The 72,089-nt window shown below is 39.9% G+C and overlaps 2 protein-coding genes across 2 annotated transcripts; both read left to right on the top strand.

Moving 5' to 3' along the window:
• The first annotated feature begins 19,281 nt into the window (after window positions 1–19,281).
• On the top strand, window positions 19,282–37,253 carry LOC139720354 (uncharacterized). Its single transcript, XM_071631722.1, has 14 exons — window positions 19,282–19,332; window positions 19,839–19,911; window positions 20,789–20,833; window positions 21,204–21,400; window positions 22,389–22,466; window positions 23,549–23,621; window positions 24,534–24,800; window positions 25,529–25,720; window positions 28,485–28,666; window positions 29,740–29,823; window positions 30,676–30,890; window positions 33,828–33,965; window positions 34,767–35,058; window positions 36,996–37,253. Exons 2-14 carry the CDS (start codon window positions 19,872–19,874, stop codon window positions 37,251–37,253), a joined length of 2,061 nt encoding a protein of 686 aa, XP_071487823.1. The 5' UTR covers window positions 19,282–19,332; window positions 19,839–19,871.
• Window positions 37,254–43,430: 6,177 nt separating this feature from the next.
• LOC139720353 (alpha-(1,6)-fucosyltransferase-like) lies at window positions 43,431–52,044 on the top strand. Its single transcript, XM_071631721.1, has 9 exons — window positions 43,431–43,615; window positions 45,749–45,831; window positions 46,471–46,648; window positions 47,075–47,189; window positions 47,720–47,957; window positions 48,613–48,865; window positions 49,859–50,038; window positions 50,622–50,772; window positions 51,709–52,044. The coding sequence occupies exons 1-9, from the start codon at window positions 43,431–43,433 to the stop codon at window positions 52,042–52,044; spliced, it is 1,719 nt and encodes a 572-aa protein (XP_071487822.1).
• Window positions 52,045–72,089: the final 20,045 nt, after the last annotated feature.

Below are 72,089 nucleotides of genomic sequence, written 5' to 3'. Positions count from 1 at the left end.
TTAAACTCGGGAATCGAACCCAGGTCCTTTGAATCTCGAGGCAGACACGCTGCGAACTGAGCCAAATCATCATCACCCTTTATTCTCTGGTGGTGTTTTCCGAAGTATCATCGGGAGGCAAAATCAGCGAAAGCCCTGGATGGATACTTCTGGGTCGGTATAAGTCCATACGCGGTTGTTGTTTGGAGAGTCTGACTGCGGTATATGGAGTGAAGGCCAGTTCGTTGTCCAATCAACTTGAGTGACAAGGGGACAAGAATCTCCAACCACTTAAAACTCGGACAGGACCAGATGGGGACACCCAACACGAGGTTACTGGTACCACGGTTCTAGCTATCTCTACCCGACATGCCCTCTGTGCGCGGTTCCTGACCCTGAAATTTTACAATTTCCCTACAACATCCGTCTTCGCCAAAAACTGATATTCTTCCCAATTGAACAAAGTTACCAAGTTGTATCATTTCCAGGTTTCCTAGTTTTCTCCAAATCGCTCGTTTGTTATTGTTTTTTTTTCTATTGATTTTGCTTCACTATGTGCTCTTCATGAAGTAGCTCTCCCGAATGCGTCCTTCTTAAAGCGATGTTTTCATTGGTCCAGAGACTTCGAAACTCTCTATCAACCTCCCTGATCGGTCAGTAGTGTATTAAGCACAAGTGGTTCGATTGTCTGCGTCTTGTATATTTGACGAGCATATTGTAGCGCATGAATGCAATTTTTGCCGCCACTTGCCTCGGGTTGAAGACTGTATGGTCTCGCACACTTTTTGAAGGTCAACTTGAGAATATAGCGTTGCGTCCATTCATCTTTCTGTCCGTCTGTATAGGTCTGTCCGTTTATCTATCTGTTTGTTTGTCCGTGTTTCTAGAAATTTAAAAAGTACAGACCCATCGAGATGAAGCCGCTCGACCTTCGAGTATCTCCTTTATTTCGATCATCGGAAAACGCGGAAGTGAGGGTGGAAGGCTTGTGATAAACAGACCGAACCGGATATGTCCTCGTGACGAAAACAAAGCGTGCAAACGGACAGTAATGTGATCACCATCTCGACTCCGTTTCAACATGGACCATATTGCACGAAAAGGAGAGAGGGGATAGGGATGGGGGTGGGGGGGTAATAACATAGCATAACTTGTTCCAATTTGATTACGCTGCCCTCGTAGGCACGACCATTAGCCTTCCCTCCCCCCCCCCCCCCCCCCCCCCCCCCTGTCTCTCACACACTCTCTCTTTCTCTTTCGCCCATTAATGTCCTTTGTATGCCGCGGATTCATCTTCGTTTTTAGCGCGAATATCCACGGAATTAGATGCGGGTTCTCCCGTATACGCACCTCCGAGCGTATTACGTCATTCTACGCGTCTCTCATCAGTCCCCGTCAAGTGCCCAAAATACCCCCTCAAAAAAAAGGGAAGAAAAACCCATTATGTGATGCATTTTCAGCTTTACATCCGTAGGTGGTAGGATGGACCAGATCATACCAGTGTAAAGACTCGACTCAGAGCGGACGCCTCAGGTCAACTCACAGCCTTTTCTCATTCTTCTCCACCACAAACGAGCTCTCCATCCTCGTCAATCGTCTTCCTCATCAGTGAATCTTTGCAGACCGGTAATTGAATATAATCCTATCGTATTTCTTCCTGTTTTCTTCAGCCTGAAGTGACAACTTTTCTATTTGATGTTCTTCTCTTTTTTTCTCCTTTTTTTTTTTTTTTTTTTTTTTTGGGGGGGGGTATACTGTATTTTCATTTATCCAAATGCAGTCCGACGAAAAATTCAGTATTTGCGTCACGTTATGTGGTAACATTATATTTTCTTAGCCTAATGTTTCAGGTTCTTCGGGTTTTTGTTGTTGTTGTTGTTGTTGTTGTTGTTGTTGTGTATATCCTGTTGTCCTGTAAGAACTTCTTTTCAGTTAAAATTCAGTTAAGCATAATCACAATAAAAGGACGGTTTAGGTTGCAAATAGTGTATACACATCTTGGGGATAAATCTTGGGAGTAGACCTCCAGGAACACTGTTCCCATTGCTTGTCGTTCCAGTTTCTCCTTCTCTGCCATATTGCCAGGCTATACGACTGTGGTTTTGTTTTGTGATATCTCAATTTCGCTTGCAAGTTCACAAGAGAGACACACTGGACATTTTGAAATGCAGGTGCTGATATCAGGTTCTGCGTATCTAATCAAACCACCTCGTAGTTGTATTTTGGTGAGAAACAAAGCCAGATTTGCCACCGACGTGGCTGCAAACTGATGCTGAGCTGAGATTTGCCGCTAATCGTAGTTATATGTTTGGGCGATCGTGCACTCGCATAACGGCGCAGGGAAAATGAGTAATCTGCCCTGTAGGCGAGCGTGAATTAATTGCCTGTGTTTGTTTACGGTGTAACAAAATATCATAAGGCCTCTCTTCTGCTTTTATCAAGATTGTGTCCTTATACCCTAATTTCTTCTGGCCCTGCACTGACGCAAACGCTAAATGACGATCAGTGGTTGCCATACACGCATAAAAAAAAATCAATGTCAAGAACAACAAACAAACAGACCTCAGCCGCAACATTCCCGTAGACGATTTACCTCTACTGGACATGGAAGGATTGTGGTTTTGAAGGGAATAATCAAGTAGCCAAAACGAACGAATAGACAAATAAATAAACAAAACAATAAGATGGCAACTGATTGACAAATTGCCCTACATCGACGTAAATAAGCACTGAATTGATCAGTGTTTTAGTAGTAGCCATGATAAAAAATCATGGGCGTACATACTCGAGCAGGATTCGAACCTACGACCTCCTGATAACCGGACAGGCGTCATCTCCACTAGACCACCGAGCTTTCGCCCGACAGCAAGTGTTGGTTCTAATCCTTATAGCATGCAGCGGGTACTGCTCTGTTATTCAAATTCATGAAATTCTTCCGTCGAGATGTTTTCATGGCAACTGATTGACAAATTGCCCTACATCGACGTAAATAAGCACTGAATTGATCAGTGTTTTAGTAGTAGCCATGATAAAAAATCATGGGCGTACATACTCGAGCAGGATTCGAACCTACGACCTCCTGATAACCGGACAGGCGTCATCTCCACTAGACCACCGAGCTTTCGCCCGACAGCAAGTGTTGGTTCTAATCCTTATAGCATGCAGCGGGTACTGCTCTGTTATTCAAATTCATGAAATTCTTCCGTCGAGATGTTTTCATGGCAACTGATTGACAAATTGCCCTACATCGACGTAAATAAGCACTGAATTGATCAGTGTTTTAGTAGTAGCCATGATAAAAAATCATGGGCGTACATACTCGAGCAGGATTCGAACCTACGACCTCCTGATAACCGGACAGGCGTCATCTCCACTAGACCACCGAGCTTTCGCCCGACAGCAAGTGTTGGTTCTAATCCTTATAGCATGCAGCGGGTACTGCTCTGTTATTCAAATTCATGAAATTCTTCCGTCGAGATGTTTTCATGGCAACTGATTGACAAATTGCCCTACATCGACGTAAATAAGCACTGAATTGATCAGTGTTTTAGTAGTAGCCATGATAAAAAAATCATGGGCGTACATACTCGAGCAGGATTCGAACCTACGACCTCCTGATAACCGGACAGGCGTCATCTCCACTAGACCACCGAGCTTTCGCCCGACAGCAAGTGTTGGTTCTAATCCTTATAGCATGCAGCGGGTACTGCTCTGTTATTCAAATTCATGAAATTCTTCCGTCGAGATGTTTTCATGGCAACTGATTGACAAATTGCCCTACATCGACGTAAATAAGCACTGAATTGATCAGTGTTTTAGTAGTAGCCATGATAAAAAATCATGGGCGTACATACTCGAGCAGGATTCGAACCTACGACCTCCTGATAACCGGACAGGCGTCATCTCCACTAGACCACCGAGCTTTCGCCCGACAGCAAGTGTTGGTTCTAATCCTTATAGCATGCAGCGGGTACTGCTCTGTTATTCAAATTCATGAAATTCTTCCGTCGAGATGTTTTCATGGCAACTGATTGACAAATTGCCCTACATCGACGTAAATAAGCACTGAATTGATCAGTGTTTTAGTAGTAGCCATGATAAAAAATCATGGGCGTACATACTCGAGCAGGATTCGAACCTACGACCTCCTGATAACCGGACAGGCGTCATCTCCACTAGACCACCGAGCTTTCGCCCGACAGCAAGTGTTGGTTCTAATCCTTATAGCATGCAGCGGGTACTGCTCTGTTATTCAAAGCTCGGTGGTCTAGTGGAGATGACGCCTGTCCGGTTATCAGGAGGTCGTAGGTTCGAATCCTGCTCGAGTATGTACGCCCATGATTTTTTATCATGGCTACTACTAAAACACTGATCAATTCAGTGCTTATTTACGTCGATGTAGGGCAATTTGTCAATCAGTTGCCATGAAAACATCTCGACGGAAGAATTTCATGAATTTGAATAACAGAGCAGTACCCGCTGCATGCTATAAGGATTAGAACCAACACTTGCTGTCGGGCGAAAGCTCGGTGGTCTAGTGGAGATGACGCCTGTCCGGTTATCAGGAGGTCGTAGGTTCGAATCCTGCTCGAGTATGTACGCCCATGATTTTTTATCATGGCTACTACTAAAACACTGATCAATTCAGTGCTTATTTACGTCGATGTAGGGCAATTTGTCAATCAGTTGCCATGAAAACATCTCGACGGAAGAATTTCATGAATTTGAATAACAGAGCAGTACCCGCTGCATGCTATAAGGATTAGAACCAACACTTGCTGTCGGGCGAAAGCTCGGTGGTCTAGTGGAGATGACGCCTGTCCGGTTATCAGGAGGTCGTAGGTTCGAATCCTGCTCGAGTATGTACGCCCATGATTTTTTATCATGGCTACTACTAAAACACTGATCAATTCAGTGCTTATTTACGTCGATGTAGGGCAATTTGTCAATCAGTTGCCATGAAAACATCTCGACGGAAGAATTTCATGAATTTGAATAACAGAGCAGTACCCGCTGCATGCTATAAGGATTAGAACCAACACTTGCTGTCGGGCGAAAGCTCGGTGGTCTAGTGGAGATGACGCCTGTCCGGTTATCAGGAGGTCGTAGGTTCGAATCCTGCTCGAGTATGTACGCCCATGATTTTTTATCATGGCTACTACTAAAACACTGATCAATTCAGTGCTTATTTACGTCGATGTAGGGCAATTTGTCAATCAGTTGCCATGAAAACATCTCGACGGAAGAATTTCATGAATTTGAATAACAGAGCAGTACCCGCTGCATGCTATAAGGATTAGAACCAACACTTGCTGTCGGGCGAAAGCTCGGTGGTCTAGTGGAGATGACGCCTGTCCGGTTATCAGGAGGTCGTAGGTTCGAATCCTGCTCGAGTATGTACGCCCATGATTTTTTATCATGGCTACTACTAAAACACTGATCAATTCAGTGCTTATTTACGTCGATGTAGGGCAATTTGTCAATCAGTTGCCATGAAAACATCTCGACGGAAGAATTTCATGAATTTGAATAACAGAGCAGTACCCGCTGCATGCTATAAGGATTAGAACCAACACTTGCTGTCGGGCGAAAGCTCGGTGGTCTAGTGGAGATGACGCCTGTCCGGTTATCAGGAGGTCGTAGGTTCGAATCCTGCTCGAGTATGTACGCCCATGATTTTTTTATCATGGCTACTACTAAAACACTGATCAATTCAGTGCTTATTTACGTCGATGTAGGGCAATTTGTCAATCAGTTGCCATGAAAACATCTCGACGGAAGAATTTCATGAATTTGAAAAACAATAAGATGTTGATGAAATTTAGTGAAGGTGTCTGTTTATCTGAACAAAATAGAAATTATAAGTCGCATGTTGTCAAGCAGTGCTATGATTTTTGTTTTTTAGCAATGATACTTTTGTGTAATTTTTATTTTTCATGAAATAATTAAGATAACTCTCAATCTTAATCACTGCCTGCACTTTAACCATTTCTTCACGATCATCCTGTTGCTAGATGTGAATAGCGTTGCGCAAACTTGAATGAAAACCAAATTAAGCCTATAGGAGTTTGATTCCATTATGACATGGCGTTTCAGCCTCGCTACTAAAAATGACGTATGTTTGTTAGGTTGCTTCCTTGTTTGTTTGTTTTTGCTTGTTGTTGTTTTTTTGGCATAAGGCCAAAATCCCAAAATTTTACCTTATGTCGTTCCTACTGCTGTCAATTGATTCAAAGCGAGTTGTGTCAATAAGTTTTAACGAATACGAAAACTTCAGTATTTTCCATCGTTCCTATAGCTCCCGTCTTTGTTTTATTTCCAGTATAACAATGCATGTACTAGATCTTATTTGATAGACTGTCTTAACTGCCTTTATACTGTTCACTGATAAGATGCATATATCATGTTTTGATCTCTCGATCTCTCTCTCTGACCATCTCCAAGCTCAAGTTTCTGTTTACAAGTGATTTTTTTCAATTTCAATGCTGATTTATTTTCATATTTCTCAGTTTTAAAAAAATGCATGCAATATAACAAAATCTAGCTTAAATGTACGATAAAATATTACTAACATAGAACATGGCATGGGATGTGTCAGTTTCGATCAAAGGAACATCGAGTGGCATAGAGAAAATCAGTTAATACGATGGAACTTTATCTAATACTTAAAGGGAAAGTAAACCCAAAGAGCAATGTGGATTGAGTGAAAGCAGTAATATTAGTAGAACACATCAGTGAAAGTTTGAGGAAAATCGGGCAATCGATGCAAAAGTTATGAATTTTTAAAGTTTTGGTGTTGCAACTGCTGGGTAAGGAGACTACTAGAGGTTATGACGTATGAGTGGACTAAAATATAAAGAAAATAAAAAGGGAATTCAATAAAAATTCATTTTTCATTAAAATTACACATTCCATCTGCTTGATACTGACATATGTTAGGGGTAGCACTTATTCCCCCTGCTTTCTGAAAGCGGTTAGTCAAGAACTCTTTCATTTTGCTAGAAAAGTGAATTTTTGTGGAATTCCTTTTATATTTTCTTTATATTGTGGTCCTCTCATACGTCATAACCTCTAGTAGTCTCCTCATCCAGCGGTTCCAACACCAAAACTTTAAAAATTCATAACTTTTGCATCGATTGTCCGATTTTCCTCAAACTTTCACTGATGTGTTCTACTAATGTTACTGCTTTTACTCAATCCACATTGCTCTTTGGGTTTGTGTTCCCTTTAAAAGCCGGCTTGTTAAGCGTTGGTTCCGACAGAAGCCTAGTGCGAAGAACAAGATATTACAATTTAGGACCGAAGTAAAGGGAAAAGGAGATATATACTCGGGGGTACTCGTATAGAAGATTCTTCCTAAATGCAAACATAGGAGAACAAATAGATTTTGTACTAAAATATGTGGATTCATTGAATTAAGAAAATATTGGTTAAAAACAGATCGGGGGAGTTTGGAAAGCAAAATAAGAAAAGATGTCCCAAGTTTCTCTTTAATTGCCTCATCGCTGAATCAGAAAATTACTACAATTCGTGTTGTGACATTTATAGAATGATAAAAAGGAAAATAAAAGGACAATCCACGCATTTTCATATTTTTGAAATAAATGAAAAGTACATCACATGATGGGGTATATTATTCCCGCTGCTTTCTGAAGGAAATAAGCACGGTGATCTTTCATTATACTCGAGAAATGAAATTATGCTTTTATACTTGTACATCTGTGGCATAAAGACAACAGCCGTGGCCCACTTAATCAAGCGATGCATTATTTACACTCAATATCGCCATGGTTTGTATGTTGCTATTATGTACCACTGGATGTCATGATACTTGTTACGTATTTTGAGTTAATTGTTACTTTGTAATCATGTTGCAGGGCCCCAACAGTATCTTCACCACCGATGGGGCTACCCTGGGTAAAGGGTACAAATAAATCAATTTAAAAAAGCGGTACATAGATTAAACTATAAACTTTTAAAGATTTATAACTTAACAGATAATTGGACAGATATAACTGGAAAGATTTCTGGATTTCCTCAAACTTCGCTAATGAATACTGCTAGTATTTCTGCATACTGAATACAAGGGTAACCCTTTAAGGTTACTTCTCAGTCTCTGTGTGAAATGGTATCACCAAAAATGATAAATGCTAGCATTGTATTTCCATAAAAGTGCTGTCGTTTCAAACCTAATTGTGACACGCTATTTAAAAAAAAATATACTACATAATCTGTAAAAAACGTTTACTTCGAGAGGGACAATATAATTTTCAAATGATTATTTTGTGCGGTTTTGCTCTGATGTTCAGTAGGTTACCCGGATTTCCTTTGAGTGATTTTTGGATTGATACTTTTTACTCTTTGACAATTTCCTTCCGTAATACGTGATAGAACTATCAGACGAACAGAACTTTTTGACATAATGAATCATTTGTGCCTTACGATTCAATTACATTTTTATTCTTGTAGATTTATCATCGCATCAAGTAGAACTTACTCTACTAGAAAAAATACATGCCCGTATGTGTGAAGTGTTCATCAGGAAATACGAAAATAAAGCAGGTTATTTTTTCTTTTCTGCACCTTTTTTTTTTCAAATCTTGAAATCATGCATAGTCTACGAATCGAATTAAAGCATAAAAGAATAAATAAATTTTGACGCTTGCGATACTGTGCGTCATGTATAGCTTGCATCGTAAAGCCGTCCACGTGCACCTTCCTAATCACTTCACATTCAGTGTTTGTGAAAGGTAATCTTGCAGTAGCAATTGCAAGAGAAGCTAGCAGAAGGTAGAGTCAAACCACAAGCAAGGAGTAAGAAAAGGCCCACGTTGTCACGAGCCATCAAATAACAAGGCGCCAACCATGAAGACTTAGCCAAGAAACCACCACGCAGCGACAATTGTGTGGGGAACGTGCGCTAGTTTTTCTGTTAGTGTCGTTAATTTCTTCATCTAATCTCTAGAATTAATGGGAAGTCCCAAGTCAAGCCATTTCAAAACGACTTTTTTGGAATGTTGTGAACAAACTGTGAAGAGTATACATGTATCACAACTTTCGTGACGATTCTCGTAGTCGTACCGTGGGAGACTTTGCGAGATTGCGAGATGTTTGGCAAGATCTTAGTTATAGACTAAGTTGTAATGTTGGTATCTCCATGGATTTCAAGGAGTCTTCGGGGGTTTCTTATTGCGAGGAGAAAGCAGGATTTTCCAAGATGTTTAGAAGAAATCATCACATGAAGACAGCCAATTCCATTGAGTTATTCTTTGACCGCATCCATCCGATGAGAATCGCAATATGATAAACGGCCCTCCGTGGCACCACGCAGAATTACAGGATAACTTTCGACGAAATCTCCACCATTTTCAATGCACGTTATCTCATTCTAAGGCTTATACAAGTGGCCCCTAACAACGGATGATTTGTAGGGACGTATTTTATATTCATGCATGGAGCTGTTAGAATGTTTTGTAGCGCCATGGTTCATCATGTGTACATGACGTGTGGGATTTTGGGGTGGACTGGGTTCAGCCTGGTTTGCCGTTTGTTCCCTGCAGAAAACTCACAGGTTACGAAGCAATGGATATAGCAGGAATATTGAAATTGGTCCCTACACTAGAGTTCGAAGGGGAGTGGGGGGGGGGGGGATCTCTACCCATTAATGTAAAAAGTGAAACACCTGTTGAGGATACCACAGCTGATGCCTTCAGTGGCTGCTGTCAATGCAAGATGGCAAACACATTACGACATGCAGCTTCCTGAAATCATGGCTCTGATCGTGTTGAGATGCGCGTCCCTGCTCGCTGCAGGTTGACATCACAGTCTCTCTCTTTTTTTTTCTTTCTTTTTTTTCGTTTAACCCGGACTTTAGTTTGTATGATATAGCTATTGGAGTACCGGATTGCCTACCTTAACACACCCCTGTGAGCGCGTCGGGCGTAATCGCATTAGAACTGCTGCAGAAAAAGTCGCGCGTTTGGCAACACGAAGTTTCTTCCGGCAAAATGACTTGTGCAAGCTATTGATTGTTGTACTACACTGTAGCAGTCTGCGCCTGGTGGGGTTCTGCTCTTTTCGGAAATACTTGCCAGACCAATTTTCATCAAATTTTGTCGCGAGGTGGCGCTTGGTATCAGAATATCATGGGGGGATTGAAAAGGAAACGTCACTCAGTTTTCAAGTGACTTGAAAGAGGAGGAGGAAGTGGGGGTGGGGGTGGAGTGACGAATTCGGAGCGTACGTAGGACATAAGGATATTGCATAACTTTCCTATTCAGTTAAATTCTAATAACGGGTAAATAAATCAACAAGGCGTAGGCCTAAATAACACATTCAACGTGACAATAATTCTGCTATTAGGTTATCCATGTGTAGATTGACCGTGTTGTGTAACATACGTTCGCGCTGACTCTATCAGTGTCTATTAGAATGTCGAAATTATATTAACTTGAATATTTTCATAGGTGTTTGCGCCATTATATTTTCAAAATGGGCTTATAGACCGACTGTCTACCACAGTGAGCGTTGTAGGTGACCACTGTACACTAACGGACGGGACAGCGGGGTGTTAAAAATATACAAAGGGTCTAGTTTTATTCCATTGTTGTAGGCCTATTTCATTTTGTAATATAAGAAATTTGCAGTCACATCGTCAATGGCTATAGAAGATGGATACACGCAAGCGAATAAAGACACTCGAAGGCTAAAACAAAGCACAAGAAAAACTGAAAAAGCAACATTTTGTCCACAAGAGCAGATAGTTTTTTAAAAGAATCTTTTCTTTTCTATTCACAATCTATGTAGGGCGCTATCAGTGTTTTCTTCCTTAATCTGCTTTGGTGTTCTTGTATACTCTTTCTTAGAGTGTTGTTATAATTAACATATCGTGCTTGTTTATTTGAACTAAAGCCCCTATATTATGAATTACTTACTAAATTCAATTTACATAAATTGCTGTATATATGATATTTTTTTTAAAAGGAAGAAACGACAATATCTAATACAATAATAAAGAAGTTGGTCAATTTTCTGCTCTGATGGAGGCTGATGGCTTGCGTATTATTTTCGAAGAGCTAATTAAAACGCAAGAATATTTTGTTCGCATCTGTTTTCCTACCTCCCCGTGACCCCATCCTATGTTTACCCTTCTATCGTCTTCATAATGTTCCTCTCTTGTCCGCCGCTGATCGTATATTCTTTGATGGACGGGTTTTTTCCCTCGCAGCAGCTACCGTGCGAAGCCACGTGTTGCGCCAAACTCATCTATTCCACCTATACATGTACAATGTATTTAATAAATTGGTAGATAGAAATCGATCGGATGGGCGGGAAAGCTACAGGAGTAAATCAAATTTGGGATGCCTTTAAGGCGACGTCACGTTTTCACCACCAGTCGTTTATTTTCCTCGGGGATGAAGCTCATGTCGCACACACGCACACACACACACACACACACACACACACACACACACACACACGCAAATATATATAAACTGTACACGCATTCTCCCTTTCTATTTTTTTTAACCGATCTATATTGCCTGATTCTGTCATTATGCCTATCTCTCCCCCCCCCCCCTCTCTCTCTCTTTTAATCTCATTTTCTCCGGGGGAAAACTACTCCACGAAAGACTTTTCGCAACAATTTCTATGAATCAGTTGTACAGGTGACAATCTTCAGATGAGAAATTTGCGGTTCATTTTGTATGCTCTGTGTTTTAGTTAGGGAGGATAGGAAGAACCGTTTTCTGGTGGGGAAGTCAATATTATACAGTATGTTACTCTTCATCCTAGCTGAGCATATATATCGGCACCAAGCAATTATATGTCAATATAATCCCAAGCCTTTCCATCCCCACCCCAATATACTTGCTGTGAAACATGATGAAGAATCTAAGCTTTGTTTTGTTTTTATTGTTTAGTTTTGTTTGTCTGTTCGTTCGTTTGTTTGTTTTGGATGTAACATTTTATTCATTTCCCTCGCAAAATTGGAAGCACTGTTTTCCTTGGAATCACAAGGCATTAATTTTGTCTTCGGTCGGTGCAGCATTTTCCACACCACATGGAATTATACGTATTTTAATGTCCCAATACACGTATAGGCTATGCAAGTATTGTACCATTGAGTCACATTACTTACATGCTAAGCTCTTTGTAGCACTGGTAAAAACAGGATGCAATATTGTTTACCGTCCGAATATTACTGGGAAATAGAATTGCGATTTTTATCTTATTTTTTTTAGGGATGAAAAACATCATGTTAGCTGACCTTTTCTAACGTCAAAAACGTCACAATGTAGTTGCCTTGATGGGACCGCGCTGCTAGAGACAATCAGGACATGAATTTAAAATTAGTTAGGTGTCCAACAAGACGGTAGTAGCGATTGTTAATCAGGAAATCTTGTGGGGAAAATTACGGGAAAATCAAAAGCCGTTGAAAAATGTCTCCGTATCATAAGCGGCCTCGCCAATGCATTCGAGACGAGCTTGATGGAACAATTTCAGCATCCTTAGTCTGCAATATATCATACTTACAGCACTCCCCTTTGTCCCATGAAGTAATATATTTCGTTCGCGCCAAGTTCATCTACCCCTGATTCTGTCCTACCTGCACGGCACGCGAAGAGAAAAAAAATCTTTGCCCACTTTGTCTTGTCACACATCAGCGTAGATAAAAGTGTACATGTACGTCGGCTAAGGGGCAAGAAATATAGTTAAGCATTTATTATTCCCCACGATCTTTGTAAACGCCTAAATGCACAATTAGATCAGTTCAGCCTTTGGCGATGCGTTGTATTTTCAGCTATGGTCCATCCGATAATACAGCGTGACCTGTGGAGAGAAAGAAAATTTCCTTGTGCCTTTTTTTTTTTCTTGTTGTTAAGTTTACACTATTTTTCAGAGACGCTATGGTGAACGAATAGTTGAAAAAAAAAACACACACGAAGCAAGCTGTCTGTCGTGCTTGAGGTTGGGGAAAGATCTATATTGACAATGAGCATGACCAGGAGATATCACCCCTGAAACTTCAGGTTTCTGCTTACGTTCAAGTCGATATTTTTAGTTTGTCTTTTAGTTTCTCTTCAAACAATTTTTTTTTTCAAAAAGGATGAAAATGAAATACGAACTTCAAATCAGCACGAGTGCGTCGTGTTTATTGTATACGAACGTCATGTTCATATACCAAATCGCAAACCTCCGAGCGCCGCCATATGGAAAGATTTACAGATGCACTCAAAATCTTTCCTGGGTCAGACATGCGGTCTCCGATGAGTGTATATCAGCGAAAGCTTGGCTTCTTCTTTTTGCTTCTGCTGCTTCAGCATCGGAAGAGACGGAGGGGCCGAGCCGTGACGATACGGGATATTACTAGCTGGCCACGATCGGGTTACTGTTTACTCTAGGACGCACACCGTGAAGTATTGGCTAATCTCAGGCGCGTTCACACACAGACACAGACACACACACGCACACACATGCACACACATACACAAGCACAAGCACATACACACAACACACACATACACACACACACACACACACACACTGTTGTTGGTCTGTCCGCCGTCCACTCTATACTGCGTGACAGGACTCGTAAATGACACCTTTATAGACAACGTGCACCAGCCGGTCATGAAAACTGAGTTAATATTCTAATCATATTCTGATATTCTGGTTGCATGATCTCTAGCAATCAGACACGGTTAATGGTTACACCTACTCTAATGTCTTTTTTTAGACATTGGTCAACCGTTTCTTTGTATACGTCATCTATTTACCCTCCCAGAAAGGAAAAAAATGGCGTCCTAATCGCCATTTCATCGAGAATGAATATAACAGCCACTTGGAAAGAAAAACAAAAATTGATTTGATTTACGTCATGGGAAACTCGATTGGATAATCAAAATATATCAATGTGTATGGAACGAAAGATAGAAGGGGGATAGAGAAGGGGCGGGGAGGAAGGGAGAATGCCACCACTGATAAAATAGCATTTTTCAATCTCTTTGTTACACGCAACAAACATGTTACGTCTACGTATAAGAATCGTCATCCCCACTGCACCAAAACAAACCAAGCCGAGCATTTCTTTCCTGCATGAATACCTAGTATGAAAAATGTGTTAAACTAACAATTCTATCAAGAAAATTGTATGCTGTTTATAGACCAATCAGCTTACAAGATCAAATAACCTGTTTTACTGAATTGTGGCACAGGTCTTCATTATAGCGATATCTTCACTTGATGTGAAAACACCGATTTCTTGTAAAGTATGTTTTCCCCCGACGGTGAGGGCGTTATTATCTTTGATTTTACTACACACCTCGCTTTACTATTAATGCTTGCAGGAGCGAGTCACTTTATACGCGAGCTTACCAGAATGACAGGTTATTTACCTTTAAATAGTTTGAAATAATGAATTTAATGCTGATCAAGAACATTAGATCCACCATTCATTTGGTAACAATAGTTACGTGCTATCGTTTTTAAGAAACATTGTCAATTTAGCATTCCATATGTCATTGTACTAGCCATAGGTCTACCTCATCAAGTTGAACAATATAGGAATTTTACCTCAGTATCTCTGTAGTGATTACGATGGATCTAATTTGATACGTCTTAAATCGTTCGTAGTTGTCCGAACTCATCATTTCGTTACAGGAGCTGACAAGCGCTCATGCGGCTGAGGCGGACGGACAAACGAGCAAAATGATTGCTGCTATACTACGACCGTGCGTCCCCTTTCTGGTGTGCCGCTTGTGAACAAAGAAGTAATTCGTTGACAAATCAAAAACTTGTCCCGAAGATTTGGAAAGAAACGGACAGAAGAAAAATATGATTGGGATGGGAAGAGATGTTTGCTATTGATAATGAACGCTATCTCCCTGAATGATTATACTTGTCGATTCGATGTGATTATGGTGGTATAGTTTTGACTATATCGTATGTCCTCCAAAAAAGTTACAACGGGACCCTCCGCAACAATAACTTTAGAAATAGTGAATCAATTCAAATACAATTTCAGTGTACGAAACTATAACTTATTACCCACGTCTTGCAGAAAACCCCATCCGATTTGCTTCACTGGTCAAAGAGAAATGAGGATTTTTGTAGAGCATGTCAGGAATCCTTTCCCTCCAAGTTCTGTCCATTGTGTTCACATAACAATAAATATGCAGCTCCAAGAGCATCCAAGTGCTAAACTTGGAAGAATCACATCCACGACATGCTTCACAACGATTCACATTTCTCTGTGACCCCTTAATCAAACTGAATGGGGCTTCCTGCTAAATAGAGCTAAGCTGTTATATTTTTAGACCCTGAAATAGTATTCAGACAGTTTAATCATACTGGAATTTATCAATGCAAAAATCCAATTGTATCTTTTTTTAAGGGGGGGGGGGGGACATTCTGTACTTCATAGGCTCGAATTTGAAGAACTACTCTACATTTTCGCTCTTGCTTGAACTAGATCTCATCTACATCGTTTTGTCTGATATTTCGCAGTCAGGGTAGGGGTGAAATCATTACGATTTCTTTCAATTCAATCCTTTTTTTTTTCCTTGTCTTTTTTTTTTTGGTCGTCGGCATCGCTTATATGGCTGAGCTAAAAACGCGAAAGCAGATTTCGTGTGTGATAAATGAGTTCTTCTTGGACACCTCACATTCTGCTCATTCACATCAGTCTTCGATCGGCTTGGTTGAATAACAGTGAGGAAAATGTCCATTCATTATTTTTTTCTGTGAAAATCAGCATGCAAAGCCAGAAGCTAATCAGCAATATACGTCTATCGCTGATGATATCACTTACCACAATAATCTTTCTTATTTTAAGGCTTCTTTTTAAGAGCCTCTTTCTATCCTGCATAACTTTTTTTTTTCCAATTTTAATCGAGTTTCGCGAAAGTGGAATTAATCGCCTCGAATGGTATTTGCGATGAGTATTTTAAGTACGTTGTAAAATCACGTCGCTCGAATAAAGCAGCAAGGCAATTTCCGCGAACCTCACGCTGAGAATATCAACTAGGGTCGTGGATTTCGACAAAAGGTGAAGAATTATTCCGCATCATCAGTCGCCCACGCGTCCTCTTGAATTCAAATGAATTGGGGAACGAAAGTATGTCAGTACGCGGACACGAGGTTGCGGAGAAGAAATGAGCGGCAGTGGCTGTGATAAGTTTCACGCTGGCACGTGCATTTTTATTGATTATTATTGTTTATTTATTGTGTAGGGGTGTGTGTGTGTGTTTGTGTGTGTGTATGTGTAGGGGTGTGTGTGTGTGTTTGTGTGTGTGTATGTGTAGGGGTGTGTGTGGGGTGTGTATGTGTGTGTGAATGAGAGAGAGGGAGAGGAGCAGAGACAGACAGGCAGACCAAACAGACAGACGGATAGAGTGCGGTGAGTTAGGTGGCTATGTATTGCCCTGCGACGACAGACACATGAAAAAAAAAAAATGAACGGAATATTCCAAGGAAAATTGTTGTTTTCAGAAATCACATGATCAGCATCACGGACAACGATCAAAGTTGATTTCTGATTCGAATACTGATTTTTATGTGTAAAAGTTGTAGCTGTGTTTTCATTTCCTCTAAGCTGTGTGTAGGATCACTACTAAGTTACGAAATTTCCCCCTGTACGAAAATCAGAATCCTTTTGTTTTTCAGGCAAATCGCTCAAATCTGAGCCTATTTTCACTTGAAGAGTTCATGATGTTGATTTGACACTTTGAAACGAAATCTCCGACTGCATATCGTACCCCTCCCCCTTCCACCCCAAAAGGATGAAGAAAAGGAATGGGTGCGATTCGAAATTAGATCCGGGTCACTGTAGATCTGCAGTCCATGTGGTACTACCATCTAAGATGTAAAGCAAGATTTTAGTTCATATTGGAAATAGGTCTGACATTAGAACAAAACAAAATGAAGGCAAGGAACACTTTTCTCCCCCCCCCCCCCACCGGAGTTCATGAGTGAATCGAACGGAATTGTAGAACGTAGAACGGACAGAAGAATATGGCAGTTCTGTTGATCGTCCAGTAACTCTACTGTCGTGGTCTCTCTTTTTGTTTTTATCTACTGTCTCAAAAGTTTACTGTATAATATTTGCGTCCATTGTCTTATGATACATTGACAGCATCAGGCCAAGCGCATTTTGCTTGTGCATGTCAGTGAAAGATAATTTCGCTTTCTGCTTTTATTCGCAGCAAGGAGAGGTGGACGAATTAAACACAGCCACTCTTTCCGTCGATTTGGATGCGAATATACATCACCATGACAACGGAAGTGCCTATTCTTCTGTTGTCTGCGATGTTCATAGTCACGGTACCAGGGGTCTTCTCCAGATGCAACATACGTAAGTTATTTTCAAGTGGTTGTTGTTATTGATGTCATGAGGGAAAAGTGATTCCACTTTTATCTTTTCTGTTCAAAATCACTGTGATAAACAATAGCTGTATATTATTCAAACAACTCTTTTTCTTCTCCTTAAGGTCAAAAGACCTCAATCTGATTTATTGTGTTTACCATTTGAAAATAATGAATCGCGATGGTTTGACGTGTGCTTGTGTACTATAGAAATGTGTAATTATGTGTGCTCGGGGATTATCGCTCTCTCTCTCTCTCTCTCTCTTTCAGCAAAAATTCCCGCTAAAACCGCCTATAACTTCACCTACACGGTCACCAAGAATGAGTCAGCAACTGAAGCCGGAGCAAAATACCGTCTCGACGTCAGAGTAGATTGGTCATCGATTGACACCGCCGGTACACACAACTTGTAGACGTATACCTCTCAGTACTACCTGACTTGTCTATCATTGGAGTATGGTAGCCATCATTCGAAAAAAAAAAATATTATGTCACGCTGAATAACTATCGCATACGATTATTTTCGTTCTGATAAGATACAGGCTTTAATCAAATTGGTCAAAAACTTAGTGACACAACATAAAATATTATAATTTTTGCTGCAAAGAGTACTTTAGACGAGGGGGTTCACCATGTCCAGCCGTCCACCTTGCCCGCCTGACCGATGAGTATAAATCAGTAGCTGACTGCTCAAAAATGAAATATGGCTCAAAAAAAGAAAAGAAAGTGGAAAAATGATACATGACAAAGTAAATGACTACCAGTATCGTGATAGACCCTACTACTACTACGTCTACAATAATTGTGATAGTGATGATGCTCAGTAATGATAATATCAATATGAATGCTAGTGATTATATCAACGATAGTGATTATATCAACGATAGTGATACTGATATGTGTGCCATGCACTTACTAAACCATTAAGAGGCATGGAAAGATTTACGAAGAAAGTTAGTCGAGCAACTGCAAGACAAACATAATTATCTTCAGTCTGGATTTTGATGCCACGAGATAATATAGTCTGTATCCGTAAAATAATGGAAAGGAGTTCCATAAAATGGGACACGAACCGCTAACGCGTCTTCGCCAACTGTTCTTCGAAGCGATAGATTTTTACACCCTCTTCTTGTATACTAAGCAGGAATAGCTCATGTATGTAAAAGTTTGCCGTCTGAACGCGATGATCTCACAATCACATGTTTTCTCATGAATACCACTCAGGATTCATCTGCACCTTTTTGATGTTTTTCTTTTCTTTTCTTTTCTTTTTTTAAATCAGAAATGCGCGGGAACTTTACCGGATTTGCTGCCCGTCTTCTGACATCAGCAGCGGCATCAAGCGACAAGCCATTCCATGTTTCGTGTATCAACGGTTTACTTGATTATACCTACACTGTAAGTTTTGTACGAAACGACATTTTCAATTCAAGTTGCTTTTGTATGTGTGTGCGTGTATGTGTATGTGTTTATGTGTGCATTTGTATATGTGTGTGTTGTAATTATCAAAATATCACATAATGTTCATTACAATTTAGTGTTGAACTGATTTTTCCTCGTAATTTCAACGTAAATGATTAATATTATCAATTAGCACGTACGTCATTTCGCTCTTTGCCATTGCCCATTTTTAATTATTCATCTTTCTTTTCGATTCACAATAATGACCATATTTGGAATGACTTTATTTTGTATGCATTTTGAATCGTCTAAGAGTACCTTGTGATCTGAAAATGAAAAAAACATAGGGCCTATTGAGTATGGTTTTACCAAGCAAAAGTAGTTTTAGTTTGCAGAAATAATTCAGATATCGCAATCGTAACTGTATAGGATGGTACCCTTTTCACGCAGACATGAGTATAAGTATCATGACATTTTACGATATTTTATGAAGTAATTCGCATATCACTTGTTGTTTTTTCTTTCCAGAACCGCACAACGATCGTCTTTGAGAACGTAAATTTTGGATTTGAATATCAATTTCGAGTAAGTTAAGCGTGACAGTACAGTTTAGCATCACAGTATACACTGTAGTTTGGTCTTGCTGAATGTACTGGGAACGAAAGGCTGCGCATTTAACTTGATGACAAATGATAATGGATGATTATGATAATAATGATCATTATTATCCAGAGCGATATAAATGATGGTAATAAGAATAAGAATAAGAATAAGATAATGACGATAATGATAACTTTTATTATAATTATCATTAGTAGTAGTAGTTGTATAAGTATTATTATTATCATCATTATTATTATTACTATTATTATTATTATTATCATCATCATCATCATCATCATCATCGTCATCATCAATATCAATAATTATTCTAAAGTCATACATTTTTGTCAGCTAAGGAGAGACTTACAAAACGGCGTACACATTCTTTTCAAAACTCACACCAAACCATGATCAGTGATATCCATGAAGCGATGTCTCAAAGCATGCTTCACTTTTGTATCATTATTTTGTGCATTTCTTCTTCTCAGATAAGAAGTGCCCGCGTGAATGGCGATCCGGAGATGTCTGACAAATATCGAAAAGCAGAAACGCAAACACCAGGTATGTTTACTCGTGTGTGTGTGTGTGTGTGTGTGTGTGTTAATTTTGATACTTACAGGGGAATGTTATTGAAGTATATTTATATCGAGTGAATGCACATTATACGTAAGTAGAAAACATTAGTAAAGTCTGAGGAAAGTCGTACAATCCGTTCAAAAATTATGATTTTTTTCAAAAAGTTTCGGTGCCGACATCGATCGAAGAGAAGACTACAACAGTTCGTGGCGTCATCGCAGGGCAAGAAATATGAAGAAAATCTAAAGAGAATTCAACATATTTTCACTTTTTTAGCATATCATGAAAGAGCACTTGACGTACAACCTCATTCAGAAAGCAGCAGAAATAGTACTACACTTAACATTTTTATCAGTAACCTGTCGCGAGAAAGTGTGCTTTTCACAAGAAACAAAAATGAAAATTTTGTTTTGTCTTCTCATCCAGCAATGGCGGCACCGAAACTGTAAATATTCATAATGGTTGATGGGATAATATACCCTTCAAATATTGCTCCATTCCCTCAATCATAATATGTATTCGGGTTTCCTTCCCCTTCAAATCTGTCTCCTCCAAGAAATTTGAATTTTGCGTGGATATCCTAAACGGCACATCCGACTTCCATTGACAGTTACGTAATAACGTTGTTATTTGTCGGTTTGTCTGGGTTTTTCTTTTCCATTTTTTTTTTTTGGCCACACCCACGTCAAGCTCAGCTTTCAAGATACAGTGAGACATATTATTCTCTTATCTTTTTTTTCTTATTGTGACGTAATACTGCTGTTTCCAACAGTTGTCAATATCATAAACGGAAAATATAATGTTCTTTCCTCAAAATAAGACCGCTTTGTGATATTTCTTTTTTTTTTTTTTTGGATTGCAGATTGCTACGAAACGACAGGAGACGAGAGCTTTTGCATCAAACAACGTAAGTATAACAACATATGTATGCATGTGTATATACATATATTTATTTATTTATTCATTTGTGTATTCATTTCTTTATTTACCAGTTTTGATAAATTTCTTTTCTTGATTTAGGTGGAAATGGCAGTGACAGAGAAGAGGCAACCTGCTTTGACCTCGCCTAGTTACGTAGACGCCTTGAATCAGAATGGGAAGGTGCATGAGGGGGACTTCTTAAATCTTACCGAGATATAACTTGCTTGAGACAGTAGGACACCTTGGCACCTTGTATGGCGAGTCACCTAGCTTGGCCTTAACAAGGCGCATAACAATTATTGAACGAGACGCATAAATATGAAAATATTTAATACATTCCTTCGTTATCTTTGCAGCCGTAGGGGAGACGAATGCACCACGACACTTGGTCGCCTCCTGTCAAGTTGCGGATCACGGAACCAACCTGACCGAGGTCTCCGTGAGCTGGTTACCACCCTTACATGCAAAGGGCAACTTGAGTGCATTCAGCGTGATATACAGTAACGTCACAACTACTCAAAATGACGTCATTAAACAAGTCAACGTTGCAGAGGTGCTCACACAGAGATTTCTTTTGTCTGTCCCCCCCCCCCCCCCCCTCTCTCTCTCTCTCTGGCGCTCCGTTCCTATTTAACTGAAATGTGCAACTGTTGTTTTCTTCCAGTAGATTGTAGCTTCCATGTGCATTCAGACACAACGTTTGCCCAATGATTTTCGGTGGAAGTCCCTGTTTTCAGGCACTTTCTTTGATTTTTCGGACCTTTATTTTTGAGGATTTTTTTTTCTTATAAACTTGGTTACCCCTCCACCGAAACCCCGAATCCTCCTCCGGGCGGTAATAACTCCCTTAAACTCCGGGCTGGCCCGGGGGGGGGGGGGGGGGGGGGGGTATCGGTGATACTGTCTATTAAAAAAGCATGCACACATTGTAAATTGATGCACTTTTGAGGCGGTCTGTGCTAATAACTGTGGATTTCAGGTGCAGTGCTATGGTGCCTTTAGTCAGATATTTTATTTCTTAACGTACGTATTTGATCATACAGTACTAGTGAAAGGTAGGAACATCTCGATGCAAGCAAACTGGAAAAAAAAAACATGTCGAAGCTTGGTCATAAGTGTATACAAAAGTGATAGTAGTAGTAGAAGTAGTAGTAGTAGTGGTAGTACATTTTGTAGTGGTTGTAGCAGTAGTAGTAGTAGTAGTAGGTAGGTAGGTAGGTAGGTAGGTAGTAGTAGTAGTAGTAGTAGTAGTAGTAGTAGTAGAAGTCGTGATAGTAGTAGTAGAAGTAGTAGAAGTAGTAGTAGTAGTAGTAGTAGTAGAAGTAGTGGTGGTAGTAGTAGAAGTAGTAGTAGTAGTAGTAGTAGTAGTAGTAGTAGAAGAAGAAGAAGAAGAAGAAGAAGAAGAAGCAGCAGTAGTAGAAGTTAACGTTGTTATCATAATAAATGATACGGGTAGTGAAGTATAATGAAACGAGAACTATAGGCCTTCTATATTATTGTCTTTTAGTTTGACATGTCATGTTCTTTTGTTCTCTTTACAGAGTGGGTGGGATGGGAGACGTTCATTCCGCTTCAATCATTCTGCATATCTTCAGTCCGGAAAAACTTATAGAATAACCGTAAGTAATATCATTACTTCCTTGAAATTGAAAAAAAAAAATACACCAATGAAATAGTTCTGTCATCTGTGGGGTATTAGTAGTGCAGTTAAAGGGGATTTGTTGTTGTTGTTGTTGTTGTGGTTGTTGTTGTTGAAATGTTCTCTGATAACACTTTTTTGGGCACTGGATTATGATTTTATTTCATTTTATTATTATTTTTTTTTTTTTTTTTGGGGGGGGGGGGGAGGAACGAATACCCATTCGCCACAATGATATTTCTAGTTTGTATGTATAATGGTCCACCTGGTGTACACGCTCAATTTGAAATTATTTGTATTATTTCTTTTCTTTTATGTTCAACTACTCCCTGATGTGTTTCGTTAAGTTGGTTGGAGATGCGCAAGGGTCATAGTGATTATGATTGCTTTTTTCCAACCCGGCACCTTAGGGAAGCTCAACAGGGAAAGCCTGACACTTTTATTTGTTTCTCTGTTATCACTTGTATTGTTTTGCAAATGCCGAATAAATAAATTAATAAATAAATAATAATAATACTAATAATGATGATGATAATAATAATAAGAATAATGATAATAATAATAATAATAATAATAATAATAATAATAACGGACGTCATTGGACCTATGTATCGTTGTGTGGTTGGTTTATGTTTGTAACAATGAAGTACATTGTACTGTGGTAGATTTTTTTTTTTTGCAAGTCGAATTACTACGATACCTACTGGCAACTGGGTTCTCAACATAGACGGGCATCCCACTAAGCAGGGAGGCAGGGGCCATTAACCTTTTTTTTAATTATTATATTATTTTACTATTTTTGCTGACCCAGACCCTTAAATTTATGCTAATGTTTACTGTCTCCTCGCTGTCTCACTTCTTCAAAAGAAGGCACGTCTTAGTGAATTTTATTTTTCATAGAAGTTTGGATAATGCTAAATTCTATTTCAATAAATACATATCACGTAGGCCTAATATTCTGGAATAAAATAGAGCTCAGCGTACTGACCTCTGCCTGTCAATCATTTCTTCGCCCCTCCCCTCTCCTGCCACCCTCTGTATTTGCCTTATGTGGTTCAAAAGGTCCTGCCTTATACGACGGACGGGAAAGGATACTATAACACCACCGTAGTTCTGAACACGACTACACATTGCAGTAAGTATTAGTTGCTTTTTTTTTTTTTTTTTTGCTCTTCGGTTGGTAGTATTATGTTTATTTTTATCATCTTTTGACGTTTTCCATCACCTAATTTACTCAAGTGGTCAAGAATCCTTAAACAAAAAACAGCATCACCGTAAGCTCAACGTTCCATTGAGGTTCATATCTAATGCAACACTTCACTCTTTTACCCTTCAATGGCCCAATACTGAGCCATGATTTTTTATTCAATATCACACGGCATTGCAAAATTAATCGTTTTTTTTTAAGCCATCTATTTCTTTGCGGATTTAAACGAATTATGCAGTTAATTGAGTAATGTAGCAGTCTCAGTAGAGTTATCCGCTCATATCCGCATATATATTGATATTTACTAAAACTTAAAGTAAAATAACTACGATGATATCTACTCGTAATTGATAATTACCAAGGCCAAAGCGAAAACAAGAAAATATTGCAGTTCGCATGTGCTAGTTCATCGTCTTTTTAAGTGTTAAGAGATGACAGAATGTTCACTTTACGATTGTTTATAAAATACGTTAGGTTTGTGTGTGCGTGTGTGTGTGTGTGTGTGTGTGTGTTTGATGATGGTCAAGGTAGAGGCATTTTGATAGAGGCTGCTCAAACTGAAATGGAATGACGTAATGCGTAAGGTATTGCGCATGCGTTGATTCTTTGTCATGTTAACTGCCTGAGGGGAAAACAAGATGTGCTTGCTTTGCCGATCTCGACGTGGGAGTTGATTGAGCCAAACAAACTCGACTCAAGGTGAAGGCTCGGTCCACAAAGACGTCGTGTAAACGGTGCATTGATGACGTGTAAACGGCGCATTAATAACGTGTAAACGACGCATTGATGACGCGAGTCTCATGCTGACACGACGTCTTCACTTCCTTGATTTGTGCATAGGCAAACCGTCGGCAGTGCCTTCGTCTACCAAGTCACCACAGAGCATAGCCCCGCCAAAGATTGAGGAAACCACAAACCCAGACAGCAACGGTTTGCACGTGAACCCCGCCCTTTTGACCAGTCTTCTCACTGTCGTGGTGGTGCTGGTGCTGTCTCTCGTGGCCTTCATCTTCGTGAGCAGACGACGGATGTCTTCATCCGAGAAAGCCGTGTTCGTCAGGTACCCGGATGAGATCAGCACCACCTACTCTTGCGCAACCAAAAAAGGTATATTATGTCACTATACATTTACCCAAAATTAGCATAGGGAAGCCATGATAACACATATCATTATCTCATACAATTTTGAGGACAAAATGTCGGCTGGCGTTTCGATGATAAGTGCGTTGATCTGGAAAATTGGCACGGCCGGACATGATTAATGTCAAACAGGAATCACACCACATGTGTACAGGTGATTGTGAACAAAGCAATCTGGCAGGTACTACTTGTATAAAAACCAATCTTTTTTACATCTGTGAGAGTACCTAAAATAGTATGTTAGTTACTGTTAGTTACACTGTAATGTAGGTTAGTACCCTTGCTGAAAAGAACAGAGTGTCACGCAATGTGTTAACAATGTGCTCACACAATCGACTATGTGAAAACGCCCAGACTTAACAGTGTGAAAATGATTTCACACTGTGGTGTTCTTTTTCGCAGAAAGTTTCACATAGCAATGTTGTTTTTCACACCGTGAATGGACGATAAACAATGCGTTCAAAATGTTAAAACGGTCGAATCTAACAGTGTGAAATCTCGTCACACTGTGTTTCACGTTGTGTTTCACACTGTGGGACATTGTGTACTTTCCAGTAGGGATAGTACATTACGTTCTATCATACTTACCTATAATTTCAGTGTCTTTTCTCTGAAGAAGCAACCTTATGAAATGTGCGTGAATTTCATGGAAAGATTAGCAATCCGACCCGATCCAATCCAACATTTCCTCTCAGATACGTACAACCTCACCAACGCACTCGGAGAGGACATCGATCCAATCCTACAGAACTTGGAGTTCGACCGATCGCTCCTGAAAATCGAGGAACTCCTCGGCAGTGGCCAGTTCGGCAACGTCTACAAGGGATTCGCCTACGGCATCAACGGCAAGGAGATGTACATTCCAGTGGCAGTGAAAAGCTTAAAAGGTGAGACACAATGCGGCGACTAAAGTCCGCCACACACCATACGACTTTCAGTCACTGAGTTGGCTCAGTCGGTAGCGCGTCTGCCTCACGATCACGCGGCCCGGGTTCGAACCCGAGTCTGGACTGAGCAATAATGTGTGTAAGCATACCGTCCCCTCTAGCAAGAGGCAAAACACTCTGTCCCTCGGATAGGACATAAAATGGAGGTCCCGTTTATGAGAGAGTAACAACTCATGCACGTAAAAGATCCCGCTTCATTCATTCATCGCAAAGAGCAGGGTGTTTAACCCGGTGAAGTAGTCCTACCTCACATCCAACTGGACCCCATGGAAGACCCTGATTATGGACTATCCAGCCATCTTCTCAGATGGAAAATGAATTAACAAATAAACGAACAAAAAACAGGACTAAGAGCGACTTTGGATCTAAAATAAACAAGCGTGCTTAAGAGGCTAATGTGATTATTTCGGATCCAAAGTCTGTGAGTCGTTATGTGAGTTAAAATATAAAGCCAGCCAGTGTGACAAAATGGAATACTGAGAGAAAAACCCCTCCGAAGTCTCTTGAATGTAGATGAGCACGGTTTAGGAGGTTTTCATGTAAATGTATAGGTTGGTGAAAATTTGCGGACAGTGTTCACGAAAGGAGGGAGCTCGTATTGCGAAGGAGTGTGTTCAGATATCCATTTCCAAAGAGAATATCCATTCAAGCATTGCGTCCCTTGATTTAACCTTTCTAAGATCCAAAGGCTCTGATGGCAGTCACTACTAGATACAGTGGACTCCCATTATAACGAAGACCTCGGGACCGGCAGTTTTATATCGAAATGTCGCTACAACCAAATAGATAAACAAGAAAAAAAAAAACCAGAGCGGATTGTGTTGGGGCCTGAATGCTTACTTCGCTGTAACTTGCGAATAATAGTGCTTATATAACGGGAGTGCACTGTACTGTTTTCTGCGTCATCTGTTTTGGGGTTGTTGTTTTTGTTTATGTTGTTGTTGTTGTTGCTCTTTTTTTTAAAGATCTTCCACACATTTTGATATCTCATCTGTAGGGGTCGGACGTACAGGCAGGGTTTATGATTATAATAAACATCGAGCGCATGAGAAGGAGTATGTTTGGCAATTATTGTGTGTTGTCCAACTTGGAAAGCAATGCTTACTTCCTAAGATAATCGAATCATTATATGGTAAATCTTCGTAGGTATATCTATATTATATGCTCAAATGGTTATTCATGAAACCATCTAGAGATAAGTAATATTTGTCGGTCAAAGAATGTAAAAAAAGTGCAACGAAAGAGAAATGTCTTTTCTGCAGATGTTGAGGATCCAAAGAGCTTGCATATGAGAGCAGGTAGTGAGTGTATAACCTGATTGAGAGGATCATATGACAAATAACCGTTGTCTATGTAAAATGAGGACATAGATTTCAAGCTTTTTGACAGCCCGTAATATCAAGATAGATTTACCAACGAGAAATCGGTGCCGGCTGGCCATTAATTCGAACGATTGACAACCTCATGCGTGGTGACGTAAATGCCGAGGGTCGGTAATGGTCGTACTTTCTAGCTCCTCTTAATGTGCCTCTCAAGATAGTATGTGCATTCCCGCCTTACTCTTTAAGAGTCTGCCCGCCCTGTTAATTCGGATTTTCCCTCCCTTCCTCTCTCCCGAGAGAGTACCAAAGGGGGAAGAGCAAGACGCTTATTAGTTTTCGTCGCCGCGGTACTCCAAGACTTGCACAGCTGTCTTGACGCGATGAAACTTCTTATTTGTGTTTCGACCACACCGTCGATGACGGAAAACCCAAACGTACCATTGAAATTGAGTACCTGTTGGACGCAACCGCTTCGACCGCTAACTAATCGAAAAAGTCCTGATCATAGCAAGCTGACATCAGCGCCCCACTTCTCTCACTGGACAGTCCAGTAGACCGTGTACACCCGGAGATTTTGTCTGCGCGTTCATTTTGCCCAACTCTTTATGACGTCCAATATTATGTCGAAACTTAAACCTTTATGTATATTTTGCGATGGATGTATGACCAAAACAAATATAACGAGTGACTCATAAATCATGTCCATCCGCATGACAATATTGATCCCTTCAAATGAAGTACGGACGCCATTTTGTTCTAGTATCTGTCGAGATAAATTTCCTGAACAACGCGATGCAAAATGAATTACCTGTACAAATAAAAAAAGGCGACAAATTCTTGTTTGGACCGTAGACGAAAGTGATGTTTCATTTAAGTGGATATATGATGCATTGACAAAATCAAACCTGATGGCAAGAAAACCAAAAATAAAAAATGATAATGAAATAAGTAAATAAATAACCGTCGCAGCAGTGGCTGGCAATGTATAACTTGTACATCGTATTTTGTGGTTTTGTCGGAGCTCATCTATTTCATCTTGATCAGTTTCCCCGGATTGACGATGATCGCTCTTGACAACGATTATCTTGTCGATTTGCGAGTTATGGAAAAAACATTGTAACCCTTGATCGAGACTTATTCTGTAAGTCGTATATCTCGTTTTCATTCCTCCGTGGTTAATTGCTAGAATCTGAAATCGTCGTCGCAGGAAGAACGAATGGACAAAGACAGGATAGATTAATTTGTTTCAATAGCACTGCCAGTTAGATTGATATTGATCAGTGGAAATCCAACAGATGCCATTTTCGAAATTGCTTGCGACTTTGACGAGTCCGTTCATGAAGTCGTTGACGAAGTTACCTCGTTCTCTTTTCGTCCGTCAGAGAATGCCACGGCGGCGATGAAGGCGGATTTCATGGACGAGATCAAGCTCATTGTCGAGATCGGCGGCCATCCCAACATCCTGCCCATCCGTGGCTGCTGCACGGCCGATGAGCCCCATTACCTCATCACGGAGTTTATGGAATACGGCGACCTTTTGCACTTCCTTTGGAAGTGTCGAGAAGTAAGAACGAAAAAAAAAAAGAGAAAGAGATAGATGATAACTTCATTTACTTTAACTATTCATCTATGCACAACACACACACACACACACACACACACACACACACACGCACACACACACACAGACACACACACAAACAAACACCCCAAAGCATTATATATACCTGTACCTATATATACATATATATAATATATATATGAATAATGATGATAACAATAATGTTATTATTAGTGTTAATAGTACTATTGTTGATTAATTAATGAATTGATCACACAATCTTTTTACTCACATGAGATTTTAGTCTAGTTGGTGAAATACTCGCAGTGAACGATAAAAATCTATGATAAAACAATACAGAACAAAGCCACCGAAATGTGGTTTCCGGGGTTTTACGGGTGAAACATTTCCGTTTTTGTATACGTGGTTGAACCAGGCCTCTTTTGCCTTCACGTTCCTTCCAAGTGTCACTGGATGGTACAAATTCGATGATAAAAAATTAGATTTTGTGCATGACTATGTGTGGTTTATAACCTTTTGAGGGAGAAAAAAAAATAGTTCTTTTCAAATTTTACCATAGCACAACAATCTTGGCGTGTATGTATGAAATTCGATCCAGACGCGCTCACGTGTATTATCTCAAAGGCCGAACTCTGCTATGAATTCAAGCACACTATCAGGATGCTAACGTTTAAAAGGGAGATGCGACTTTCATAAGGTTAGGGTGGTTTTAAAAAAAAACGTGATGATAATAGATAGAAATTGCAATAAATCCTACCTGTATTGCTATAAACGGCATACGCATGATGTGTAAGTTTTTTTTTTTCTCGCTAAGTAATGAACGTTCGTTAATTGTACACCAAAAGTACAAAATATGTCAGATGATGAAAGATCTATCAACGCTATTGTCTTTACATTTGAATGAGCTCTAGGTTTGATACATCATCACTCTAGATATTAGAATTCATATGCACCAATATTTCCCATCTTCGAGTTGGCCAGCGTTTTGGTGCCTTGATTATCAGAGGAGGACATTCGATGATTCCAATTCATTCGTCAATTTGTTCTCGTTCTAGGAGAAGAGCATTTTAGAGGACCCAATCTACCGACTGACAGCGACAAGTCAGCTTCAAATCGCCATTCAAATCGCTCGTGGCATGGTAAGTTTGTCTTCATTAACACAAACGCTTTACATTAGAAAATGACTAAAAAACAATAAACTGATTTATTGAAGTTGGTTATCTAAGCTCTACCGTTACTCGGGCTTTACTTAACAACTATATATAGGTAACTTCCCGGTATTTTTGTTGCATTTCGTGGAGCTGCAACATCAGAATTCAAAGCCATAAAAGTAGAATTTGGAGGAGTATGTGAAATCATATGTCACCCAATACAAGATGTCGGTAATCGCCCACTGTTGAGGCTTTGCGGGGTGAAGAGAATTCAACGGATGATAAGACAGATTATTATATTGATCTTTTTTGAGGGGGTGGGGGATGCGCATTTCAGTTAAATCATTCCAAATCAGTCTCTTGTCAAGCAAACGCGTTGGACTATTGAAGATTTACAATGTTTTGCTTATTTTCCACTTCAGTGCTGGCGTATTTATTCATATATTTTGTGTCTTCGTGTGTCTGATGTTTATCGCCTGTCGCCGGGGGGGGGGGGGGGGGGGGGGGGTGGTTATGGTAGCGCGTAGTGACATGAATTTCGAAAAATTTCTCCTTATAGAATTAGCACTGCAATGATCCAGATGTTCACATGAAAGAGTATCATTTATACAATTTAACGTTTCAAATGTCTTTAAACAATAATTTGCCTTTCAGGAGGGAAGGATCTTCATGTTATATCAATTTCTGTATTTTACTTACCTTGGTATAATAGTATCTATTTTGCAAGTATGTATACATCGCACTATAATGAGGATGTTTGTATTACGATTTGGAATGGCAATTAATGAATAAAATGAAAATGAAAATCGATGACTTTCATGTTTCTACTGCTTCAAACAGGAGTACCTCTCCACCACGATGTACTACCACGGGGACCTGGCCGCGCGGAACGTACTCGTCGGCGAGGGTCTGATCTGCAAGATATCCGACTTCGGACTGGCAGACGACATCTATCAGCGCGGCTACAAACGATTGGCGCCGGAGCGCAAGCGGCCCGTGAAGTGGGTTAGTCTGGAGACGAACACACAGGGCAAATGCAGCATCCAGAGCGACGTGTGAGTTTGGCGTATCCCAAATAATAATCAAATGTTTTTTCACACCTCGCAGGAAATTGAAAGAAAACATGTCTTGTTTACCAAGAGTAATCTGCTCATTATGCTTTTTATTCTTCTTCTTCTTCATTGTGCTGAGTGATTTCTAAGAGAGAAAATCGCTCACGGTTTTAGAATTTGTTTTCAAAGTATTTGGCCGGTCTTTGCACAGAAATTGGTTTGCTGAAGACGACACGTGCAACATGACACGGTTACAGTTCTCTGTGCAATCATTGTGAGCATGGACCTTAGGTCTATGTTGTGAGAAACCAGGCGGAACAAGATTGTCAAGAGTTTCTCGTTTTTTTCGCGATCGTAAACAAAAAAAAAAGAGAAAAAGTCATGGAAATGAGTCTATATGTAAACAAAAACAACACCAAGAGGCTGTAAATTCACAGTAATGAAGCACCGTGAAGAATGATTTCCACAAAATCTAATGCATTTCCCAGCGCACTTTTACATCCTGGTTTGTGGCTTTGAAAAAAAAAAAAAAGTTAAAGGCCCGTACTGACGATGTAATGTTCGCATATGGGTGGTCCAGCAAAAAGCATGGCGTGTAATACAAATTTGATTCTCTGCCCAATCCACCTTTTAAAGGGAATTTCTCAACTCTACGGCCGATACAGACCTGTTGTAAACGAGATTAGTGACTTTTGTAAATGGTGGTAAAAAAAGAGGGTTGATGCCACTGACATTAATCACGTGCAAGCAAGTCGCCATTGAAGGCCTGAATGATGGCAAAGGAAGGATTGTTTATCACAGACCACCATCGCTGACGAACACAAAACCCAGCTATTAAATTTCCTCCCAATTCTGCCCCACATACCGGTTGTAGCAAGAAGTGCGTGAAACTAAAAGACCAATTACCAGCACAATTGTGCGAGACATGATACCCGACGTGCCTGCGGTGTCCGCGATGTTATACCCTATAACTGCTAAGCGAATTACGGATGTACGTGTCCTTGATTTTGCTGGCATCAAGTTCGCGAAAATTAGTCGCCCAACGCGTGAGGTGAGGTAACCGTAAGGACAGTGTAATTTTTTGGAGCTTGCGTCCGTACTCACGGGAAAATCCCAGCCGAAAGTGAGGTAAACAAGGAAGAACGATTAACTTTGTTTGTCGTATCGTTTGACATCTGTCTGTCTGTCTGTCTGTCTGTTTGTTTGTTTGTGTGTTTCGCGCGCATTGAGCTATTCGGAAAACGTCACTTTCTCGACGACTGAGCTGGCTGTACTGGCACTCTCACGAGCGCGCATGCTCATTGACCTCTCCTACTTTAGATGACCGAGGGAGACCCCATTGGAAAGCATGTTATGTTACATAAGGGCGTTTTACACTTGTAAATTTTTGCTTAGTCCCGTACCAACGGTGGGGCTAAGGGGGGCCTTAGCCCCACCGTTGGTACGGGACTACCCTTAGCCCACTTTCTGTTTACACTCGTTTTTGCCAAAGTGGGCTAGCCCCGCCGATAATCCCGTACTATCTGGCCCTGCAAAATAGCAGGGTTAGCACCGCAATTGCGGTGCCAAGCAAGTGAGTGTAAACAGAACGAAAAAATAATCCGGGGCTAAGCGACGGAGACGAAGTCCGACCCCCACTGACCAATCAGAAACGAGGTAATCAAGTACTGCCGGTGCGTGCGTGTACGTGTACAGTGCACAGCGTAATCATGAATATTCATGTGGTTTGGAAAGTACCGGACTAAGAAATACGAGTGTAAAAAGGTCAATTTTCTCCTTAGCCCCGGACAAGAGCTTAGTACGGGACTAATTGGGGAGTGTAAAAAGCTGAAAAATGGTACGGGACTAACAATAGTCCTGGGTCAGAGAAAGTACGGGGTTAAGCAACACAAGTGTAAAAAGGGCTATAGTAGTGGTGTTGTCTGTAGTATGATATACACGTACCTCTTTGGAAGCTGTTCACCTAACAGAGACAACCTTGTCCCCAGTCACGTGTGAGTTAGAGCATGGAAAAAAAAATGATGATAGGCACAAATATTTCACACCTCGCCGGGAATTAAAAGAAAACAAGTCTTGTTTAAAAACGTAAGTTTCTTATTACGCGGGTAAATTCCTCCACTTCGCCTATCACTTGACTCCCGAATTCTTTCTTTCTTTCTTTTTCCTGTATCTCCAGCGTCTCAATCTTTTGTCCCGGTCAATAAATGTCAAGCAATTTGTTGACACTGGCCTTAGGATGGGACTCTAATTGAATGGCGCACCTTATTTCACAGCGGGCTGTGCTATTTATACATGATGGGACCAAAACCATATCGTATTATTCACGAGGAAAGCGCTGTAAAGATTAAAATCAGTGGTTACTCATTGATATACTAAATGCCTTTAATTAAGTGTATGTGTTATAAAATACAAGAGTTTTGACTTACGTCAAAATGTCCGTTTTGACAACTCGTAGCATCGCTGTTACCCTTCCTCAATAAAGGGAAGAAGTTATTCTGCCAACTACACCACCACTACCAACATGAGACCGTACACACGCCCTTTTGCATTGATGCATGCGTAGAATCAGGGAGGTTCACCTCCCTGGTATCATAGAATATAGGCAAATGGGGCAAGCCTTCGTTGTTGTTTACCTAATCATTTATTCACGGTGAGCTGATTAGGTTTGCTTGTCTGCGTTGTTTAATAAGCTTCTTTTTTTTGACATTGGGTTATTGAAAGAAGTATCTGGGCGTCTAGATCTTGTCAGTGTAATACAGAACAGTCATCACAACACCATATTGATTGATGCTTTATAATTGACCAGTTGTTTTGTTTTTGCTTCCCTTTGCTTCCTTTGCTTCCTTTTGCTTGAGGCACTCTTGTAGTACACGCTATAAGTGAGTATTGCATTTTTCGTATGTTTTTTTTTCTTTTCTTCTATGTCCCTCCCAACCACAGGTGGTCGTTCGGTATCGTCCTGTACGAAATTTACACGCTAGGGGGCGTCCCATACCCTGGCATGGACGGTCGCAGCGTGATCGCACAGCTGCAGAGGGGCTATAGGATGGAACGACCCAGTGTGTGCCCAGAAGATATGTGAGTAATCTCTGTTAAAAACCATCAAGTTCCGATCTTTTTTTCTCTTTTATGTGCTTTGGTTCTTTATCAGTTCGTCGTAAGTGTTGAAATTCATTGTTAGTACTTCAAAATATAGAGACAGAACAGCTAATTGCTTTTCGTTTGATTATTGATTGATGGCTGTATGTTGTTTGCATACACTCAAGATGAATGTTTTGCTATGTAAAATTATAGCAATCAAATACAGATTATTGAAAACTAGTCTTTTATTTAAACCTTTTATTGTTGTTTTTCGTTGTTTCTTTCAGTTACAAAAAAATCAAAAGCCTTTTGATCGTTAGACTAATAGGGCCCAACTCATTCTTCTTCTTCTTCTTTCTTTTTGCAACACATTAGAAGAGTAAGACTCCTGTTTCTTTCTCAAATTTCAAAAGTTGTCATGAACTTCTTTCTGACTTTGTACAGATAAGAATGAATCCCGCCAGGTCCATCTAATTGTTCCCAATATTGTAATATTATGCAGTAAGAGTCAAAGTTGCTCATTTGATGCTGGCAAGGATCTGATTTCTGCAGAAAATCTTTCCCAAATCTGTTTGTTTGTTTGTTTTTTGTTTGTTTGTTTTTGTGGACCGACGTGACAAGACAATTGTGTCTTTTTCCGTCTGTGCGATGGACCAATTGTTATGTACGTCCACTTGCTGGTATTTTTTAATCATCGTATGATACATCTTAGATTCGTTCAAAAAGGAAATTGATAATCAAACTCTAATATCGAAAATTAATAAGCTAAAATATGATGATATGGTTTATTTTGTATAGCTATGACATCATGAGACGATGCTGGCACGAGAGTCCACAAAACCGACCCTCCTTCACCACTCTGTACAACACACTGGACCTCATGCTAACGGAGAGGGTGGACTACCTGACCGAGTTCGAGACCGATTTGTCCCACTACGAATTCGTGCCTTGCCTCGACGTGGACAGCGGCGGGTCCAGCTGCGACATGCACGACACGACCGCGAGCGGAGAGTGGAGACCGCTCTCCGCGGGCAGGCTGGTGTGCCAAGACCTCCAGATGCAGCGCGTGGGAAGCAACGGCAAACTTGAGGTAGGTAGCCTACACACCTTCTCAATGGAACCAGACGACTTGTTTGAGCGCCGCTGTGCTGTCCTTTTTTAATGATAATAATTCTTCATTTGAATTTCATTCAATATCACGCTCTTTCAGCAGCTGAACTGATCTGAACTAAGCAGCTGTTCTTCTCACTTGTGCTACTAAATCACATTTTCATCCAGGCTGTAAATTTCATCTCTTTATTCATTTTGTCGTTTTAACACTGATTATTCTATTCATTTTTTCTTTGTTGTTGTTGTTGTTTTTTTAGTTTCTTTCACCATTACCAAAGTCTTTAGCATTAATGTTATATGTACCGTTACTTTTTCCTATTCTTTTGTATAATGCTAAGCTTGAAATTCGAGTAACAATTTGATCTAGTCAGGGTAGGTAATTGATATAACTGAAACACTTATCATTCTCGAAGCTATCAGAGTCTTCACTTTGCATGTGCATCCATTATCGCAACACTTTTTGTTTATTTGCTTATCTAACAGGCCGCAGTTAGTGAAGATTGTTAACATCAAAATCTATGCCACCCTGCACTTGATTTTCTTCCAAATGATCATGCAAATGCAAATTACAATTCTGTAAAAAAAAATCAATTAGCCACGTATGAAGTTCCATTAAAAAAAGATAGTAATACTCATAATGTTTGTGATAGCTAACCCTCAACGCTAATCATTCTCTTTCTCTCTCTCTTAAAACTTGAAATGAAATGAAATGAAATGAAATGAATGAAAACAAGCTCCTTCTTATCCAGTTTTCACTATATGTCTTGAATGCGCTCATCTCGTACCCTCCCGTAATCTAAGTTATCATCTCCCAAGCTCTTTTTAATCACTTTCGTATTTCACTTTCTTTTTTCCCTCTTCATGCTTCCTAAGGATAAGGATGGTTATCCGTCCGCACACTAACACGGATTCACAATAATCCCTAACACGTTCGACAGGTACGAGGATCGTGGCTTCTTTGATTCACCGTGTATTTACTTTCTTGTCTAATTCACTGTGTATCCACTTCTGAATCATAACGTTTGAAGTTGTGTTCTCCCTACAACAATTTCTATTGTACTTTCCTGCAACACGATGATTTGCCTTTTCTTCTTAATAGAATCTTTGCCTCCTTTTTTGTTTGTTTGTTTGTTTCATGCTACACCCTCACATTACTGAAAATGATTGTAGTAGCATTTTTAACTACTTGGCCTCTTGTGATGCCTGTATTGTTGTTATCCATTATGCATGCCTGTTTTATGTAACACATTTTAGAACTGTCAAGATTTGAAACACACTGATACGAGAATTACGTAGGAATATCTGGTGTCTTGAGCATATGGCATAAAATAAACCAGAACCACTGCTTGCTTTATTGATAGAACAAAGTAAGACATCATCATAAACATCATCATAAACGTTTGAAGTGAGAATGAATAGAACTGCAGTGTTTGTTATCTTTATTTGCCAAAAATAAAGCTTTGGGAATTTGTAGATAAACGGTGTTACCTTTATACCATTCACCCAGTACAATGGTGTCCGTAAAGCATCCCTGTCAAATGAATAATATAGCCTACCCTGAACGATTTGCAGAACATGGCGACAAATGAATTGATGAATGCAAAACAATCATACAAACAAACAAACAAAACAAAGACAAAACGAAAACAAAAACAAAAAACAAAACGATCTTGCAATGAATGAGACAATTTTAAACCTCCCGGCACCAAGATGAGCGCAGGCTACGTTCTGACTATGACGTATTCATACGTCTTTATACTCTTGTCTTTGTATTCATGTTTTCTAGACATTTTTGTGTTAATATTTCTGATCATTTAATGGAAAATAAATAATTCACTTCTATCCAAGTGATTTTCCTCTGCCGATTTTGTCCACTTATGCCAAGCTTTCTTTCCGTCTCTTTTGTACTCTCAACAGTATTTTGCCGGACAACAAATGAGTCACGATTCTGCGTTTTCAGAGGAGAGCGCCCTCTCCGGCGAGCCCGACCATCGTCTATGGTGGCGGCTAAAATCTGCCGATGATGAATATATGAGAACGAACTCTCTCCACAGCGCGCATTTTCCGTCGGTAGAATTCATTCCCATCATGGACTCTGATTCGGCCTCAGGATTTACCTCCACCGAGTCGCTCAGGGCAAGGATCGAACAACTGAACAGCGAAACGCCATCCTAGTCCAGAGCAATCCGATCTTTACGGATAATATTATGCATGACTCTTCTACAGAGCGTTTCTCGACAGAAATGTCCATCCTGGACTCGAAGGGTGGTTGTCTTTTGCGTATCCACGATTGAATCTGGAAAAGGGTTTTCACTAGTGAATATCAAGATAGTGTGTGATTTCTCTTGAACAGCTAAGCCGGATTTCCTACCGTGACGGTGAAGGATGACGTAATTTGGACCTTTATTATTATTGCAGAATGCATCTTGGTGTTACCATGGAGATGCAACCAATGCTATTGCCGATGACTGAATGTAGCTGAGAAGAAGCCGAGAAGGTTTCCGTGATCATTAATTTGTGATTGCACATGAATTCGCGATGCGTTCCATTTGTTCACAGTGTAAATGCGACTTTGGTGGCATTCTCTGGAATAGAATGATTCAAGAGGTATCACCCCCCCCCCCCCCCCCCCCCCCATCTGACACAGCAACTGTGTCTGTAAATTGTGAAATTTTTGCCATTCCCTCTTCATTGATATGGGGCTTTGGATGTCGGGTATGATCATTAGAACGACCTAGTGAGAAAGAAAGACCAGGTGCCTACTATTTTTGGTGATGACGAATGTATCCAAGGTGTATGTCTGGTGTACGCATGCATAGCAGGCCTATGCAAACAACAAAATCTATATATAGGGTGCTACAGGGTAAAACGAATGTATGTAGAATTCACTTTTGTTTTTGTGTTATTCATTGACACGACATTTGCTCCTGTGACAATTGCTCTGGTCATATTTTTCTTCAATGACTCAGGGTTAGGGTTTAGAGTTGTGATAGGATTAGGACCTATACCGGATTTAGTATAATGTGAACATTAAGATTAGGGTTGGATTTACATTTGTGGGTAGGTTTTAGGTCTGCCTTAGCGTGCAGATATTTGAATAGGAGCAATTGTCGCAGGAGCATATGTCGTGGAACCGTGTTAATCACTTGCCATGCAAATCAGTATGCAACAGAACTTTTTGCTTACGTTTTTTCCTTCTCGTTCGCTGGGTTATTTAAAAACAGAGCCTTCTCAGGGAGGGAGCTAGACTAAGAAATGAGGCCTATTTCGTCCTTGACAGAAAATATAGTATTTTCGGTAAGAGAGGGAAACTATTAGTGCAAAGTGTTTGTCTTTTTTTTTTTCTTACAGCTACTGGAATTGTTTTGTTGGTCTGTTAGTTTGTTTGTTTGTTTGCTTGGGTGTTTTTTTTTCACATGTGACCACGACCTGGTGAATTTTTACCTCAGACAGGATGTCAATGTAATAATCCGATATGACTATGACTAGTACGTTCCCATTATTTCTCGTCTTTTCGTTTCAATGGAAAAAAAAAAAACCTTTGTAATTTTCCAGCTTTCACATCAACCTCTCTTTTTTATATACTATTGTGTAGTTAATTTGTTAGCTAAAGCGCTGCCGAGGACTTTTTGTCGAGGGTAAGCATCTCGATCGGTAGAATTCACGTGTCATATTCTACATTAAACAATTCTGTCTAACTGATGCTGAGGTGAAATTATCATGAGGATTCTTCCCTCCTTTATACCAGTGTGCTGACTTTTGCTTTTTTGTGAAAGAAAGTTCAGGAAAATGAAAATGCGCGTTCAGGATTTTACTCTTCTTCAGCAGACGCTGTGATGTATAATATCTAAGGGATTTACCGTACAAATATCTTTACAATAATGTATGTAGGTTATAGAGGGGGTCCCCTAACTTATCTAAATAAAACACGGTGTATGTAAATAACTATGTAAGTAAAGAATGCAATATGGAGGTTTGGGTTATTTGTTGGAGGAGGGATATTTTCGGATTATTATGTTGCAAAAATGTTGAATTTTCTCTGAACCAAAATCTGAAAGCAAATTACCTTTATGGCAACAATTTAGTAATTCCATTCTTACAGACAGACCTCAATGCTAAGAATATAATTGTCAATACATGCAATCGCCTCAACATCATTTTGTACCTGTATTCAGTTTAAAGTGTTTCGTTTTTGTTTGTTTGTTTGTTTTCTTTACTTCTTTCTCGTAAATCCCATCAGACAGATGACAATATGATGTTCTGTCACTTTCCGTAAGAGCTGCCTGTCAGAAAGCCATTAGTGACGACATCATGAAATGTCATTGTTGCGCAATATGAGACCTGAACGTTTGTCATCAGGAAATGAACACTGTTACAGGACATAGACCAGTCATGATCGTTTAAAGACCTTCTTCTCTCATAGCTCCCAGTTAAGAGAGCGACGGAGCACAGTACTTCCACCGTTTACTACACCTTCTACGAATGATATGATGGTGATGATGATTTTGAGACTCTAAATCAAAGTTTGTTTGTCGTTGTGAATTATGAAAAGTAACAAGAATATTACATGATATAATGTAATGCAAAGTGAGCGAAGAGCTTCAGATTCTGTGTTACAGGTGTATTGTTATTTCAGAGTGGTTGGCTAGTGATGATAGATATTGCCCACGAAGATGTCACAATCAGTATAAAGGTAACTTGGTCTGGTAGAGTTTTGCACACGGAGCATGCAGTAGCTACTTCTCGGGATGGAGAGACATAGCTTTGACGTTGTTTTATTGTTGTTGTTGTTTTCTTGCCAAGATGTATGAATGAGTACCCCGATGGGGGTGTAAATAATGTGATGTACAGTTGGTTTAACTTTGGTGATGGTATAGCAGTTGAGGAACACTCACTAAAAGTGGGGCTGGTGAAAGCTGCAAGGGGGTGCGGTGGATCCATTGAGCGGCTAAGGAGCAGTTTGTTAACTCCATCAGTGTGCTAAGAGGCTTAATTTGTTTGTTTGGGGTTTTTTTAATATCTTCGGCCTCTATAATCAAGAAGTCTACTTTCTTTTGACGAGCTTTTTACCGTAATGATGCCAATGCATGAGTTTTTATATATTTAGAACCAAAGAGATATTTTATTATTAATATTTGATGCGTTTTTGTCATTAATTTAACACGCTAGTCCTCCTAACCCCCCCCCCTCCACAAACCCTTCTGCGTCTGAGAAGTGAATCAATCAATTTCATGCAGAAATTAATACTTTCTCTGTTCTACGTGATAATCACCAAAGTAAAAAACAAAAACAAAAATGACATGAAATGCAAGATCTAAATTAATATCCGTTGATGTCGGCTTCACTGCGACAGTAACGTTATTCGTATGTTGTGAGTGTTATGTATAGAGTCCTGCTGCAGCAGGAACCAACTAGATTGTGTAAAGCATCTTACTTATTCCGTCACGATTAGAGTGCAATGATAAAATGAATGTATGTCCCGTCAAGTCAAGCAATCTATATATTATATCAAGCTGTGATCCAATAGAAAACATTCGTTCTGCGTTGTGGTTCGTGTTTCATCCATGTTTTGTACTCATCTGGGCATATTTGTTCGTATCCTGAATAGTGTAAATGATGACACTGTTGCACTGTGTAAAACAGGGTGGATGGGACTCTGGACGGAAACGCTAGATCCCGAGTTCGAGCCTCGCCCGATGCTTGCGTCCAAAGAAAATATATTACCCACAATTTTCCCTTTGATCCAGGTGTACAAACTGGTACTTTCAAACTCCGGGGGCAATAGTAATGATAGAACCGATAGGAAGTTATTCCCTTAGTGAATGAGACCTTAGCGTTGTCACGATTACGATTGCATTAACTTTCATTTTGTCAAAAAAGAGAAAGAAATATGTATACTTGTTAGAGCGGTTATCACCTTTAAAAACCCTACCACTGTTTGGACGAATGTTGCGCAAATTGTTGTTTTTTATGTTCTTTTTTTTCTCAGTACATTGTACTTCTTGAATTTTTGCTTGTACTATACAGTTATGCGGGATGGACGTATAAGACTGTAGTTTGTGGGGTTTTTTTACCTTTATTCAATGCCGTAAATGAGGAGCGAAACTGGTGGCTTGATGATATAAGTTCATTCTAAAGTTCCCATGTGTGGGCGTTGTGGTACAAATTAGTATTATTAATTCTAAGTGGTGGTGATCGTTTTCCACGAACTTCATGTCTCTGTAAATTTCGAGTATTTCAATTATTTTCTATTTATCAGAGTATCTTTACTATCGGGTGCAATACAACTTTGTAAATAAATAACGATATATCAGTTACTAGAAACTCGTTAATGCTTTCTGTTCTGTGGTTTAATACATCGTTGACAGGACCAAACTGTCATGACGATATGTATATATATATATATATATATATACACTGTATATATATATATATATATATATATATATATACAGAAAGAAATTGGGCTGAGACGGACGTTGCTATCGATCTTGAGTCACCCTTTCAATCAGTCGAGCTTTCGGCCTGTCATCAGGCCTTCATCAGGATCTACTAACAGAATAGTTGTTATCTAAGTAATATATATTTAAAAAAAATGTATATATATATATATGTGCTTATATGTATATATATATATATATATGTACGTGTGTTTATATATGTTAATAAATAAATAAATATATATATATATATGCATATATATTTATATACATGTATATATACTGATTGTATTATAACATCGCATGTTTGTAACATGGGCCGTATGGACAGACATTTTTGTTTAAGTTTGCTACCGATGATATGACTAGTGGTGGTACCATTTCCACGAATAAGCTCACATTTTAGCTCCCTCGTCTCTGCATTGTTATGGTGATGATGATGATGATGATGGCGATGATGATGTTGATGGTGATGATGGTGATGTTGATGATGATGACGATGATAATAATGATGATGATGATGATGATGATGAAAAAGAGTAATGAAAAAAATAAAGTAAAGACCATAGTGATCATAGTAATTATTTCATTACTCATTCGTAGCAAGTATCTGCAAAAAAAAACAACAATTACAAACAAACACTATAGTTTAGCACAGATCATTCGTAGCAAGTACATAACACATATCTGAACAAAAAAAAAAAACCCAACAATAAATAAACACCAGTTTGGCACAGATTGCATCAGGAAATAGCTGATCAAGTATGTAAACATACTAAAAAGTACTATATTGACACACTGAACAGAAATCTAGCTAAACACGAGATGATTCTTTCCCATGCCTCCAAATTAAATAGGATTAATTTGCCTTATTGTCTGTCAACTCAATATCTTCGTGTTAGTGTCATAAGCCCTCCTTATCCAAATCTAGATTCTACTCGGGCATCTGTTATGTTCTCAATTTTTCCCAATTGCCCTCTTTCTCTTCTCCCGCTGTACTTACAAGATATAAATGAAAATAAATGCATAAGATACAAAAATTACATACAAAAAAGTATTGCAACTGATTGACAAATTGCCCTACATCGACGGAAGAAACTCATGAATTTGAATATCAAAAAAGTATGTTAATAATGCAATTCGTGTAAAGTTACAGTATCTAATCAAATAAAACTAATTGAGCCATTATTCAGCTCCTGTGCTGCAGTAATGATTCTCCTGTAATACATTTTTGCAGGTTTGTGAAAATATTACAAGGGACTGATGTCGTTACTATTTTAAATGATGATAATCGAAATTGTCATTCTTCCGCAATCGATTGCACGTGAAATAGCATCAAAAGAGCGACGTGTGTTCATGTGTACCATGTCAGCATCCATTCTTCCAAATTCGGCGAAATGCTAAGTATCGGTATTCCTCTCAATCAAATTAAATTTTAGTAAATATCTAAGAAGGGCATTGTATACAGGTGTACATTTCTTACATGTTTAAGATAGTGAAATGCACTTCAATATTAATGCCTTTTTTACATTGAGAGGGCGCTGTTAAAAATCTGCATTCCTCCCAAATAGGCATTTACAACACTTAGGAGTTACTGTATCCTACCAACAATCGCAATGTCAACTGTTTGAGCGTGGAGGAGCGTTTAGTTGTATGATTAAACGTTCTCCTCAAACGTCATCTGCCGCTCCAAAATAAGGACCGAGTGTGTTATAGGCCCATGTAGCGTTGTGTGAAAGCTACAGTACATAGTACATGATTGGATTGCAATTACCTGGATCCTTTTCCGCGTCGCTTCTATCTCCCTTGTAAAAATAAATGGCTGAATGTGGAACATGTACGTGGTCTCCATCGCATCAGCATTAGCGACTAGACAAGACCTTGGGTGTTCCTGAACTCACAAGCATCGGCGATGGTCATGAAGAACATGATCGTTCTCGTCCTTGGACTAGCAGCTCTCGTCTACCTGCCGCTCCTTCTGGTAATGAGGTCTTGCTCCTACGACCGAGCCCGAGAAGCCAGACCCGCGTTCCGACTCCACAATTACATTCGTCAGGAGAGTTCCAGACATCAGGAGGAGAGTCTCGTCGTCTTACAGTTATGTGTCATGCTTAATCTTTTTCTCCATCCACCCTTCTCTTGAAGTATAGTCCCAAATAGAGAAAGCCCCGTTTTATCCATGAATGATTCTTTGGAAAGAGTTTGGCGGGGTCAAAGGTTAACGGGCCTTGTGTTGTAGACGGAAGGAAAGTTATTGTGGAAGGCTTTCAAAGTTCAGCATGTTTGATTTAAAAAAAAAGGTACCTAAAAAGACTTTGAGGAAACTGCTTAACATCTGTATCTATCGCTGGGTTAGGGTTCTTCTTCTTCTTCTTCTTTTTTTTTTTTTTTGTCGGAACAATACTGCAGGTACATGGTTTTACAAAGCAAATTTGTGCTATGTCAGGGAAGGATCCAGGAATTCCTTAAAGAGGGGCTTTTTTACAAAATTAAATGAGGGTGCACGTACCCTCCCCCATTGTTTCTTTTTATTTTTTTGTTTTAACAAAAATAATAAAGGGGGGCGCCTGGTGCGCCCCCCCCCCTGGATCCGCCACTGTTTGTAATTATTCTTCTGTGTTTAGTATACCTCCTTTGTTTACTCATTATTGTCAGTACTAACTCAGCTTTAAAATTTAGTGTGACAACCTGAAAGTCTTGATGTTTCGATCTCCCAATGATTTGCATTTACGTTGGGGCCCATTGTTGCTGCCATCGTTGTCTTTTGTTTAGGTCCCCCGACCCCCCCCCCCCCCCAAAAAAAAAAAATAAAAACAAAACAAAACAACAAAAACAAAAACAAAAACAAAACAAAACAAAAACAAAAACAAAAACAAAAACAAAACAAAACAAAACAAAAAAATAGAAAGATTAAAAAAAAATAATATCCTCTTTATGACGTCAAGAGACCGCCTTCTGTAATTTTCGCCCCTTTATCTTTCGCCCAGATATTTTCAATATGAGGAACTATCACAGTAGAGTGACACAGAGGGAACACCCCCCCCCCCCCCTCGCCCCAAAAGAAAAAAAAAGATATAAACAAGTAATAATCAGTATAACATGACAGACAACCTTGGCCGTCTGTACGGAGTAGTATTCAAAGAAATACGCCTCTGTACTGTGCCAGATCTGCTCCCCTATAATGCGCAGGTGAAGGGGTCATCCCTTTTCTTTGGAAAGTACATTACCATCTTGTATCTGCAATGGGAATGTGCTCCTTCTTTCAGCAAGAGTCGAGGCATTTCTGGCACGCAGTACGAAAACTCCCTTTGGACATTCCAGTAATCCTGCATCTACCGTTGCCATGGAAATGAAATGCCCATGCCTCACGTTACGAAGATTATGATGATAGTGTTGCAGCTGTAGTATATATGAATTCTTCCGCATTACAGTCACAGTAAGCCCCCGTTTCACTCTCACAATTTGGTCTCCGATCTGTCTCGATCCATCAAATCGGGCAAGAGCGGCAAACGCGTACAGGGATAGATTGCAATGGGAAGCATCGAAGCAGCAGTGTTGTGATCAGTCGAACAAATTGGGCAATCTGTCATGAAGTAATTCTTCATCCGGTTTTTCATCTTCTGAGCGCTGTCAATGAGTCAGAAATTCAGAGCTAGGCTGATGTTGACTTTTGTGAAATTCGAATAGAGTAGAAATCAACAGAAAAGAAAACTTTTCGAGCAACACTGGACACAAACCAACAAGTGATAGTTTTAAATGGAAGCGAACCCGTATCCGACGGTAAATGCAAGCCGCCATCTTTGTCATATAACCGTTGTGTACTTGCACAGAAATTCTGAGTTTTGTTAATTCAAAGAGACGGTTCTACTATCAGTCTTGAATTTATAAGAAATGATTCACTTCTGACGTCTTGAAGATGTACAATTTATCATGTGTTAATATCCCTAATAACATTTAAACCAGGGACACACAGAGAGAGGAAAAATGCAAATATCAATGATTGTCTTTAGTCAGATATTGCTTCATATTTACTTGTCTACTATATTTTTTTCATAGAAGATTTTTATGAAAATCAATGTATTATATATATTTTTTTCTATTTTCCTCATCCGAGGTACTTTATTTTTCCACATATCTTCGCATATTTACAATCACATTATCTGCAAGTATCCAAAAGGCATTCAACATGTCTACTATATGATTATTGCTTTGACTGGATTTGTACACCAGAATGCCCCAGGACAATTTTACCGACCACACAGCAGAAACTGATGAGAGGGAAAGCTTAGTGCAAACTGACAAGATTTCAGAAGGTAAATATGATAGATATTGAGAGAGAGGAGGAGGAGGAGGAGGAGGAGGAGAGGGGCGGATTGAAAGAGAGAAAATGAAAGAAGGGAGGTTTAGTTAGGGATAATTCTATTAGAAAGGTAATGATGGATAGAAATAATTTCTGCAGAGTAAATGAATGAACTCACAAAGCTGTATCTACAGGTGTATTGATAGCAACATGGATTAAAGATGAAGTATAAAGATAGCAGGGCATACTGAAAAAGAAACAGCATCACGGGCATACGGTAGCGGGCTTCATCTCACCATATTCAGATCAAATCACTTACTTTTGTTGTTTAGTTTTTGACCATAAGATAAAATTCACCGTATGCAAATAGCATCCATTAATCTAGAATATAAATTGGAACCTAAAATGCGTTAAGTAAAGAATATCAGAGCGTTGGTATTTCCACTTTTAGCTACTTCATAATCGCAGAGATTAAACCAAAATATGCAGACTTAAAACAACTTCAAAATCCTCAAGCAGAATTCTAAGACAGAACAAAATAAAGAAACAGTAACAAATACATAGAAATTGCAGATGATGAGATGTTTCTGTAGTTATCATTCGTATTCTCTTGCACCGACTGCCTGACGCGTTACCTCGCGTCTCTTCAAAGTTTCCTCGAAGCTGCCGAGTCTGGCGTACGAGACGGCACGAAGACGCGTCGGGCGAGAGGCCGAGGAGCTCGGCTCCTACCTCGACAGGCAGCTGACACGACTGAAGAATGCCACGAGGGACACAACTACTCGACGTAGACTCGAGGAAATATTGATCGACCTAGGTGAACGACAAAGGTAATCCCTCTCTGCACTGAGAATTACTTGTGTTACAACTAGGTGACAAGTTAAAGACAAACTACATGTGTCATTCAACCCTACTAGTACACAGTTTGATTTAATAGGGTAAAATTTCAGCAAGCCTTGATTTTCGATATGACATTGCAATGGCCTCTCATTCAAAACGACCATGTTAGTCATGTGACATTGTCATCACGTGAGAAATGTTTCCACGTATTTTGTGTGTGTGTGAAATGCTACGAGTCTGAGATACTCGTTATTAAAATAGTTTAATTCAAGACTCAGGTGGTCACTTCTATCTTACTTCTTGATTCTCGTCATTCCAAAAGAAAATTCGCTCATTCTTGAAAAAAAGGATCGTATCAAATCATATTTTCATTGTTTTGTTTCGTTTCTTTGTTGTAATAAACTCATACATGCCAGGTCTCTCATCAGTGATATCCAGAATTTGAGCCAAGTGGATGGCTACAAGGCTAGCCGTCGCAAGGAAATAGACTCTTTGGCGGCATTAGTGCAATCAAGACTTCGATACATACAGGTAAAGACCAAACAAAATCGAACTCCTATACTTTTTGATGTCTTTAGTCATGTGCTATCCTAACCATAGTTTGTAAGATAATGTGTCACTTTTCATTACTATTTGATTACAACAAAAACACGATTTTTTTGGGGGGGGGGAATTTTTTTAAATCATTATAGTTAATGATATCAGTAATACTATTTACTTGAATAGTCAATCCTTGAGATCAAAGTCAAATCAAAGTGGCAAAGTGAATGACAGTCTTGGCAGTTGATCCTGAGTTCCAATCGTACATGACGCGAACTTCTTTTTTTTTTTCTTCTTTTTCTTGTCCGTCTTCCTCTTTTACTCTTTTTCTGCTTTGTCTGCTGTTTTCTAATGTGTGCATCAACGGATTCTTCTTTCTCCTCCTCCTCCTCCTCCTCCTCCTCCTCCCCCTCTTCTGCTCTTTCTTCTTCCTCTTCTATTCTTCTACTCTGTCTTTTGCTCCGTCTTCTCCATCGACGCCACTGTCATTAGCATCATACTTTTTGCTTCATCACGGGCAGAATCCTCACAACTGCAGTACGGCCAGAAAAATCGTGTGTCGTCTGCGAGACGAGGTCGGGTACGGTTGCCATCTTCACCACATTGCCGGTTGCCTCATCGCAGCTTACGCGACCAACAGAACGCTCATCGTGAACACGAAGAGGTGGAACTACGCCCCCAACGGATGGTCGAAAATATTTCTGCCGCTGAGCGAAACGTGCACGAGCGGAAGAGGGCGTACACATGCGGATTGGGATGGTGAGATACGAAGAACTGGCAGTGAGAAAGATCTTCAGGGTTTCCATGTGAAGAGGATATCGCATTGACCCACACTGCGAAAAAAAAAATAAATCGCAAGATATTAGAAGAAGAGAAAATTTAATTTGCCCGGCCTTAAAAACGTTATAGGAAATAAATTAGCAAACGTGAGAATCTGCGATTGCCATAATTATGGAACAGAAAAGTGTCCTGCGATTCATGATTTTTACCTCATAGATAAGCCTTGCCTAAAGAAATGTTCGGTTACATGGTAGTGTTCCTAAAGACGCATGAAAAGAGCCAAAACTGTGATTGGGTTGCCCTATGTAGATTTTGTTATCTGCCTCCCTCATGTGACGGCATTTAAACAGTTGAAGAGTGCCAACACACCACAAATTAATCTGTGTTCTTATCTGACCCTGTTCTGTTTGAAAGTTTCAACATTTTGTGAAACAGGTTGGATTCAAGGATTCATAATTGCAGAAATATCATGTTTTGTGCAGCCCAGAGAGTAATTATTGTTTCTCGAAACTGTATGTTACAAATGTCATATGCACAAGACATTTACTAGCAGACAACAGTTGAGTTCGGGAAAAGGAGCAGAGGTATTTTTGGAAACTGCTCGATTTTAAATTTTTTTGTCGTCCCTTTGCAGATTTCGTGACGCTTGGAAAAGATGCGCAGGTGATCTACATGCCGACACTCCTGCGCATCAAAACCAAGACGCCCTTATTCATACCGCCTGCGGTGCCCGCCGACCTACCGGGACCTCTCGCCAGACTCCACGGGTTCCCGGCCGTATGGTGGGTTGGCCAAATCATGCTCTACATCCAACGGCTCAAGCCGCATCAACAGGAAATGTTGACTCACCAAGCATATAATATGGGCTTCAAGCATCCCATCGTAGGGTGAGGGTGATATTATCTATGGGGGGGGGGGATATAATCTGCTGGTTCATTTTGAGGTTTGCAAACATTTCGTGTCACTTTCGTCGCAGAAATTGTCACAGTCTGTGATGGAATGGCAGCCGACAAAATTTTCATCGCCTTCTCTTTTTGTAGCATGGCAGTGATTTGGCTCAGTCGGTAGCGCGTCTGCCTCCAGATCCAAAGGACCCAGGTTCGATTCCCGAGTCTAACTGAGCACTGTTGTGTGTAATCATACCGTCTTCTGCAGGAAGAGGCAAAACACTCTCTCTCTGAAGGGACATAAAATGGGGGTCCCGTATTTGAGAGAATCACAACTCATGCACGTAAAAGATCCCGCGTCGTTAATTCATCGCAAAGAGCAGAGTGCATAACCCGGTGAAGTGGCCAAGCCTCAAATCTAACTGGACCCCATGGAAGACCAGCCAGTGCAGCTGAATATGGGCTATCCAGCCATCTTCTCAGATGGAAAATGAAACAATCAAACAAGCCTTGACTCTGCTCAACCATTCAACATATACCCTCATCTAAGAAATTCATTTCGATCGAAGGAATAAAGGCTAGCGGAGATTGAGAGAGATTAATATTTTACGCCCTGTAGCTACGAATTTCATTGGAGAAACTTCACAACTTGGTCCTTCACAAACAAAGAAATAAAGAATACTTCTCCCATGACACCACTCACACGTGACCTTTGCAGTCACCAGTGGAAGCTCATGGTTCCATCAAATTACTACTTTCTTGTTAATGTCGAATTCATTGAAGAGATTTTTTATTTGATTAGATTTAATTTCATATTATCTTGTCATAGCACTTTTTGTTATTTATTTAATTTCATTTAATTTCATTTTTATTTAGTTTTATCTGGTTATCTTTCTTTTTATCCTTATTCATTTTATTTCATGTAATTCTATCCTGTTGTATTTCATTTCCACTGCTTGAAAATGAATAACTTGGTTGCATTCACCCTCCAAGAGTCCACGTGCGTCGAACCGACAAGCTGCTCAAGGAAGCCTCGTTCCATCCGATCGAGCAATACATGGACCACGCGGAGGAATTCTTCCTACGCCTTGAAATGACGGCGGCTGAGACCCCAGTGAGGAGGGTGTACCTGGCCACTGATGACCGGAGGCTCCTCGCCGAGGCCAGGGCCAAGTAAGTAAAGCGAAACTGTTGACATGCCACTTGAGAATATACCATCTTTAACTGCATGGACTATTCTATTTAGGTCTGCTAACATTTCGTTATTCCAAAGGTTTGTAAATCCGGAAACGAAAGGTATATGTTCGTTTTTCCGAAGGTTCGTTCACACGCACTTCCTTTTCATTTTCGGATTAACGAACCTTCGGAATGACGAACATCACCCGAAGGTATGATGCCATAATCAAGTTGATTTTGATGTTAGCAGAAAGAGGTAGAGGTCCCATAAAGATCTGACATACGAGAAAGTTGTGGAATTATGAATTTCCGCATGTTTTATCTGATCAGTGTTAGTATTAGCAATCACGTACTCTGCAATTAAGTTGAGGTTATAGCCTCACATAAGTTTTTAGTCTATGGAATTTTATTCATTCTTTATTTTCATTTATTTATTTATCTAGCGTATTTATCTGTCTGTCTGTCTGTCTATCTATCGATATATTTTGACTGGGGTTTTCTCGTTAAAACACCATCCTTTGTGGTTTTCAGTTCATCTCCTGTTCATTTCTCTTCATCATTCCCTTTGTATGCACCGAAGATATCCCAACTACATATTCGTGAGCAGCTCGGCCATCACAAACTCGGCCAGACTCGAGTCCCGATACACGGAGGAATCTCTTTGGGGCATCGTCCAGGATCTGATGTTCCTTGCTCGCACCGACTTCTTGGTGTGCACTCTCTCCTCACAGGTCAGCGAAGGTTCATGGCAGAAGAAAACATAAGAACACGTCATAATCATACGAACATGTCATAAACATAAGAACTCGTTATATAAACATAAGAACACGTCATAAACATGAGAACACATTACATGTATTGATGTAAAAACACTGCACGTCTAAACGCAAAAGCACATGATTACATGTCATGATCTCTCCCCGCCCCTTTTCTCTAGTGATCCTTCCCCCCTCTCTTTCTCTCTGTGTATCAATCTCTCTTTGTTTCTATATCCCTATCTACCTCTTGCAGCATCCAACCAAGTTTTAAATCTGAAACGGACGTTGTTGGTTGTTTTTTTTTTTCATGTTTGTCTTGGTGATTGGCAGACTGTCCAAAAGTAACGTAGCCCTGTGATATTATAAAGTTTGTATTCTATGGAATATTATTGTTTAGCGTCAACGCAACCTAAAGACAAATTGGCATTGTGTGGGAGGGTATTATCAACTCCTCACGTAGTACTTAACCTCTTACTGTACCGTGGGACACCGTAGGTTACTGTCTATGAGTGATATTCCGACGAAGAGAGACTTATAGGACAAGGAGATGGCGCGCCTGGTGGTTGAAAGCATGACGAGTTTTCAATGATGAGAGTTTGAATCGTCTAACAATTCCAAATCGTTTCCTCTTTCAACAAAAATTCACTAGAATGGGTCGAAAGGTGCCTAAAAAATCTAGAGTGTAATAAACCATTGCTGATTATGATGAAATAAAATCTTACAACAGACATGACAGAGTTTTATAAATGAGTATGTTGACAGGTTCCTTGATGATGCATCAAAGACAACGCACGAATGTCATCCCTACAAAGTGTCAGCGGTCTATGTCATATAAAAGGTTGCCATGCAGACTCGTTTTGAAGTCATAGCCAAAGGCAAGCATCCCTGTGTCCTCATTGTTTCCTCCAGATTGGCCGTGCTGCTTACGAGATGATGCAGGCGTACCACACAGACGCCTCGACACTAGTTCGCTCGCTGGACGACAAGTACTTCTTCGCCGGTGGACGCGGCCACGACTGGGTGGTGCGTCGGGCGCACAGACCGCGTAGCGCCGCCGAGCTCGATCTGCTACCTGGCGACGTTGTCAGAATGATCGGCAACCGCTGGGATGGATACTCCATGGGATCGCGCCGTCGAGTCCCGCACGAGGCCCGGGTGAAAGGATTATTCCCGACCTATAAAGTGGAGGACTCTACGCTCATTGCACAAATGCCAACGTATCCGGAACTTCAACAAACTCCATAGATGTGTCATGACTGTCTGATCATACCTATTTTTTCCCCTCACGAGCCAATCAGTAAAACACGCATAGCTTATATAAATGATATTACATGAAAACAATTTGACAAAAATTTGCGATCTCGATAGACAAACAGGCGTACGAGGACTTGTCATGCATTGCATAAGTATACGGACGCCTACACCTCGCATTCATGATGAAACTTCCTAAATTTGTTTTCATTTTCCTTCCAATTTTTAAAATACGAGTTATGATTAAAGACGTGTAATACACTAATGGAACTAATACTCGATTAGGCCATTTGGACTAACCCAGAATTTTTGTACATCATATTTCCGCGAAAGCATAGAATTTCATTGATGTTACGCAGGAGCTGCCCTATCGAGCTGTAAAACCAAGGTGCCACTGGCACACGTAGCTGTATAGCGCCATCATTGACGATAATTCGCACAATCTGCCAACCTCCTTGACTAGATCTCCAAAGCAGCCTGCTTACTCCCTCCCCCCCCCCCCCCGCCACATACACACATTGCGCCATGTAAAGAGCCGCATTTTACGTGTGTGAAAACATTCCTTTTGAATCGTCTGGTAGCATTACCAGAAGCGTACACTTTAATTACCCCCCCCCCCCATCCCCATTAGGATGGCACTGTAAAACCCGAAAATATCGATAATTGATAGAAGTTGTGGCTATCAAAATAGATGAAGATTCATTTAACAACTTGGCTGCTTCTCTTGCTTTCACGATCTTCTGTCTGTGACATCAAGCAAGGAGCGTCCTCTGCATATTTTCTGTAATGTTGTGGTGTTGTTTTGTACATGTGCATCTTTTATTTTTTGTACGTCGCTTTACTGTTTACGTTAGCAGGTGAGTCTTAAAATTGGCAACATACGTGGAGGTTACATCCTTCTTCCTATTGCACGAGGTGCACTTTAAAGGTTGAATGACTCCACTTCCCTCGCGAGATCTTCGCAATATTTTGCAATTGAGAGCTACATACATTCTGTAGGCCTACTATGTTTTCGTGGGGAGCAGTCCCCGAGGACTGCAAGCTGTTTTGAATTAGGGCGGCGACTTTACCAAAGTGTTCGTTAAGGTAGGAGCAAAAGGAGGGGAAAACAACTAATTTACAAGAAAGAAAGAAAAGAAAAAATGGTTTTGGTGCCAGTTGAGAAGCATGTTTGCTGTCTGAATGGACTCCCCGGAGTAATACGACAGCGATACATGACATACTGAAATAAAGTGGTGAAATACATTCCAAGACCACATTCTTTGGAAGTAACTATGCTACCAGGGAGGAGCAGATAAATATGGCTTAACCTTCTGTTATTAATATGTCAATAGGTATGTTGTGAAATTTGTGCATATTCGACACATTGGCAGAGAAAGAGTTAAAAGTGTTCAACGAGAATGTTCATTTACATTATTGTGATAAGATCTGCAGAGTCGAAATGTCGTGAATGTAAAAATAGGTGCGCGGTGTGGGGAAAAGATGGAATCTGCCACCTTCCTGATCGGTAATGGTAATATTCGCCGCCTAACAAAATCGGCAAATTGGATTTGATGTCGCGCTTGGGTCCGAGGCGGTGCTTTCCACTGAGCCAATCTTATGGCGTCTAATCCAATCGGGCCTAATGAATGAAGTTCTCTGTTCGAAACCGAGGGCATGGGGTGTGATTGCCTAGTTTTGCAGAGTTCGTTCTCGTAAACATTTGGTTGATTGGGAAGTTATTCAAAGGTACTGACCCCAGTTGGATACTTTTATCAAAAAAAAAAAAATCTTGTATGTACTCCAGACAGATTTCGCACTTACTTTATCTTGTCCCCCCCCCCCCCAAAAAAAAAAAAAAAATTCTATTTCGCCGTGAATGTCAAAACAGATGTATGGAATCGGGTTAAAGAATTTCGAAGTGTTCTTCTTGATTTTGGTCTATTCATGCGGTTATTCGATTGTTGAGTCATTGATAAGAAGCAGTCAGAGCGTAGATGAATAGGCGTGCAATCATAATTTTGTTATCATAAAATCTTGACTTTTTTTATTCTTCCCATTTGATATTGCAGACAAAGCAGCCGAAGACAAGAAGAAGTGAACCACTCTGCTCATTTTATGTACTCCGTTCTGGTGGTTACATCCATTAATTAGAAGTAATTAAAAGAAATTAGACAGTTCTACAAATATTGAACGCAATTGTTTATTTCATAATTTCACTCTTCTGCGTTAGTGATCCTATACTTAAACAAATACATCTCATGGACATTCGTGTGTTTGTTTGTGTTTGTTTGTTCTCTTTTTTTCTTTCTTTCTTTTTTGGGGGTGGGGATTGAGGAGAGTATAATGTTTCTTGGAAAGTATAATGTTTCTTGGAAATTGCACGGTTTGTCATGCGCTGATGTCATTTGAAGGTAGAAAAATCAGGTCTACTGCGACATACGCCTAGTCCCTACACTGCTTCACGTTTGACATTATTCTTGTTGGTGTCAGAACTTCCAGGGTTTGACAAGGAAAAGCCTCAGTCTAGATTGTTTGTGACGCCTGAAATCCAGGGTACGGATTCTTCAAGACGCGTGTATTCAGCGGATCTCGTTGAACTTCGCTCGAGCCATAATGGTCCGAACAAACGGGTAGGCCGAGTGCTGGCGTCTCTAGAGTACACGAGCACGGCTCGAGTGGTCCAGTCTAGCCAACATACTGTATTCATACATGGTTGGTGTTTGCCAGGGTGTGACTCACCATTGTACTGGACAGAGGAAAGAGGGGCGGGGGGGGGGGGGGGGGTGGGGGGGGTGGGGGAGGGTGGTGGGTCAAGAAGGGAAGGAGTTGGAGAAAGGGGGTGAAAGTAGATTGTACAGGTTTGCTATCTCTCTCTCTCTCTCTCTCTCTCTCTCTCCATGAGGACCTCTTTGACATTTTCTTTTCATTTCATTTCATTATATATATATAATATATATATATATATATATGTATATGTATATATATAGGCCTATATATATATATATATATATATATATATACACAGATATAGATATAGATATATATTATATATAGATATAGATATAATACAAATTTAGATAGATGAAAAGCAGATAGAGAGAGAGGGGGGGGGTTGGAGAGGGAGAGAAAGAGGGAGGGACAAGAGAAGCTACACTATCACATTAAAGATTATCATTACATGACATTTTCAGAAAAAATATAATACGTATGATTCACTTCAAGTATTCTAGAGCAGTCATTGACGGATGGCCTGGAAGGAATGAAAGCTAGGTGTCAGTCAAGATCAAGTTGAAGCTGAGAAATACAGAGATCTTCATGGTAGGTGGTAGTGGCGATTCGTAAACTGACGTCATAGTAGGCCTACTCCGTAGCTTATAACATGACAACTTACAATCATAGCTCACGTGATGATATTTTTCCGCATATCGCAACAAGGGAAAAAATGCTACTGAAACTATTATATCTCCTAACAGAAAATTTAAGATATTTTTTCCTACTGACTGAAGACTATCTTGATAGTTAAGTCACCGATCCATCTGTTTAAAACTTATAGAATACGTGTAATCTTGTTGTTGCATGTTCCGTCTAAGAGCTGAAAACTAGCGAACTGTGGATGTTTTGTATGGTGTGTGACGTATTTATTAGTTGTGATTGTGACGTGCAATGAAAATCACCCGCTGGTTTTGTTCAAAAAGAAAAAAAAAATCATTTTTCCTCCTCAGGAGAAATTGACTCCCCCTTGCGGAGGTCCTATAAAGACGTGACATCCATGACACATGGGAGGACGTCTCCTGAGAAAGTGAAATAAGCAACATCTGGCAAAATCCAGTGGAAATTCTCCCTCAAAAATTATGACAATCAAGCAAAAAGTACATTTGCATATCGAGTCCCACTGGACGCTTTTTATATTGTGACTCAAATGACATTCACGGGGGGTCATTGATTTAGTCAATTTTGTTCGATTTTGCAATTTGTTTAAGTTTCTCATTAACTTCGTGCCTTGGTTTATCGATTGCTGTCAAAATAGACCAAACTCTTTCGTAGGGATGAACTATCCTGTCATCAAACAGTTCATCTGATTACTTTCATAGAATACATAAAAGTGCAAAATTAGCCTCTTTGATTGAGCTTATATTATTGAGAGACTATACTGGAAATGTCAATGGAAACTGTATTAGTGTCAATGAAAACGTTAAAGTCATATTTTGACTGGCTTCGTACAAGTATGCAAAAGCAGTTTGAGAGACATGCACTAAATGGACGAAACACATTGGAGGAGTTCCGTTGTCAACAACAGAACCTTTAATGAGACTGTAAGAGACAGTAGAAGCACACAGTGGTGATGATTAAGAGTTTTACGAGACAGCTGGTTACCTGTCAGCCATGTTTTTTTTTTCTGGGAAGTTGGATGCTCGTTGCTGATATTGGAGCCAAAGAAGTCATTCTGCAGTGTCATTTGTTTCTCTCGTCTCTCGTCCTCCATTCTTAAATGACTTATGCCTATTTTTCCAAGTTGATTTCCGTGCTCTATTCTCCTACATCAAACTCTAGTTCACACACTTTCTCAGCCTACTCCTTCCTCTCCTGTTCTTCCACCGCTTCTTCTTTGTTTTCGTTTTTGCAGTCTCTAATAACCATTGTTTTTAACCTTTAAATCGCCAAAAAAAAAAAAAAAATCTAAACTATAAAGGCCTACACAGTGACGATAATGTAGAATCATGCAGCATGCGTATATAAAAATATGCTATTAGAGACAAAAAGTGTGCTCCTAATTGTTTTCCCATTTTCCCCCTCGATCATGAATAGGCACTCATAACAGGCAGGTTGGCAGATGGAGTCACTTCAAATTCAAATCCCTAATTTTGCTATGATATTTCATATACAAAATCTAACTGTCGCTCCATCATCTCATGCACCAACAGAAGATTATGAATGAAAAAAATAACTACAGTAAACAAAGATAAAGACAAAGACAAAGACAATAGAATAGTAACAAAAACCTGTAGACACGGCGTCTGCACGGAAGGAACAATCCTGAGGCGATATATTCCCAAGAACCGTGCAGTCTGCACCTGCTATTTGAAACATGAAATGTTCATCACACACTCTTCTCCGTTTGTCCTGCGTTCATTCACGTCACCACCTGTCATTTCGTCTCCGGTCATCCCCCCAGAACTTCTCCCACTGTCCCCTCGGCCGTGGAGTGTAGCCTCCCTGTGCCACTCGGCCCGTACTGAGTCACCACAAGAAACCCCTTCCAAAATCACTCATCATGTCATCACTGTTAGTTTTTCATTTCGTCTATTCTCTTGTAATTTGCCTGCTTTCTCTCCCTCTATACTCTTCCATGTCTGTAACGGCCTGAGGCAACATGCACCAACAGGGAAAGTCTGCTCCATGTGCACTTGAAGGGGGTATAACTCCAGCGGCTACATGTTTAAAATGAAATTGTCTTTGATAAAAGGGTTGATGTCGACACGTAAACAGTCAAGCTTCTCCAAAGACAGACATAAAATGTAAACAAAAAATGGCACTTGAAAGTTTGTTTTTTTCCATGTTGCAGGAAAGAATGAGGTTTGTCACCATTCTCACATAAGCCCATTGAATGAGACACAATGCTACGGCCTGACAAATCTAAAAACTACTGTATCCGTATTTTGAAAGTATACCATTGATAAGTTGTTAAAACTCACAGTATCACAAGGAAAAAAAAATCAGTATTTTAATTTACAAATTTCACTAAAGGAAATCTGACGAAGATAGAGTCCTTGGATCAATGGGAATGTTGTGGGCGATTCAAATCCCGTTTAGAGTCTGACCAATATCAAGTTGTATGTGTGTATGCGTGTGTGTGTCATCGTGTGTTATAGTTTTGTCCATTGTTATAGAAATTTCACCGTTCTGTTTATTTTTATTCACTCTTCTCATTCAAGCATTTAGTGTGAACATTTAATTGACTTGTCCTTCAAGGTTTCGCCCCTCATATGCAAGCTCCCGTGACGGTCACCAACAGGGAAAAAACATCATGATTACTGGTCTGCTAGAATTATCATTATTATCATGGGGAGGGGAAGGATTATCGATCGCAGAGCTCTTGATTTACACTCTATATTGTAATTCTGCAAATTTGAGGTCTCTATGTTCATCCATTGAACCATCCATTGAACTTGCATTGAACAAGATACCGAAACATGTACCTCTCCTGGTATCGTGAAAAAAAAAATCTACAAACTTGCACCGTCTCATCTATAGATACACACGATGTTTTTTAGAGTTTAACCAAAATTTTGAAGTCAAACTGTGCCTTGCACAGTTTGACTTCGACGCCCTTACTAATGGCCCACCATTCGTCCGTAATTTCACGGGGAAAGTTCAAATCCTTTTAACTGCCCGCACCAGGGGCGCTAAGCCATGGTGTAAATCAAAACCACGTTGTCGGATGAGCGCCATTACGTGTACAGAAATTGAATAATGGGTAACGATGCCTCCCTCACTTCTGCAAAGAGTGGGTCACTAGTTGGACCAGTCCTAACCCTCTCCCGTTTGTAGAAAACTCAGCGGTCCTTTGAGCTCTCTGAGAGGATTTTCTACGAAACAAGAGACATATCATATTTCGTTTCCACCTCAACAGGACATTGGGTATTAGTCTCGAATTTCCTGTTTTCTGGGGCATTCTCGAAAATCCCCGCTAGAAATCTCAACATTTTCCTTGCGTCTGACATCTTTTCATGTTAGGTCAAAGGCCAACCATGCTAACGTTGTGCATTACTATACCCTGTTGACAGTTCAGATCAGTCAGACAGTACACCGTGGGTCTGCGTAGATTCTATCTGGATCTAATCACACGTCATTTCATCTCGGCATAAACAGACGAGTATCATCATCAGATCGTCTGGAGGAAGATAAAAGTGCAAACAGCTAATTTCCGATCCACTCTATCAAAAACTGATGCAGAGCTTTTAAACCACACAATCACTCGGGCGCGCGAAATCATAGCCATGTACTCACGCCAGGGCCGGCAGAACGGGGAGGGGGGGGACTTTTTTTTCACCATACAAAGGAATACATAAGGTGTCACCACTTTGCTCCCTCAACTTTTTTGTTATTTGTTATTTGTTTGTTTGTTTGTTTTTTACCCCGGAAGTGCGTAAGCGGCAGTGGACAGAAATTAGATAAAAACCTTGAACGAAGTGTGAGCGCGGTAAGGCTTTGTTTTGGCGCTGAAGACCCATTTTTTTTTTTTTTTTTTTTTTTGCTTGCTTGCTTGTCAGCTGAAAAAAACCTGGAAGTGGCACCCTACAGAAGTTGCGCTGAAGACTTTTTTTTTTCTTGTTAGCTGATGAAACCTGGAAGTGGTACCAGAAGTCTGAACCCCCCCCCCCCCCCCCCCCCCCACACACACACACTTTTGAAAACGTGGCGCCGGCCATGCACGGATCAGCTGATTCGAAATCATAGTCTCTCAAGTACTGTTGTAAATGATGCTGTATAACATCAACATTACAGCTAAAACATAAGGATATATTGAATGCCAAGAGAAGAAATCATTCGGCATGACATCCGGATCTTTAAAAGTAAACCTCTTGATCACGTTTACAGGTTGACAATCAATAGTACTGCTGCCTCTTAAAACGCAATGTGAAAACAAATGTTTATTTTCTTGAATTTATCGGATATTGACTTTTCCTTTCTTCGAAGAATTATGAGAACGCCATGTGTTGTATTCATTTGGAGCAGAATCATAAATCGAAAAGCGAAGCAGAGAGCAGTAAACAAAAAAAAAAGAACACCTTCAGAATAAAAGTGATGTCAATGACATTTCATGTATAATAATACATGTGAGCAGTGACGTCACTATCACATAGTCTGAGAGCTGGCTGCTGGTCAATTTACCCCATCAAGCCCATAAGGTTTGACCCCTCAGAGTTGCTGGGGCCACCCTCCTCATTAAAAAAATGCCCGTCAGCCTGGTCCCTGAGGGCGGGTTCGGCCCCCAGGGACCCCCCGAAAAGGCCCTCCGGCGGGTGTAATTTACCCCATGGAGCCCATGGACCAAACTTGGCCTATATGAATGTCCTATGGGTGTACATAATCAAAATATAAAAACTGACAAAATATCTGGTCGGGAAAGGGGTTGCCAGACCGCTTGTTTGCAGGCATAAAACCTTGTTTTTGGTCAAGGAGTCTGCGCCAAGACTACACTGTCCCATAGGCCCTGTACTGTAGCGTCTCCCAACAGGCTGACGGACAGTGCCAGTTAGTGCATGTAGTAGTCTTGGCGCAGACTCCTTTACGCCCAACAAGGGTTTGTGCCTGCAAACTACCCGTTATACCCTGGGACCCAGGGTAGTTTGCATGCACAAATTGACCACACACACACCCACACCCACACACACACCCACACACACACGCACACACACACACACACACACACACACACACACACACACACATTCACACATGACTCTATGTATACTAAGAATACCGTAAGGCGTAACACAAAACATGACCAGTGGTTTCTCCATACAGCCATGATACCTTGCACATACCTATAATTATTATGTTCATAACTTTTGAATGTTTTACATCGATACTATCAGTGAACCTTCAAGCAGGAACACTGAAGAGATTTTGAAATTTGTGTGAAATTGTATTCTGTTTTACTGGCCACACAACCTGCTTACCCTTTATTATGTATCCACCATATAAGACAAATATATATATATATATATATATATATATATATATATATATATATATATATATATTGGGAAAATGCTGAAATAAACCCTTTGTTGTGAGTAGACTTCAATTTCTCAAATCATGCATTATACTGTATGATAGACTAAAATGTGAAATTATGTTTTATATTATATGAAATAAATTCATGCCAAATACTGGTCAGTTCAGGAATCATAAGACTGCAACTGAAACATGTGCAATGCTTATTATAGGCCTACATTATACGTAATTTATGTAAGCTTTAGTCTTCCATAGAGTGTGATGCATGGTTTGATGTGTAATTGCCATGGTTTTGAATGGCAACTAAATCATAAATATGAACTAGGACCTGCATTGTAACTGTAGATGGTATGTGACACCCTGGAAGTATTATCTCTTTTTTTTGGGGGGGGGGGGGGAGGGGGGTAGACAAAGTATCTCAATGAGGAGTTGACAAAAATTCTAATATAAAAGAGAACACAACATGTAAATGCTCTCAACGTGCATGCTATTGTTAAAGAAAAGAAATTAAGCTAACATTTCAATTAGCTGGTAATTTTATGTTTCACGTTGTGTGTATATGTCCCGGGTTAACGGCAATCATATACTATGATGCGCTCTTTGCAGTGTGTGACACCGTAGGTTGAGTTTTGTTTGTGTGGGGCTGGGGAACTGAAGATGAAGTACAGTGTATCTCCAGAAATAAGGAGTTGACAAAACTGCTGATATAAAGAGACCACAAGACCAAGTTAATACTTTCAGCCTATATGCTATATAAAAAGTGGGCTATTATGTTTCAACTTGGTGTGTACTGGTCACGGTCATTGGCAGTGTTTGCAGTATGTGACACCATTTGTGTGGGGCTGGGAACTATTATAAATAAAATATATCTCCAGAAATAAGAAGATGACCACAAAAAAAAAAAAAAAGCGCTGAAGAGATGAAGAGAACACAAGATCAAAGTAAATGCTCTTGGCCTGTTTATTTCCATTACAGAAAGTTAGCATTCTATTGTGAAGCTTCTTATTTGAGGTTCCAAGGAAGAAATACATGTATATAGAACACCGTAATTACATGTTCATTAGTATTATAGATATGCAGATATTTGTCCAAAACTATGAGGTGACATGCACTACTGAGTATGAAAATTGATCAATATCATTTCCAAAACCATTAAGCTCCTTCCTTATGTTATGCAGTTTATTCTGATTTGGAATTTATTAGAGTCAAATAAAGGAAATGTTGGCATGGATGCTGTAATCCTTGCCTATTTTATACATCAAAGGGTGGTTTTTATCAGCCAAAAACACAAAAAGTTATTAGTTTGAGGTTTTCAAAGGAATCTTATATAGGATTGAGACTTGTTATTTGTATCTAAAAGAGGATATCAAGCAGGAGAAAAAGAAGTAATCCAAGCTACATCCCACTTGTTGACATAAACTTTATTAGAGTTATGTTTAATGCACGGTTGATGAAAATGTTTACTTAAATGTGTTATACAACTGGCCTTTAGCGCTGTTGTGGTTGGTCTTAAACTGAAGTTTACTCACAACAAAGGTTTTTCAGCATTTTCTGAAAAGCTCTATTTGAGTCTCATAAGGTGAATACATCATACAGAAAGAGTAGGCTGTGTGGCCAATAAAACATAATACAACTTCACACAAATTTCAAATTTCTTCAGTGTTCCTTAAAGGTGTATTGATAGTATCCATGTAAAACATTCAAAAGGTATGAACATCTTATAAGTTTGACATTTAGGTATTATGGCTGCATTAATGAGAAACCTATTAATTGTAACATGTTTAGTGTTATGGTATATACAGTTGTACATAGAGTCATGTGTAAACATAATTGTGTGTGTATGTGTGTGTGTGTGTGTATGTGTGTATGTGTGGGGGGGGGGGGTGGGTGTGTGTGTGGTCAATTTATGCATGCAAACTACCCTGGGTCCCAGGGTATAACGGGTAGTTTGCAGGCAATAACCCTTGTTGGGCGTAAAGGAGTCTGCGCCAAGACTACTACATGCACTAACTGGCACTGTCTGTCAGCCTGTTGGGAGACGCTACAGTACAGGGCCTATGGGACAGTGTAGTCTTGGCGCAGACTCCTTGACCAAAAACAAGGTTTTATGCCTGCAAACAAGCGGTCTGGCAACCCCTTTCCCGACCAGATATTTTGTCAGTTTTTATATTTTGATTATGTACACCCATAGGACATTCATATAGGCCAAGTTTGGTCCATGGGCTCCATGGGGTAAATTACACCCGCCGGAGGGCCTTTTCGGGGGGGTCCCTGGGGGCCGAACCCGCCCTCAGGGACCAGGCTGACGGGCATTTTTTTAATGAGGAGGGTGGCCCCAGCAACTCTGAGGGGTCAAACCTTTTGGGCTTGATGGGGTAAATTGACCAGCAGCCAGCTCTCAGACTAACATGTCTGTGACGACGAGTTGGAATTCATGTGATACGAAAACATGTTTATTGACTTTAGCGAAATGAGCAGGCCGTAGATGTTTTATTTCCCACTTCCTTATTCGAGCTATCTTCCTTTCACTTTATCCAAGATCTTTCTCCTTTAAAAAAATAAAGAAAAACACACACACACACACACACAAGAATTCAACACTCAATCAGTTTCTTTACACGCTGAAGAAACCTGATTATTTATTGGAGATGAAGATTGTGCGTGTGGATCACGAAGATAAAAAATTAATGCATGTGCATGTGTGACTTTCTCCAAGATAAACGACAAGTGCTGCTTTTTAGCAGTTCCCTCCATTTCTAACAATTTTGATTCGGCCAGTATTTGTCATAAAAACCCAATTGTATTCCAGTTCACAGTATTTTCCTCCATTACAATGTTGTACTGATTTTGTGTAATTATATTTGTGTATTCAAACGTCTTATTGCACTTGCAGTTTTGTTGAAAAAGAAATAAACGAATGAAATGAATGAAAGGGATGAAGAAAGGTCAGGTGGTTCGAAGCAGAGACCGTCCCTTCACTCCGAGGTGTTATACCCTGGGCTTCTTTTACGAAGTGACTCAAGCTTGTCTTGGCGGACAGCGACCCAAATGTTCTTTTGCCCGAAATGTTATGAGTCACATCAAGGGTGTGCCTTCTGCGCTTAACATCACTTGCTCACAGTCGCTCGCCACCGAGCTGAAAAAGAAAAACACCCAACAAAAATAAGATATATTGATACATTCTATTCAACGTCTGTAATTGAGCTCAAGGTATCGCTTACAACACCAATAAACATGAAACTTGCACTTGGGTCTTTTGATCCTTCACATTTTAAACGGCCAAGGTTCAACTGGTGTTGCGGGTCAGTGGACTGTATCCCTTTTTCCTGTTTTTCAAAAGAGGATAAGCAAAAAAACGTGACAACTTCTTCCAAGTTTAACCCATTGTGAGTAAATCACATCTATACTAGAAGTGCAACTGTTCAACGAAACATAATGGAATCTATATGACGTTTTCATTGGAGCAGCAAAATATTACCTCATTGCCTTGCAGTGATTTCATAAAGCTAGCTGATATAAGGGATAAACGTCTACCACAGGCGTGTGGAGCTCCTGAACTCTGTAACTGACACAGACTTGAATTACCGATCCTCTGAAAGGGGAAGCTATCCCGAATGAATAACTAGGCCCATGTAAATTCAGTGAATGAGGGTATTCATTCAGTAGTTCATATCAAGGAAGTTTGAGGAAATCGGACAATCCGTTCAAAAGTTATGCATTTTTATAGCTTAGGTCTAATCCATGTGCCGTCATCTCCAGTGAATGAGAAGTGTATAATTCGTGATGTTACAGGATGCCAGCGGTATAATGACACGTATTATCAGGTCTGACCTCAGCATCTCTTCAGTTTACTAACATAATGAAAGAGCACTTAACTTACCTCTTTAAGAAGGCAAGCAGTGGGAATGATATCACCTTTGAGGGAATTATGACAGTAACAAGTTGAAAGGATGTGTATTGGGCACTTATTTTGAAAAATGAAATTTGGAATTCTCTTTAAGACAATGTCTTTAATCAGTATGTCATGAAAACTCTTAATATAAAAAAAAATCAAATTCATGAAATCATCTGTCACGAGTTATTTCATCTCAACTCTTTTATATTTTGACAGAATTGTGAACATTAAAGTATATGTGTTCTTTGTCAGATACACATAAAACATGGGGGAAATCCTTTATACCGAGCACACGGAAGCGACAAGTAATAAAAAAAAAATGGAATAATTTGTTGTTGTTGTTGTTGTTCATTTTCCATCTGTGAAGATGGCTGGATAGCCCATATTCAGCTACACTAAGCTGGTGTTCCATGGGGTCCAGTTGGATGTGGGGTGGGACCACTTCACCGGGTTAGACACCCTGCTCTTTATTAATGATATAATTATGAAATATTTATAAATACCTTTTTATGTTGGTTTGCTGATTAATTTTCCACCTCTTTCGGATTGGATATCCGAAGTCAGTTGATACATTCCTCCTAAACCGATACTGAAGTGGCAGAGGTCTATAATATTGGCAATGGAATGACAAAGCTGTAATCATAATTCAGCGTTATAAACTCCCGTAATTACACGGTAGGCATGGTAGGGCGTATGTTGCAGCATTACCGAAATAGACGCCGTATTATTCAATTCAATTCAATTCAATTCAATTCAATTCAATTCAATTCAATTCATTCATTTTCATTCTTAATTATATCAGAGGCATACATTCAACTGTGCAAAGGATAAATGATAGTTGAAAATAAAGATATACATGCATACCGGCAAAATACAAAGTTATGTTTACAGGGGGAAAAAAGAATTGAGAGGTCCATTAAAAAACATGTTTGTATACTGTGAACCATTCGAAGGATTCTTATGAGAATACTTGTTGACAAATACTTAATATAAAGATAGCTTAAGATGGAACAAGATGATTAAAATCATAGTACTCGTCCGATTAAAAACAACAACAATAAACAAGCAAAGTTGTATCTGATTGTGTGAGCCGATCAATTGTTTTCATGAGAGATTAGACTGCAGATATTTATAGCTCGTATGAGATTTTCTCAGATAATTACAGACACAAAATACAGTGCTTTAAGGGATTTGATGACTCTCCTTAATGACTAATTACCCATCGTGCTCTTGCGACTTCGGTGGACGCGTGCTTTCTCCGGAGTACCGCGAGATTTCCCAGGGTTTACCAGTCACTGAACTTCGCTTACCGTGAGGCGGGAAACGGATATCCCTCTCTTTTGGTTCGTCGTTTGGCTCGAGAGTGACAGAGATTTCCCGCCCAAACTCATCACCAGGAGCTGGCGTTCCCTGATGTTGACAACCACTAAACACAATGAGGGGTGCAATCCAGATGCCGATTTGGGGTTTCCATTCCAAGACGTTGACACATGAGATTGAGAACTCTCTGGCAACATTCCTTTTTGTCAATTTCTCCCCCTCTCCCTTTCTCTACCCCCTTTCTCTCTCTTCTTTTTGAAAGTCTCTCGAGTGGTTTAACATATTTAAGGTACTGTCACTGCATATTACAGCAGTGCGGGAAAGTCTCATATGTGAAACGACAGCGTGGACTTTTCTTTCCGCGTGGTCTGGATATTCCCATCATGCTTTGCGCTGCTCTACCTCGCAGGGAAACCGCTCGAATTCAAATTTTCTGAACGACACATTACTGGTACCCTTTCAAACAATACGTATGAAGACTAAAATACCTATCAATAATTGGGAAAATGAAATTGTATGTTGTTCTAAGCCCTGTTTATCACTTCGACCGTGGGGACAACGCGAACTACCGATCTCGAGATCAGACTGTGAAGATAAGTTGAAAACTATGTTGTCAGTTCTAGTTTTGAACGAATACTAAGAGCTCCTTCCTATTTGAGGTTTCATAAGACATTGTGCAAAACATTTACGAAAGTGGACCAATGGCATGGTATCAAGAAAAAAAAATACAGATGACCAGAAACAAAATTTAATTGAGAATGATTGTACCATTAACATAGTGGTTAGTTTTGGCATTGAAAGAAAACTAGAGCAGTATCATAGAAAGTTGAAAAGTTTATCACCACAAATATGGTGCAGGATTTTTATCGTGATTTCCCTGGCCTGTTAGGATTATCATCATTCAGTGGAATTCTATCTAGAGCTACCCACGATTTATCACGGTTACAGCAGACGTACACCATTAATTTTGACTCCAAACTGCGACGATATCATTTTTCTTCCTCAGGATCCACAATTTTCAGGCACTGATTTTCTGTGGGTCCCTCTTGGTTTTACAGGACACAGAACATGATTATCTTGCCCATTTTCGATACGTTGAAATCGAAATAGTTTACGTAAAAGTGAATCCGTGTGAAGTCAAAGGCGAAGTTTACCCTTGAGAAAACGAGGATACATGAGTAGTATTACACTCTTGTCTTTGTGTCTTTCCTCCTTAGAAAATTATGTGTATTTTCAAACCAAAACATTGAAAGAGAATTAAAAGATATGGTGTTTATCGTAGGGATTTTTACAATGCCATGTGGTGTCCCATACTTGCTCATAATTATTTTCTTATGGCTAGTAATCGTGGAAAGGATTGTAGAGGCAGCAGTACTTTCCCAACTCCTCGCGACTTCCTGCATTGGCTGCGAGCCATGGCCTAGGGCAATGTGTACTCACATGGAATCAGAGAATTCACAGTATTTTCAATAGTACAAGGGAAATCAGGCCTGAATTGCTATAATGGCAGGTTAAGCGTGGTTTCCAGGAGCCTCTTTCAACAACGAGCTTCGATTTGTCATGTGAAATACGAGCATCTTAAAGGAAGAATCAACTCTATGTTCAAGCTAACTTTTGTAAATAGAGTTCAACCAATAAGCAAACAAACAAACAAACAAACACCACAGACTGCTTGTTTCCTTATAATATATACTGATAAATCGTTAAGGTGTCACATGTTTCAACAATATACCAAGGAGGTATCCTTAGTAATACTGATCAAAATCTATAATTATGCAAATTAGATGAGATGATGATGTCATTGCCACAGAAGTCTTCATTATTCTGAACTGCACACCATTCTTCCCTTAATTTTGTGGTGTGTGTGTGTGTGTGTGGTTTTTTTTTTATGAAATAAGAATAGAATACATTACATCCGTAACACAGAACGATTGCAACTTTGTCATATTTCATAAATGGTAGGACCTACACACAACAAGCTTTGCTTTTTAGTAGGTTCCATCGTATTTCTCTCTAGCATTCTTTTACTTTGATTGAAAATAACATATCGACCGCTATGTACTATGTTGTATTTCATTTTGTATATATCCAAGCTGGATATTCTCTATTATTCTATTTTGTTATATGTTATGTATTTTCCATCGAGAAATACGAAAATAGAAATAAATTGAAATTGAAAAATAAATGGTGATATTTTTCTGGATATTACTAATAGGCCTTTTTTTTTAAACCATCGATTAGAATATAATACCAATACAGTAGTTAACAGACAATGATACAATTGCCTCATCTGTACTATGTTTACGACTAATGTTACTGTTTCATGAAAGCATCTTTAACCAAACGTCATCCCTTTCCAATTCTGTTAGTTCCAATTATGTTTTCTGCATTTTGTTATCTCAGTTCTATGTGTTTGATTTTTACTCACTCAAAGTGTGCTCAAACGTAGAGTGGCTCTCCATTTCGATTTACAGTAGTATTATGGTCAGCACTGATTGGCACATGCAGAAACTCTAGATGTAAATAGCGACTTGTACAGTCGAGGACCGTTCGCGAAGGATGCCGATATCCGCACAGGCATCCCACGCTGTGGCATGTAGTGGATCAGTCTCTTGTCTTACAAACGGAGTTCCAGAGTTCGAATTGCACATATGCTTACGTCCTTGGACGGGATGCATTTACCTATGATGTCCCATTCGACCTAGGTGGATATCGATGGGTAGGCATACCTGGTAATGTATTGTGACGATGATGACAGTGCTCTGTTAGTACAACAGCAACAACGCTGAGAAGGCTACCTGGGTATAACATGAACTGGTCATGAATTCAATTGAAGCGTATCGCCAGTAAAAATTCCTTTACAACAATAACACAGCTGATTTCCCATTATGGTGAAGGTATGCCTATACTGGTTCTCGAAACAAGAGTAAGTTCACTTTGTCATGATGACTTAAAGGACAGCCACGTTCATCAATCTTTTCGTGTACATTATACATAAGCGATCCTATTCACGTGACGTCACAGTGACCTAACCAAAACAAAGAAATAAGGTGCGAAGTAGGTACCCGTTTTAAACAATCATATAACTTTCATATTATCATCATATAATCATATAACATGAAATCCCTCTTTTTATGTCATTCATTGCTCCAAGGTTTCGGATAAATAGGCGGTATTTCACTGCCCTCAGCTCAAGTAACTTTTCTGTGACTCTATAGGTCTCCCTTTAGTCCCCGTTACAGCAAGAGGAGCCCTGCAGCCTGCATCATGAGGTCCCTCATGGGTGCTGGCAGTAAAGTTTGTGAAGGGTGAAATCTACATTCCGAGCTAAATGGACCTATACACTTTACGTAAGCTGTAAAATACAACTAGACACCATGGGTACGCTATATCACAAGCAAAATAATAGTACTTAATCTTGTGATACATTTTTGTTTATAAAATAGTCTTTCACAAACATCTTATTTACCTATCGTTAACATTTTACCACTACCATTCATTACATCTATCATGATGATAATCATGTTTTTTATGCACACTCATACACATACACACACAAATACATTTCTCATAACTGGATACACTCGTTAAGAAAACTCTTTCCTGTATCTTCAGAGAGCCTGGCGTAGAATAATCTGTATTTTATCTAAGCTGTGATAGCTCTAATATCATGTCCAATTTCACCGTAATCTTAGTATTATCATCCAATTGCTTAAACGAATATACAAACATTTGTGCGTGATGAATTACCTCGTAAGCGGCAACAAATTTCAAAGACGCAAGGTTTGATTCGTTCTCGTTTTGTGGGGATATAGGGTGGGGTGTACAGGGGGAGCTAAATCCTCATGCACACACAGCTTCTTGCTAAGAGTCATTTTCGAAGTTTCTTTGTGTATCAGCATTCAAATATTGTCGTACCACTCCCCTTGAGTGATGGGAAACTGCTAGCTAGAATGAACGCCGCTGTGTTCACCTTACTGCCCTTTCGCCCATTAGGTGATTGATTGTATGCACAATGTCGCCATAAGTGTCGACAGTGCCACTCGGCTCAAAAGAGCTTAAATTGAGTTGGAAATGTCAATAATTCGGCACGACGATGTTGAAGTGTTCAAAGGCGCTGCTTGAATCACCTCCCCATTAACTTCTTCTTCTTCGTACCCTCTTCACCCCAACCCCTGCCTATCTGTATAATACAGAAAAATCATGATTCATACATACATACATACACGCACACACACACACTTGACGCACCAACACACACTTCTCTACTAAGCTCAGCGACATTAACGAACAATGTTTTTCCTGATCACAATAATATTATCGTGTCCCATTTATACTTTCTTGTTGCTGCGTCACCAATCATCACTGTGTATGTTGATGCTCACTCTTTTATGAGCGATTAATGATATTTAATACTAGCCTTTCTGGTCTTTGAGCTCATTAATGACTGCCCTATGTACTTTAATCCCGTCTATTCCTCCGCCGTTTTTTTACAAGACATCCTTTCAGCAAGCAACCTGAACACACAAACACGGTGGTCGCAGACGAATAAATTCCTGACAATACGGAAGAAACAGACCAAGAATGCTGGCTCGCAATTGTCGACTTAATACCTCAAGGTCGGTCGTCTACTTAAGTTTGCATTGCCGCGCCACGAAAAACTTCCCCGCAAAATTAAGTGGACGTGTTCCAATCTTGCGCTCCGACAAATAACAGTAGCCAGCTATTATGGGTAATCATAGATATGATGTACTTCTGGAGACTATGGCAGTGACTTATAGGCAATTAAATGTAAACTTATCAACCGACGCATTCCACCCCCCCCCCCCTCCTAACTAGAATCTCAAAATGTTCTTATCCTGCCAATGCCATTTTCAAGTTCCAAGTGGTTCAAAGAAAGGCAGCTGAATGCAGGAAACTGTTGAACAGTGTGGGGCACTGTGGCACAGTGAATAAGACTGCTGTACTTACATTCCATCAGAGGACACGAGTTCGAATCCAGTCCAGTGCTTACGTCCTATAGGACAAGATGCTTTTACCCACCAGGTCCCACTCGACCCAAATGTATGAATGGGTACTTGGCAACGCATGACGAAAATTCAAATTGCATAGGAAAGTGTGTCCCTTTGCTCTCCTACGAGTGGTCTTTACCCAGTTTGGTCTTTCCTGGCCTTGATTTTCAGCCTCTTTCAGGGGAATGCCGAAGTCTCTTTCGATTTGGTCTCTCCAGCGAGCTGGAGAGCGTCCTGGTGGTTTCTTTTTTCAGAAAGTCATTCTTAAAGGCTTGGAAAGGGATTCAATGTGAGGGCAGGACAACCCCCTGGCAACGCTAAAGGGCGATGATTTTCATTTCATTTCATTTCTTTATTGTCCATGAAATGGGAAATCTTCATGCATCAAGTGACCTACTTAATTACATATACATAGAGCACACATTCCCAAATAAAACCTAAAAGATGGTAAAACAACACATATGATTCATTACATAAATAACACAGAAATCTTTACACCCAAAACAAAACAAAAAAACGCATCCACAACATAAAATATTGCACCTGTTTCTTCTAAAAAAAACCCCCACATATATAAACAAAAATAAATGTAAAATGAATACATCCAACTGTATATGTACCTTTATTGCCGTATACTTATTACATATTTATGTTTATGTTTATAAAAAGAAAACGGCAGGGCCCTCTGGTAGAACATTGCAAACACTGAAGAGGCTACCCTTGGTAGACTTACTAAGAAATTTGTCAGGCAAATGTCCCCAATGAGTCATAAAGAGTCAGTACTTATTTTAGCCCATTCACATGGCACGCACGGGTAAACATTTCAGATATACTGATGATACACGCTAGCGCAAATGGGGTAAAAACCGACTCTTTAAGGACACCGGAACTTCAGGCACACATGCCATCTACAGATGATGTGTTCGGAACAGTTTAATGATCATTATGTCAACACAGTAAAAAACAACTTCGTAGCCCCCCCCCCCGTAGCCCCCCCCCCCCCCCCCCCCCCCCGTCTGTAACCAATCTAGTCAACCTCTAGGGGCTAAGCGCGTATGTTGCCCTAACAAGGACTACTCACGAAGTAC

The sequence above is a fragment of the Diadema antillarum genome, unplaced genomic scaffold (assembly GCF_040938485.1).
Source record: "Diadema antillarum isolate AM-2024a unplaced genomic scaffold, OU_Dant_1.0 scf00000127, whole genome shotgun sequence".
NCBI lineage: Eukaryota > Metazoa > Echinodermata > Echinoidea > Diadematoida > Diadematidae > Diadema > Diadema antillarum.
The sequence above is the reverse complement of the archived record's forward strand: the minus strand, read 5'-3'. Positions and strand labels throughout refer to the sequence as shown.

What these genes read in the sequence shown, in the direction of transcription:
- LOC139720354 (XM_071631722.1), top strand. Translation starts at nt 19,872, where the DNA reads ATGTCTGACAAATATCGAAAAGCAGAAACGCAAACACCAG. An exon ending in AGCAGAAACGCAAACACCAG is followed by an intron (nt 19,912 to 20,788) that starts GTATGTTTACTC and finishes TTTGGATTGCAG; the next exon opens with ATTGCTACGAAACGACAGGA. An exon ending in GAAGCAACGGCAAACTTGAG is followed by an intron (nt 35,059 to 36,995) that starts GTAGGTAGCCTA and finishes TACTCTCAACAG; the next exon opens with TATTTTGCCGGACAACAAAT.
- LOC139720353 (XM_071631721.1), top strand. Translation starts at nt 43,431, where the DNA reads ATGGTCATGAAGAACATGATCGTTCTCGTCCTTGGACTAGCAGCTCTC. An exon ending in AACTGACAAGATTTCAGAAG is followed by an intron (nt 45,832 to 46,470) that starts GTAAATATGATA and finishes GTCTCTTCAAAG; the next exon opens with TTTCCTCGAAGCTGCCGAGT. An exon ending in CAAGACTTCGATACATACAG is followed by an intron (nt 47,190 to 47,719) that starts GTAAAGACCAAA and finishes CATCACGGGCAG; the next exon opens with AATCCTCACAACTGCAGTAC.